The sequence below is a fragment of the Bufo gargarizans genome, chromosome 7 (assembly GCF_014858855.1).
Source record: "Bufo gargarizans isolate SCDJY-AF-19 chromosome 7, ASM1485885v1, whole genome shotgun sequence".
Lineage (NCBI taxonomy): Eukaryota > Metazoa > Chordata > Amphibia > Anura > Bufonidae > Bufo > Bufo gargarizans.
In genome coordinates, this window is record NC_058086.1 from 14,731,519 (window position 1) to 14,803,607 (window position 72,089).

At 45.2% G+C, this 72,089-nt stretch overlaps 1 protein-coding gene across 1 annotated transcript; it reads right to left on the reverse strand.

Moving 5' to 3' along the window:
• Positions 1 to 6,290: 6,290 nt before the first annotated feature.
• Positions 6,291 to 43,579, reverse strand: RANGAP1 (Ran GTPase activating protein 1). The gene is made up of 16 exons (XM_044301871.1): positions 43,424 to 43,579; positions 35,764 to 35,878; positions 34,894 to 35,021; positions 31,515 to 31,574; positions 31,252 to 31,431; positions 30,247 to 30,381; positions 30,013 to 30,171; positions 29,790 to 29,903; positions 17,854 to 17,953; positions 13,897 to 13,981; positions 12,342 to 12,522; positions 11,651 to 11,767; positions 11,441 to 11,543; positions 9,115 to 9,203; positions 7,651 to 7,772; positions 6,291 to 7,492 (listed from the first exon to the last, which is right to left on the reverse strand). Exons 2-16 carry the CDS (start codon positions 35,873 to 35,875, stop codon positions 7,423 to 7,425), a joined length of 1,755 nt encoding a protein of 584 aa, XP_044157806.1. The 5' UTR covers positions 35,876 to 35,878; positions 43,424 to 43,579; the 3' UTR covers positions 6,291 to 7,422.
• Between the last annotated feature and the right edge of the window lie 28,510 nt (positions 43,580 to 72,089).

The window sequence follows — 72,089 nt, forward strand, 5'->3', positions numbered from 1 at the left end:
CTTCTTTAATGATGAGCTGCCGGCTAAATGACCTGTGGTGACGTCAGATCACATGGGCCATCACCACGGTAAGTTATTTTTTTTTTTTTAACCCTCAATTGACCACCTACTAAGCATTCTGTATTCAGAATGCTATTATTTTCCCTTATAACCATGTTATAAAGGGAAAATAATACAGTGAATAGACTGTCACCTGGCCACCATGCATCCGCACTTGCTTGCGATTTTCACTCAGCCCCATTCACTTCTACGTGATAAACACACAATATAGAGCATGCTGCGATTTTCACGCAACGCATAATTAATGCGTGAAAATCACAGCTCATGTGCACAGCCCCATAGAAATGAATGGGTCCAGATTCAGTGCGGGTGCAATGCGATCACCTTCCGCATTGCACCCGCGTGTAAATCTCGCCTGTGAACTCATGAGGGAGACTTAAAGTAGTTGTCTTACATTAGCAAATGGCACTAATTGTTTAGAGAAAGTTAATACAAGGCACTTATGTGACAACCACCCGCCAATCCCGTCGTACTAAGCCACAGTTGCCATACAGGTCTCCACTAGAGACTTCTGGAGGCGAATCCACTGTGAGCACAGAAGACGTTTAAGATTGGTTGGTGGGCCCAGACAGGATGCAATCACGATTGTATGTACAATCGGTAAAAATAAAATTACTGATTTCACGCTGGAAATCAAATTAATTTGCTGCCACCACTCTTCGTATTGAATCGGGGCGAAGAGACCCCGGCTAGCTAATCCTAAAGGGACGAAACGGTTATTTGCAACCTAGCTAGTAAATTAACAATTTATAAAAATAACACAATTTGGTAGTATGTCTTCTGAGGACAGAGTTCTTAGCATAGATCAGGTCATCAAGTAACAAGGGCAAAACTAGAACGATGAAATCGTTAGTTTTTATTCTAAAACTACACACAAAAATATATATACATTAAAGCTGAAGGATAAATCTACCTGCCAGTTGAACAGATTGGTTTGGATAGAAATAGGTAAGAGGTGGAAGGGAATAGAATGTCTGTAAGTTCAGAATTACCGTGGTAGGGTCCAGTAATAGGCAAAGTCTTTGAAAGGAATAATCCAAGATGGTGGGGTGTGCCCGTGTCTTGCGGGCGGTCGTGATGGTAGTCGACGTCAGATGGTAGAACAAGGACCCAGGACCTGAGTGTGTCACTGTTTTTACCTACTCTGAAGCGGGGAGTGGTTATGACACGTTCAGGTCCAGCCTTGTGTAATTGGAACAGGGGCAGTCCTTTGCCCCATAGGGAGAAAATCTGGCAGAATCTTTGCTTTGCCCATTTCTCCATATCCCGTAAGTCCAATCAAGAAATATAGTTGATATTGATAATCAGTACAATTTTACGCATCATCTGATAACAAATACGACTAAAAAATAACACAGGGTGCCTGAGAACCTTTATATCTCAGAGCGGGAATCTCTGATTTGCCCGCGGGTTTCCTAGAAGGTGGGTTAAAAAAAAAAAAAAAAACATCTCTGAAAAGATGGTTCCTTTCACATTTCCATAACCCATGAAATATTAGGAAAATATGGGAAAAATATGAAGCTTATGGATTGAAGGGGACTTTCAGGTCATCTTCCTTCCTGTACCAACCAGCTGTGTGATAAGGATGGGTTTTTGTGTAAGCACGACCACCGCTGCTGTATATGATGTGATGGAAAAATGAATCCAGTCAGCAAAGGAGGCAATATGGACAATCACAATACATTAGTAAGTGCCTTGTATTAACTTTGTCTAGCTGATACATGCCAGTTGCTGGTGAGACAACCCCTTTAACCACCTCAGCTCCCCTAGCTTAAACCCCCTTAATGACCAGCCCACTTTTTACAATTCTGCACTACACTACTTTCACGGTTTATTGCTCGGTCTTACCACTCAAATGAATTTTACCTCCTTTTCTTCTCACTAATAGAGCTTTCATTTGGTGGTATTTCATTGCTGGTGACATTCTTACTTTTTTGTTATTAATCCAAATTGACCGAAATTTTTGCAAAAAGTCATTTTTCACTTTCGGCTGTAAAATTTTTCAATTAAAACTACATTTCTATATAAAATGTTCTCTAAATTCATTGTTCTACATGTCTTTGATAAAAAAAAAATGCAATAAGTGTATATTTCTTGGTTTGGGTAAAAGTTATAGCGTTTACAAACTATGGTGCAAAAATGTGAATTTCCGCATTTTGAAGCAGCTCTGACTTTCTGAGCACCTGTCATGTTTCCTGAGGTTCTACAATGCCCAGACAGTAGAAAAACCCCACAAATGACCCCATTTCGGAAAGTAGACACCCTAAGGCAGGGATGGCCAACCTGAGGCTCTCCAGCTGTTGCAAAACTACAACTCCCAGCATGCCCAGACTGCCTAGTTATCAGCCTACAGCAAAGCATGGTGGGAGTTGTAGTTTTACAACAGCTGGAGAGCCACTGGTTGGCCAGCCCTGCCCTAAGGTATTCGCTGATGGGCATAATGAGTTCATGGAAGTTTTTATTTTTTGTCACAAGTTAACTAAAATAAAATTTTACATGAACTAACCATACCCCTCACAGGATACTATGGGGTGTCTTCTTTCCAAAATGGGGTCACATGTGGGGTATTTATACTGGCATTTTAGGGTACTCATTGGAAATTGGGCCCCTTTGCGCATCTTGGCTGCAAAAAAGTGTCACACATGTGGTATCGCCATACTCAGAAGAAGTAGGGCAATGTGTTTTGGGGTGTATTTTTACATATATCCATGCTGGGTGAGAGAAATATCTCTAAAAGACAACTTTTCCCAATTTATTTATACAAAGTTGTCATTTGACAGAGATATTTCTCTCACCCAAAACACATTGCCCTACTTCTTCTGAGTACGGCGATACCACATGTGTGAAACTTTTTTGCAGTCAAGATGCGCAAAGGGGCCCAAATTCCAATGAGTACCTTTTAGGAGGGCATTTTTAGGCATTTGGATTCCAGACTTCTCACGCTTTAGGGCCCCTAAAATGCCAGGGCAGTATAAATACCCCACAAGTGACCCCATTTTGGAAAGAAGACACCCCAAGGTATTCCGTGAGGGGCATGGCGAGTTTCTATAATATTTTTTTTTTTTTTGGCACAAGTTAGGGAAAATGATTATTTAAGTTAACTTGTGCCCAAAAAAAATAATAATATTTTTACGCAGTTGGATTCCGTGTTGGGTATGGTGAGGTCATGTGAGATTTAATTTTTTGTCACAAGTTAGTGGAATATGAGACTTTGTAAGAAAAAAAAAAAAAAAGTCTCAATTTCCGCTAACTTCGGCCAAAAATAAAATAAAAATAAATTCTTCTATGAACTCGCCATGCCCCTCAAAAGTTATCTTTTTATAGTGCCGCAGCAATTTTACGGTGTTTTTGCAGTGATCAGAAAAAAAAATATTTCTGCCACTGCGGTGGGGCGGTCTGAACGCAAGTGTGCGCACAAGATCAGGCCTGATCGGGCGAACACTGCGTTTTTTGTAGAGCCTATAGAACATGTCCTATTCTTGTCCGCAATTGCGGACAAGAAAAGGCATTCTCTACTGGCAATGTGCGGATCCGCACATTGCTGGTGTCCGTGTTTTGCAGATCCGCGGTGTCAGTGTTTTGCGGATCCGCAAAACACATACGGACGTCTGAATGGAGCCTTACAGGGGGGTGATCAGGGAGTCTATATGGGGTGATCAAGGGTTATTAAGTGACAGGGCGGTGTAGTGTAGTGGTGTTTGGTGCTACTTACAGAGCTACCAGTGTCCTCTGGTGGTCGATCCAAGCAAAAGGGACCACCAGAGGACAAACAGCGTCTGATATACCTTTCAAGGGTTTAAAAAATAAAAATAAAATTGCATCTACAGCCTGCCAGCGAATGATCGCTGCTGGAAGGCTGTAGATGCACTCGTTTACCTGCCGTTTCCTGTGAACGCGCGTTCACAGGAAATCTCACGTCTCGACGCGCCGAAGAGGAACAAACCGGCCGTCTCCGGACCGCAATCCTGCGTTAGGCGGTCCGGAGGCGGTTAAAGGACCCATGACATAGCTGTACATCATAGGTCCGATCCCTAAATATGGCGCCTGCTCGCACGTGCAGCGGGCACCTTAGACGCAGGGTTTCTGCCATTTTAAATAGCAGAGATCCGCGGCACATGTATGCGATCAGCAATAAGGGTGATCACATACATCTTACCCTTCAGATGCCATGGTCAAAAGTGACCACGGCATCTACGCAGACCGGAACTGGAAGTCGCGCGCTTCCGTTCCGGTAACAGCTTTCTCTGGCTGAGATCAGGGAATCTGTTACCTTTGCGCTAATTGACCGAAGCCTCAAGCATATATATATCAATACAGGCCACTAGGTGGCAGCCTTGTATTTATATAGTGCAAGTGAAGTCTTCAATGATGGCTATTTAGCCATCACTGAATACTATGGGCAATCGAATGATTGCCAGTTATTGTCACCCAAGATGACTTAAAAAAAAAATAGTAAAAGTAAAAAAGTGTTTTTTTTATATTTGTAAAAAGTACAAATTCCCTTTCCTTAAAATAAAAATACTTCACCAATAATAATAAAAAAAAAATATCCAATAATTTTTTTATAAAAAGTGATCAAAAAGTCACAAACACTTCAAATTGGTATCACTAAAAAGAACAGATCGTCCCGCAAAAAATGAGCCCTCCCACATCCGCGTACACATAGCTACAAAAACGTTATAGGGGTCAGAATATGAAAAAAAAAAAAAACTAAAAAATTTCCTCAAAAGGTTTAAAAAATTTTTTTTATCAGTATTAAAACGCAAGAAAAATTATACAAGTGTTGTATCGATGGAACCGTACTTACCTGGAGAATGAAGATAACAGGTCAATTTTACCGCATAGTGTACAGTGTAAAAAATAAATAAATAAAAACCTTTTATCAGAGTTGTGTTTTTTCCCCCAATTCTACCCCATTTGGAATTTTTGGTGCTCCCTCCTACATGGTATGCAACCGTAAATAGTGCCATTAGAAAGTACAACTTGTCCCGCAAAAAAAAAGCCCTCATAAGGCTATGGAAAAATAAAAAAAGTTAGGACTATGGGAAGGCAGGGAGTGAAAAATGAAAATGCAAAAATGGAAAATCCCAGGGTCCTTAAGGGTTAATGGAAAGAATATTTTATATCAATTGTTTTCATTCATCTCTTTCTGGAAGGTCTAGTATACAAAAATTGGGGCAGATGTACTAACAGTCTAATTTTTTGACATTTCAAACTTAGACTAGACAGTCTAAAACTGTGACAGGTTTGTCGCAGTGGCTAATGGTGCATGGTAAGTCTGGTGTACCTTTAGAAAGTCGACTACTGGCAATTCCGCCGATCAGCTGTTTGAGGAAGCTGCAGTGCTCACCGGAGTTCGTGAGCACCACGGACTCCTCACTACTTACCAAGCTTAGTGTCGATCATTGGACAGCAGCTGTGCTTGGTCTTGCAGCTCAGCCCCATTCACTTGAATCGGTATAAGATGCGCCTGGGCCATGTGACCGATGAACGGGATATCACATGGCTTAGGAAGAGACATGAGCGCTTGCAGAGTGCCGTGGCCTTCACAAAAATATGATAGAGGGGGTCCGACTTCAGATCAGATATTGATGACATATCCTGATTTAAGGACATCAATATGAAAATCCTGGAGAACCCTAGCCCAGGGCAGGTTGCCAGAATTCTGCTGCACTTTCATTAGCAAATCTGCTTGACTATTTATTTGCCTTTGATTTTCCATATGCTCTGCTTTTTCTTGTAAGACCTGGTTGTAGAGTACAGTTAATATCAGCAGTGTACACCATATCCTTCACTTCAGTAAGTCTACGCTCTACCTCTTGTTGTATGGTCTTTTTTTAATTTTTTTTAAATCAAAGTCATTTTTGTATTACAGCTGAAAATCCCAGTCCGACCAGAGTCTAAATGACCCAAGTAATAACATAAGAGGGGAAGGTGACTCAATGGGTCCTGTTTAACCTGTAGCCTCTGTCAGAGGTTGAGGTATCATGTCAATTGCTGAAAAGGAAAGGCATGTGCTAGGAAGCAGAAGATCCTTTTTAATCTTGGAGCGCTCATCATTCAGCAGCTAGACCTCTGATGCATTTCAAGTTGAAGGATCTCTGGCAGGTGACACAAGCCTTCACCCAAATAAGAGTTGAGTGTGCTGGTTGATCTTTCTTTTGCTTTTTCACGAAAAAGAACACCTTCAGTGCTTGTTGGCCAGGATAATCACAGAACTGGGCAGGAGCTAACCAAAAGAATGCCTTTATTTGCATTTTCCCTTTAATTTTAGAGCTTTTCGCCAATGTAATTTTATTTGAATGTTTTTAGTTTTGCAGAACATGCAGTCTACATTACATTTTGTGTTAGTATGAAACTTCATGATGTGGCTTAAATTAAAAAAATAAAAATTAAAAAATAACAGCAATCCACCTCTCACTCAGTAACAAACTCCCAAAAAATATATTATGATGCCATTGTAAAACCTCATATTTTCAAAAGCAGGTAAAAGTTATTTTTTTTTTACCTCTACAAGAATAAGGAGACATTGTGACATGACTAAAAAACACAAAGTATATACAAATAGATTTCCACACATCCGTCTAGATCAAGGGCATTGCCTTTGTCTAAATTTAAAAAAGGTATTCATTTTATATACACTTCAATTATAAACTTGCTATCCAATACCTTTTCAATTTTTCCCATTGCTCAGATACACCTGTGCTGAAGTAGCTTATCTACATTCTTAAGATATACCAGGTATTGAACAGACTCATTATTTGCATCTTTAAAGGGCAACACTACAGACTACAGTAAGTGATGTATGGTGGAAATGAAAAATCATATTAATTTGCATTTTTATGTTCTGCCGCCTGCAAACTGGGAAGTACAATGCATAATAATCTGACTCCGTGCCATTTACACTAAATATTGCTTATTCTAGTTTGGTGTTGAGAGGCTGACAGATTGCCTTTAAGACCTTTAGTTATGGATCAAATTCCAAATGAAGACCATTTATAACCAAACAGCATTAAATATTTTGATAAGAGCTTCATAGCAATCATCGTAAAGGAGCAAAGACACCATACAATATATTTTTGTTGTATGCTGCAATAAAGACATTTAATAAGTGTCCAGTTTTAGACTTTGTTTCCTGAGATTCAGACCAAGTTAACTGGGTCATTAGGTATCAAGAGGTAGGGCAAAGACCCAATCACGTGTAAACAGAGAGACTGGAAAGGAGCTCTGGATAAGGGCAAGGCATTTGACCCTCTGCATGGTCTGAAGTCTCTTGGCAAAGTTTGTGTGATTATTTCCCTCTTTTTTTTATGGTCCTACATTTGGGACCTGAGCCATCATAGTCCAATCCTGCTGAAAGGGTCACAAGTTATGAAGAGTCTGCATGAGAATGTGCCGGGCTTGAGGCTGTGTTTCGAGTGCACAATTTGGCCTACAAAAAGAAAAAGCTATATTTAAAAAGATTTTAGTTAAATACAAAATTAACAACTTCAGACATTAATTCAGGAGATGATGACTCTTAAAAAGAAAAACTATGTAAACAAGGCATCTACATATTAGATAATTCAGTATTTAATCTTTCATACTTACTTGGAAATAAAAGCCAACAGTATAGGAATGACAGACTTCTGAAAATAATCCTGCTGCACGATATGATTTAAAGACAGTAATGGCCCATACAGATGGGGGATCGCTTTTATCTTCTCTTCACTCTAAAAAAACCACACCACAAATGAAAAACACCCATTACACAAAACTGCTCCCGGCAATGGATGGTAAACGTCCATCAGAGCTCTTTTGCACCGGCCTATTATATAAACAGATACAAAGCACATATGGGATGAACGATTGCGGTCTACTGATTATTGGGCAGCATGTCTCACTGTGTAACCGTCTGTGCTGCTTATAATCGTGCCCATTTCATTCTGATGAAAGAGGCCAATCAATCTGTCTAATCGGCAGCACAGTAGTTAGCACTGTTCCCTTGCAAGATAATTATTTATATAAAATTGTCCGGATTGTGCTACAAGGAAACTGAATTATGTACCCCAGAGACTGATAATACAGTGGTCCATCAAGTTACAATATTATTCTTTTTCCCTGAACATGATTATGGGGGCGGCCACAAATAGAAAAAGGCTCCGGCACCAGAAGGACGTAATGAAGATATCCCGGTCTTTATTTTGTCACCATAAATTAGGTACATCCAGCAACAGTGACACTGTGACCCACTTATCCCCACGATCTACGCGTTTCGAACAGTGTTGTTCTTAGTCATGATCTGGGGGCGGCCATCTTGCCTGAGCTGTTCTTAACAGCCATTACACAGCATTAAGAAAATTGTTTTATGACATCCATATGGTCCATAGACATAGTGGTCAGGAGGGGTATGCTCTGTGACCTGTGCAGAGGTCATTGTACAAGGAAAGGATAGATAAGCTCTCACAATCACCTATTGTGAATGGACGATCCTGTCTTATCTATACACAGAGGTGATATCATTATAGGCAGGATTAGAATAAACTGTACAGACTTGGGGTCAATTCACACAGATCCGCAAAACACAGACATCGGCGATGTGCGTTCCGCATTTTGCGGACCGCACATCGCCGCCACTTAATAGAAAATGCCTAATCTTGTCCGCAATAGGACACGTTCTATTTTTTTCTCGGGAACGGAATTGCGGACACAGAAGTGTGGGTCCTATAGAAATTAATGGGTCCGCAATTCCGTTCCGCAAAATGCGGAACGAAATTGCGGACGTGTGAATGGACCCTAAGAAGTGGTGCCTATTATTAATGCTTAATGGCCATTGTGAAAACTGCAGGATTTTATGTCTTTTGTTTAAATATAGATATGGACATAGAAATATAAAAACATTAACAGAATTCTTTAGAAATATGTTCTACATAAAAACGCGATTTAAACAATAGGTCATTTTCTGATAGCACATTCCCTTTAAAAATAAACGAACAGGTACTCTTGAAAGTTAATCCCAGTTACAGCCCATTTGTCATTTGTCAACACAAAGTTGTAACAAAACAATGGTCATACCTTAAGAAGTCCCATCCTAACAAGCAAACTGGTAATGAACAAATTTGGCTCGAAAGCAGAGGTGTTAAAAGCTTTCTTCATCAACTCATCTAAAAAAAAGAAAAAAAAAAGAAAAAAGAAAATAAAAAGTTGTAAAGAAATAACAGACTATTTAAAAATGGAACCTATCACTAGAAAATGCAGGCTGCATGTTAGACAGTGTTCCCTTTAAGACTTGGCAGCTGCTGAGTGGGGTTGTCTGAGCTGGGCACAGCACCAAAGGTGGGAGATAGGAAAACCTAAAATAATTGTCACATTAAAGAGCATACAGTATAACCCCCTACGCCATCCCGTACAATACAGTATATTCCCTGCACCATGCTGCATTATAGGCCTCCGTATAATAAGCCCCCCCATAACAGTGCCATCCACACATCCCCCATAACAGTGCCATCCACAGCAAATAGACCTCTAGCACAATTCCCTTAAAACATGGCATATCGTTATAACAATTTTTAGGGCCCTAATTGCAATCGCACAAAATTCCCATATCGTGCAGCCCTACTGTATAATCTACATTATAATCCATACACCATGCTGAACAATATACAGTATAATCCCTGCACCATGCCGTACAATATACATTTCATACACCTTGCTGTAAAGTATACATTATAATCCATACAATATATAGCATAACCCCACAGTGTAGGTGTTATTGCCCTTGGTGATCTCACACACCACTAACACTTTGGAGGGGGTCTGGGGGGGCTAGGTCTAAGAAGATTCCGTCCCCTCTTTTCCCATCTATTGCAGCGCTGCACATGTTCTCCTCTTCCAGTAGCAGCAGTGAGGCATGAGGAAGGAGGTGGGGGCCAGCATGGAGCGCCATGAAGGAACGTCCTGACACTAGCTAACGTCAGGACATTAAAGGCTCTGTGGGCAGTATTCCCTGTAAGCAAAGTTCCCACCAGCCTGGTACTGAACCAATGACCAAACTGTCCAGCTTCTGCTCCATCAGTCTTGGTCCCATGATCATGGTATGAGCCCCCCGTAGCAGCACCAGCCTCTCCCTGCTCTGCTATCCCTCTGCCCCTTCTCCAAATCCTGATTATGAAATCTTTCTCATTATAATAAAACACAACATGTGAATGATCCCAAATCATATGTGAGGAACTAGCAAAAAAATAAAATAAAAAAAATAATAAAGTCTACCCCAAACAGTGTGGTGCTAATTACCATCCAGATCCCAGCCTGACACACAGGGTAAAACCCCAATCAATGAGCTGCTGAGTCATAGCTGGGAGAGAGAGTCCAGACATCACTCTAGCCTCTAAGATAGCGCAGCCAACACATTACATCGACCTGCTGCTGCATGCTCAGTCCTCCTCTTCCGGTCAGAAAAAGTAGGAGTAGGCAGCAGAAGCGCAGCAATATGGGGTAAGGCGGCGCCCTGCTGAGTAGCACACAGAACAAGGATGTAATGCAAGTCATCATGAGTGGGCATTTAGCCAGCAGGGTGAGCGGTGCGCTAAGCAGACATTATACAACTTTTGAGCGGGGGCACAATAATTGCTGCGGGGGCACAATAATTGCTGCGCGGCCACGCACTCGCACACCTTAAAAAGGGAAGACTAGAAGGTTATAGAGCAGGAGGAGCTGAGCAGTGATACATAGTTTTGTGTAGAATGATTCAGTAAAACTTGTCTTCGTGACTTATATCTGTAAAGAATAAATCAAGGCAACTGGACGTACTGTAGATTTCTTAAACGTTTCACTCGTTCTTCCAACGAGACATTGTTTCGTGACTTATGCATTCCCTGTGTATTCAGATAGCTGTCAGTCACTGATAGTTGTGCACAGGGTGGTCTTTAGTTCTGAAGTCCAACATTTTTATCTTTTTTCAAAAACTATATATCAATCTTTGAAGAGGAAGAAGAAACCAAAGTGCTGCTCATATCGGTGAACAAGACTTCAGGCAAAGATCAGTTTTTATTATTTTTATTGGGTATACAAATAAATTTCAGGGCCGGATTGGTACGAATCTGGCGAAAGGGCCTGTATGGCCCTGAAACTTATTATTCGTATACCCAATAAAAATAAAGAAAAAAACCTTATACTTACAGATCTCCACCTGAAGTATTGTTCACTGATACAAGCAGCACTTCGGTATCTTCTTCTCCTCTGATCTTCTACAGTTGGCTCATTCCTGGTGACTGATCCTCCAGCGCAGCAGGCCATAAAATCAATCTGTTCAGCTTCTCCTGCCCTGGAACATGCTACATACTACATTTTGTGATGCCTAAAATCCCTTTAAGTGTCCAGCCATATGAACACAGTTCCTTACCAATTGTTTCTTCCACCGCTGTCTTTACCTCTTGGTCATCTCTATACACGGAGGCTATTTGGATGAAAGCCTGTACTACCTTATCAGTGTCTGCAACATCAGTCTAAAATGAATACACAAATTAAAAACAAAAAGGAAAAACTTACAGTAGGTCCTCACCAAGCATAAGTACTTTGTATTGTAGATTTTGTAATATGTAGTACACAATACCTGAGCTATAATTGCTGAACGCCTAGGACCCATCTTTAAGAGTTTCTCAGGAGAGGGAAAGTTGAGGAAAGCGGATGCATCAACAGGAGGACGAGGAGTGGTGGCAGGTGAGGATTCCTTTTAGAAAGAAAAAAGAAACAGGTTAACTTTAACCCATTTTGTTTCCAGACATGGCCCATTGCTTACAGCAGGGAGGCAAACCACAAGGCATGGTCATCTTCCATTATAGTGAACGGCAAATCTAGAAACAGCTCGGCCTGCTCACTCAGCTGCACCTGCATCCACCAATGACTAGAATGGAAGTGGGACAATGGGCAGTTGAATCCCATCCCAAACACACAGGTTGACCACCACTGCCTTACCCAGTGTGCATATATTAGGGGGAAGGGTGGAAACAATACAGTAATTTATTATTGCTATCTGAATTGCTCCCAACAAGGGAAGCAATCCCTGAAGAGACAGTAGAGCAGCCAAAAGTGTTTCAAGTTCCATACTCCAAGTTCCCTACACCAAACTAAATATGGTTTTACAGCAGTATCATCCCCTACCAAGAGAAGCAATTCTAACAATATTTTATGCAATTACCAATTTGTATTAAAATGGCCTCCAGTCCTGTATTTGTTATGGTATCATGCTTGCTAACCCGCAATCTACTCTAACCAGCCCATTTTAATTAACGTGTTAATACTACCTGAGGAGGAAACTTCTTTGGCTTTTCTTCTTCATTTTCCTCCTCTTCATCTCCTTCCTCCTCTTCGTCCTCATCATCTTCATCCTCATCCTCATCATCTTCTTCGCCATCTTCCTCCTCCTCCTCTTCGTCGTCGTCATCCTCATCATCATCCTCGTTATCTTCATCTCCTTCATCATCACTGAAAAAAAATTTAAGAGGTATTCCTGTTTTAATGATTACAATTTAGCTCAGACCTTTATTATATCAGCTAAGATAACGGTCTCTAAAGAAAAGAAAACTAGTATAACCTATTTAGCCCTGTAAAGTGTATCCATGAGAGCAGGATAGGACTTCCAATGGTGTCAGTCATGTGACCATCACAGGTCATGTGATTTGGCTTTCAGTTAACTGCCCATACATCGAAGAAATGAATAGTAGTATATTGAGGAGCAAAACATACAGTATATTGTATCACTACCTGCAGCATCTCATGTCTGTCAGTGTTTGTATAGAAGCAGATCTCTGTGCTGTTGTGTTTTTTTATATTAAACTTTATTAAAATCACCACCTAGAGACAGACAGTCATATGAATATATATAATGAAGTAGTTACTGTAATAACAAAACAAAAAAATATTATCCCACCACTAATCCTAGTTGCAAATCATATGGATGTGCATAGACTGATGCCATGTTTCAGTTAGGCCGTGGATGCATTACATAGGACTGACACATGGGCTGGCCTACTGCATATAGGAGTCAACTGCCTGATATAAAATGAAATAAAAGAAATGGAATCAGAATTTTGAATACATGTATATTAGATTTGTATGATTTCCCATCATATAAACAAAAAAAAAAACTAAACAAAAAATAAAAATAACCCTTTAAAGCTACTTTCACACTAGCGGCACGGAGCTCCGGCAGGCTGTTCCGTCAGGCGAACAGCCTGTCGGATCCATCCTGCCGCTAGTGACCGGGTGCCCCCGGACCACCGCTCCGTCCCCATTGACTATAATGGGGACGGGGGCATGGCGAGAGGCTGCCGGAATAAAACTACGAAATGTCTGACATTTATACCAGCAGCCTCTCGTTGTGCGCCGCCGTGCCTCCGCACCGCCCCCATTATAGTCAATAGGAACGGAGCGGCAGTCCGGGGGCACACGGTCACTAGCGACAGGACGGATCCGACAAGCTGTTCACCCGACAGAACAACCTGCCAGAGGTCAGCTAGTGTGAAAGTAGCCTAAGCAGAGTGAAAGAGACAAGTTCATTTTGCACATAAGTTAAACATGAAGACCAAAACCTTTGAACGGTGACCACATTTAGTGAAGACAGTTGGGAAACGTGATTGTAACAGTCTACCAATAAGCAAAATGTTTGAAGCTCAAACCTGGGCTAACAGTTGCTAAGACCTGTTAGTCAGACCACCTGTCTGAGGAGTTTCTCTAACAATATGCAGAGCACTAAAAGTCCAAAGTCAAATGACACTGGAAGATTTTTTATTATTGTTGGAGGTTGAGGTTGGATGACAGTACGATTACAGAAACGTACAAAAAAATAATACTGCATACCTCAGGGACCCCAGCACTGAGCTCATGTTATAGCTATCCAAAATTTCCTGAACATGTTCACAACCTTCTTCACCCAGGTTATTTCCTACAAAGCAAGCATACCAAGTTGAAATCATTCCTTTGAACATAATAAAGTTTCAATTCTGCTTTTTAATATAAATATTTAGTTTAGTGACACTTTTCACATACAGTTCTTAGCGTAACATTTACATTTTATAAGTTGGATAGAATGGCCATATATAAAAAGATTGCAGCGATCCAAGATTATACGGTTGACGCTTTATTTGAAACTCTGGCAGCCTTGGTTGTCCTCCTCTCAGAGGCTATCGTATGTGACTTTATAAAGGCTTTGGGTGTTCTTTATCATTTATATATGTTGTAGGCGATATGAGGCCATCCCCCTGCTGCCCTATCTGTTCAACAGATCCAAAGTCCTATGCCACACTTCCCATGTGATATGCTCTTTTTTTCTTGTTTTGTTTATTGTTCTGTTTTTGACTGAGTATTCAAGTGTCTGTACCATTAGTCGACTTAGGCCGAATGCACACGGCCGTGAGCGGTCCGTGGAACCGCGGCCTGGATTCCTGCTGAGAGCAGGAGCGCACGGCGTCATTGGTTGCTATGACGCCGTGCGCTCCCTGCTGCCGCCACAGTACAGTAATACACTGGTGTGATCTTACCAGTGTATTACTGTACTGTGGCGGCAGCAGGGAGCGCACGGCGTCATAGCAACCAATGACGCCGTGCGCTCCTGCTCTCAGCAGGAATCCAGGCCGCGGTTCCACGGACCGCTCACGGCCGTGTGCATTCGGCCTTATTCTGTGGCACAGTGTTTGTTTTTTTTCCTCTCTGACTTATCCAATTTCCGACTTAAATAAAATTATCTGAAATTTGAAACTAAATTCTATAAGTTGCCTTTAGAAAAGCAGCAAAAAAGTAAAAAAAGTAAACCTGAATGCCACTGGTATAGGATGTAGGTAGCGATTAGGCCAGCGCTACAGCCTGGGAAAAGAAGACGCCCAGGAGAACAAGGGCAGTCTCCGCCCAGTATAACCAAGTCCCTGAAGATACCGGAGGACATAGCGGGAGAACGGAGCGGCGCCCAGGGATAATACTAAGTGCAGTAAGATCCCTGGGCGCCGCTGTACATATCATGATGCTTAGTTCAGAATTTTTTGCTAGATGAAAAGGTCCTACATTTACTTTTATTGGTGGCGCAGTGCGCCCGCCCTTCTCTCCTCATTGGTGGCAGCGGCACAGGGGGGGGGGGGGGAAGAGACTGCTTCCTTCTCCCCTGTGCTGCTGAGAGCAGCGCGCTCCTTGTTTTCTGATACTAGACTGCGCAATATCGAAGCCTAGTATCGTAGAAGGGCAAATCCTGGTATCGAGGTTGGTACCAGGCAAAGGTATCGATTGGGTATCATAAAATTTGAAACCCGAAACAACCCTAGTTCCTAGATTTTGCCATTTGTTATGCATACGAAATCAGCATGTGATGAAAAAAAGCTAAGTATTTAACCACTACAGGACCGCCGTACGCAGGATTGAGTCTTTGCGGCGGCCCTGTTATTCCGAATGGACGCGCCGGGGCGTCATCTTGCGAGACGTGAGATATTCTGGGAACGCGCGCACACATTCACAGGAACCGGAGGTAAACTAGCTGATCGTTCACTGGCAGGCTGTAGATGCGATTTTTTTAACCCCTAAAAAAGGTATATTAGTCGATGTTATGATAACAGCGTCTAATATACCTGCTACCTGGTCCTCTGGTGGTCCCTTTTGCTTGGATCGACCACCAGAGGACACAGGCAGCTCAGTAATAAGTAGCACCAAACAGCACTACACTACACCCCCCCCTGTCACTTATTAACCCCTAATCACCCCATATTAGACTCCCTGTTCACCCGCCTGTCATTGATCACCCCCCTGTAAGGCTCCATTCAGACATCCGTATGCATTTTGCGGATTGGATCAGCAAAACACATACGGACGTCTGAATGGAGCCTTACAGGGGGGTGATCACCCCATATAGACTCCCTGATCACCCCCCTGTAAGGCTGGCTCCATTCAGAGGTCCGTATGTGTGTTTTGCTGGTCCACGGATCGGATCCGCAAAACACATACGGACGTCTGAATGGAGCCTTACAGGGGGGTGATCAATGACAGGGGTGTGATCACCCCATATAGACTCCCTGATCACCCCCCTGTAAGGCTCCATTCAGTAATTTTTTTGGGCACAAGTTAGTGGAATTTTTTTTATTTATTTTTTCCTTCTTACAAAGTCTCATATTCCACTAACTTGCGACAAAAAAAATTAAATCTCACATGAACTCACCATACCCCTCACGGAATCCAAATGCGTAAAAATTTTTAGACATTTTGGATTCCAGACTTCTTCTCATGCTTTAGGGCCCCTAAAATGCCAGGGCAGTATAAATACCGCATATGTGCCCCCATTTTGGAAAGAAGACACCACAAGATGTAAAATTTTATTTTTGTCACAAGTTAGCGGAAAGGGAGACTTTGTGAGAAAACAAAATACATTTCCGCTAACTTGTGCCAAAAACAAAACAAAATCTTCTATGAACTCGCCATGCCCCTCACTGAATACCTTGGGGTGTCTTCTTTCCAAAATGGGGTCACATGTGGGATATTTATACTGCCCTGGCATTTTAGGGGCCCTAAAGCGTGAGAAGTCTGGAATCCAAAATGTCTAAAAATGCCCTCCTGAAAGGAATTTGGGCCCCTTTGCGCACCTAGGCTGCAAAAAAGTGTCACGCATGTGGTATCGCCGTACTCAGGAGAAGTTGGGCAATGTGTTTTGGGGTGTCTTTTTACATATACCCATGCTGGGTGGAAATGGGTGAGAAAAATATCTCTATAATGACAACTTTTCCCTTATTTTTTTATTTTTTTATTTTATACAAAAGGGAAAAGTTGTCATTATAGAGAGATATTTTTCTCACCCATTTCCACCCAGCATGGGTATATGTAAAAAGACACCCCAAAACACATTGCCCAACTTCTCCTGAGTACGGCGATACCACATGCGTGACACTTTTTTGCAGCCTAGGTGGGCAAAGGGGCCCACATTCCAAAGAGCACCTTTAGGATTTCACAGGGCATTTTGTACACATTTTGATTTTAAACTACATCTCACGCATTAGGGCCCCTAAAATGCCAGGGCAGTATAACTACCCCACAAGTGACCCCATTTTAGAAAGAAGACACCCCAAGGTATTTCATGATGGGCATAGTGAGTTCATGGAAGTTTTTATTTTTTGTCACAAGTTAGTGGAATATGAGACTTTGTAAGGAAAAATAAATAAATAATTTTCCGCTAACTTGTGACAAAAAAATAAAAAGTTCTATGAACTCACTATGCCCATCAGCAAATACCTTAGGGTGTCTACTTTCCGAAATGGGGTCATTTGTGGGGTTTTTCTACTGTCTGGGCATTGTAGAACCTCAGGAAACATGACAGGTGCTCAGAAAGTCAGAGCTGCTTCAAAAAGCGGAAATTCACAATTTTGTACCATAGTTTGTCAACACTATAACTTTTACCCAAACCATTTTTTTTTTTATCAAAGACATATAGAACAATACATTTAGTGAAAAATTTATATAGAAATGTAGTTTTTTTGAAAAAAAATTACAACCAAAAGTGAAAAATGTAAAAAAAAAAAAAAAAATAAATTTCGATTAATAACAAAAAAAAAGTAAAAATGTCAGCAGCAACGAAATACCACCAAATGAAAGCTCTATTAGTGAGAAGAAAAGGAGGTAAAATTTATTTGGGTGGTAAGTTGTATGACCAAGCAATAAACCGTGAAAGTAGTGTAGTGCAGAATTGTAAAAAGTGGTCTGGTCATTAAGGGGGTTTAAGCTAGGGGAGCTGAGGTGGTTAAAGAATTTACAAAAAAAATAAATAAATAAAAATTAAAATTTTAAACTTACCATTTATATCCAATTTCTCAAGCTCAGATTTATCTTCAATGGATTCAGCCAAACTAACAGCTGCTTCACGTTCAATTTCACAGAAGGAAAGGTTAAGTTCCTGTCATGAAGGGCAAAATTAAATGTAATTTAATACAGAAATTTTTTTGTTAACCAGAACAAATAATTTTTCGGATATAGCTCAGTTGCAATAAAATAAAAAAAGTTCTTACTGAAAAGTTGAGCTTTATTTATTTGTATTTATTTTTTTATATCTCCTTTTATACATTTTTTCCCACAGAAAGTTACAAGACAAACACAAAATCAAGCTGGTTATACACAAGTTAAAACAAATGATCAATCGTTTGCCTAGATCTGAACTTCTATTAACCCTTTAGTGACCACCCATACGTGTTTTTACCGGTCACTAAGGGGCCTTTTTACGTCAGCACTTCAGCCCAAGTTAGCGATAAAATCAAATGATGTAGCTGAGGGCTCGGGGCAGTGATCAGAGACCGTGACAAGATCACATGATCGCCGTGATACACTAGCACAGCGGTCACAGAAAATGCCGGCAGCGGAGCTGCCCGCACTAAACTTTTTCCCTCCTCTCATGTAAGAGAGGAGGGAGAAAGTCTCCAGTGCAGCGATCGGGTCCCCCAGCGCTTCTGGCCCTAAGCTGGGTCCCAATCCTCACCCCCCACACTCAGTAAGATCTCTCATGAGAGGAGAGAGAAGTTCAAATTATGCACCGATAAGGTCCAGATGTGTTAAATAAAGTTATTAGGGCGCCCGCCTCCCACATCTGATTAAAAAAAAATACTAAATGGCGCAGACATGGTTACTGTGCAGAAGATATGCCTTCAGCACAGTAACCATCAGGGACCAATAATAATGTGCTCTGTAGGGAAAAAAAATTAAATTTTTGTGAACTCATCTGTAAAATCTTTTTCTCGCTTGATTCATTGGGGGACACAGGACCGTGGGTATAGCTTGCTGCTGCCACTAGGAGGCGACACTAGGCTGAAAACGGTTAGCTCCTCCCCTGCAGGCTATACCCCCTCCAGCCTGGAGAGAGCACTTCTGTTTGTGCTCCAGCAGTAGGAGAGACCAAATTAAAGTAAAAATCAACAGAAAACTGTACACTGTCATGAGACCGAACCAAACAAGGTCCCAACAGACAAAACAGGAACCCCACTTGCCTCACAACAATATGTGGGTGGGTGCTGTGTCCCCCAATGAATCAAGCGAGAAAAAGATTTTACAGGCGAGTTCACAAAAATCTAATTTTCTCGCTCATATCATTGGGGGACACAGGACCGTTGGACGTCCTAAAGCAGTCCCCGGGGAGGGAAACAAAATTCTCCCAAACCAACTCTTTATGGAAGTCACTGAACTGCGGCCTGCAGAACCCTGCGGCCAAGAGAAGCATCCACGAGGCCAATGAATGCACCCAGTAAAATGTGTGTAGAGAGGACCAAGTCGCTGCTTTACACAACTGGGACGCAGAAGCGTGGTGGAGGTGTGCCAAAGAAGCCCCGACCGCTCTGGTAGAGTGAGCCATGATCCCGGGTGGAGGAACCTTGTCCCTGGAACGATAGGCCTCGGCAATGGCCGAGCGAATCCACCGAGCAATAGTCACCTTTGAAGCCGCCAAACCTTTACGAGGGACTTCCGAGATAACGAACAGAGCGTCAGTGCGTCTAAAGGGGGCCACCACTGACAGATGGATCTTCAAGGCCCATACTACATCCAGACGATGGAGGGAGACCTCCTGCGGATGAGAAGGCTGAGGGCAAAACAATGTCCTCGTTCACGTGAAAGGCAAAAACAACCTTTGGTAAAAAAGATTGCACTGGACAAAGAACCACCTTATCTTGGTGAAACACAAAAAAAGGTTCCTTGTAGGAGAGAGCTGCCAGTTCCGAAACCCATCGAATAGCGGTAATGGCCACTAAAAAGGCCACTTTCCAGGAAAGTAGACGGATGGAAACTTCACTCAGAGGTTCGAACGGCGCTGTCTGGAGTGCACCGAGAACCAGGTTCAGGTCCCAAGAATGTAATGGGGACCGATATGTGGGAACGGTGTGAGCTACTCCTTGCAAGAAAGTCTTGACCGGACCTAGGACGGCTAGAGTACGTTGGAAAAAAATAAAAAATAGACAGGGCAGAGACCTTCCCTTTGAAGGAACTGAGAGCCATGCCCAGGTCCAATCCTGACTGAAGGAACACTAGAACCGTCAGAAGGGAAAAACGCCTGGGAGGAAGAGCTCGTCCTCATAGAAACGCAAGAAGGATTTCCAGGTCCGGTAGTAAATCCTAGAAGTGGAAGGTTTCCTGGCCCTAATCATGGTTCGAATGACCGCATCAAAAAAACCTCTGCGATTCAACAGAAAGGTTTCAACAGCCACGCCGTTAAACATAGCGTATCTAAACTCTGATGGAAGATTGGGCCCTGGGCGAGTAGATCGGTTCTGATTGGCAGAGGCCACGGAGCATCTCCTAGCAGAAGAATGAGTTCTGAGTACCAAGCTCGTCGAGGCCAGTCTGGGGCGATCAGGATAGTCTTGATGCCTTCCTTCCTGATGCTGCGTAGGATCCGAGGTAGAAGTGGTAACACGTAATGAAACGCAAAGCTGTCCCAAGGTGCCACAAGAGTATCCACGCCGTGTGCTGTTGGATCCCCCTCGCGAGAGAGGACGCACGGAAGCTTGTGATTGAACCTGGACGCCATTAAGTCCACTTCCAGACTTCCCCACCTGAGACAGATGGCCTCGAACACCGCCGGATGGAGGGACCACTCCCCCGGGTCCACTGTTGTCCGGCTGAGAAAGTCTGCCGTCCAGTTGTCCACTCCCGGGATGAAGACTGCCGAAATCATCGGAACATGGGACTCCGCCCACTGCAAAAGAAGGCTGCGAGTCCCTCCTTGGTGGTTGATGTAGGTCACAGCTGTGGCATTGTCCGACTGCACCCTGATCGGACGACCCTGCAGAAGTGGTGTCCAATGGACAAGGGAGAGATAAATGGCCCGGAGTTCCAGTATGTTGATGGGAAGTTTGGACTCCGATGGAGACCAAACACCCTGGACCGTCCGTGTGGCGAGAACTCCGCCCCAACCCCAAAGGCTGGCGTCTGTTGTAATGATCGTCCATATCACTAGAAGGAAGGATTTCCCCGCCAACAGGTGCGCAGACTCTGTCCACCAACCAAGGGCTGTACGTGTTCGAAGAGACAGCCGCATATGGCGATCCAGAGAATCCGGGGATTTGTCCCAAGATGAAAAGATGGCTCGTTGAAAACACCTCGTGTGAAATTGAGTGAAGGGAATGGCCTCGAAGGAGGCCACCGTCATGCCCAGCACCCGCATGCAATTGCGGATAGACGTATTGCGGCGTTGGAGTAATATGCGTATAGATCTCTGAATATCCACGCTCTTGTCCAATGGCCGGCGTACCACGGCTGCACCTGAATCTAGTATCATGCCCAAAAACCTGATTTGTGTGGTGGGAGATAAGCAGGATTTCCGCCAATTGACTATCCACTCGAAGCGGGACAGGGTGCTCAAAGTGATCTAAAGACTCTCCTCGCATTGGGAGACCGCAGATGCTTTGATCAAGATATCGTCTAGATATGGGAGGAGAGTGATGCCCCTGGAGCGCAGGAGACCCAGCAGGGGGGCAAACACTTTTGTGAACACTCTCGGAGCTGTTGCTAGGCCGAATGGCAGGGCGACGAACTGGTAGTGACATGAATGAATGGCAAAAAGAAGAAAACGTTGATGAGCGGGTGCAATGGGAACGTGTAAGTAGGCGTCTTGGATGTCTATCGACGCCATGAGTTCCCCCTGTACCAAAGAGGCAATCACGGAGCGGAGTGACTCCTTCTTGAACCGTTGAATGCGGAGGAAGCGATTCACTATCTTGAGGTCCAGCACTGGGCGAACATCGCCTTCCTTTTTGGGTACTACAAAAAGGTTTGAATAGAAACCTGAAAATCTTTTGTGTAAGGGGACCGGAATTATCACACCCCGTATGAGAAGGGACTGGACTGCTTGGAAGAAAGCAGCCGCCCGACCTGGATCCTTGGGCGGCTGGGAGAGGAAAAAACGGTTGGGTGCGATAGATTTGAATTCTATCTTGTATCCTGATGTCACCTCTCGTGCTCAATCGTCCGATATAAGAGTTTGCCACATTTCCTGAAAAAGAAGGAGACGACCCCCCACCTGTAAGGGTGGGGCCGCACCTTCATGCTGAGGGCTGTTTCCCGGGAGCGGAGCGAGGCTGTTGCGCTCGTGGACGCCATACTGGCTGGGGTTTGAAGGATGGCCCTTTTCGCTGGTCCTGATTGGGTGGCCTAGATGCAGGTGGGGCCGCTGGACGAGTGCCCGTAAACCTACGAAAGGACTGATAACGGGAAGATGTGACCCTAGGGCGAAAGGAAGGTTTCGCCTTGGGTTGTGGTAAATGGGTGCTTTTTCCCCGTTGCTTCCGAAATAATATCATCTAGCCGGGTACCAAAGAGTCGATACCCGGAAAATGGAAGTCTTGAAAGAGAACGTTTGGAGGATGAATCCGCCAACCAAACTTTAAGCCACAGTTCTTGGCGGATAGATACCGCGAGAGCCGAGGAACGGGCAACCATCATCCCTACGTCCAGAGCCGCTTCGCAGAGGTACTTTCCAGCATGCAAAATTTGTACCGCCAAGGACTGGAGTTCCGCCGGAGGAAGATTGGTTGCAAGTAGGGATGAGCGAACTCGAACTGTATAGTTCGGGTTCGTACCGAACTTTGGGGTGTCCGTGACACGGACCCGAACATTTTCGTAAAAGTCCGGGTTCGGTGTTCGTCGCTTTCTTGGCGCTTTCTTGGCGCTTTTTGAAAGGCTGCAAAGCAGCCAATCAACAAGCGTCATACTACTTGCCCCAAGAGGCCGTCACAGCCATGCCTACTATTGGCATGGCTGTGATTGGCCAGAGCACCATGTGACCCAGCCTCTATTTAAGCTGGAGTCACATAGCGCCGCCCGTCACTCTGCTCTGATCAGCATAGGGAGAGGTTGCGGCTGCGACAGTAGGGCGAGATTAGGCAGATTAACTCCTCCAAAGGACTTGATTAATCGATCGATCTGCAGCTGTGCATCATTGAGCTGCTGAAATTCAATTGCTCACTGTTTTTAGGCTGCCCAGACCGTTTGTCAGTCACTTTTTTCTGGGGTGATCGGCGGCCATTTTGTGTCTTGTGGTGCGCCAGCACAAGCTGCGACCAAGTGCATTTAACCCTCAATGGTGTGGTTGTTTTTTGGCTAAAGCCTACATCAGGGTGAAGCTGTCACACCAAGTGCATTTAACCAGCAATAGTCTGTTTATTTTTTGGCCATATACTACATCAGGGGCAAGCTGCGCCCGTCACCAAGTGCATTTAACCCTCAGTAGTGTGGTTGGTCAAGCTGTCACACCAAGTGCATTTAACCAGCAATAGTCTGTTCATTTTTTGGCCATATACTACATCAGGGGCAAGCTGCGCCTGTCACCAAGTGCATTTAACCCTCAGTAGTGTGGTGGGTCAAGCTGTCACACCAAGTGCATTTAACCAGCAATAGTGTGGTTATTTTTTGGCCATATCCCAGTCTAATTCTGTCAGTAAATCCATACCGGTCACCCAGCGCCTAAATACTAGGCCTCAAATTTATATCCCGCTAAATCTGTCGTTACCGCTGTACTGTTCTGGCTGGGCAAGTTATTTAGTGTCCGTCAAAGCACATTTTTTGTTCAGGGTTGAAATACAATTCCCAATTTAGCAATTTCATAATTTAGTGGTTTCTGCTGTATCAGAGCCATTTGAAATCTATCCCTCAAAGGGTATATAATATTCAAGGTGCACATAGGGTCATTCAGAATAACTTCACACACACGCTACTGTGCATTTCCAAGTCTAATTCTGTCAGTAAATCTATACCGGTCACCCAGCACCTAAATACTAGGCCTCAAATTTATATTCAGCTGAATTTGAATACAATACATTGGGCCAAATAATATTTTTGTTGTTGTGGTGAACGATAACAATGAGGAAAACATCTAGTAAGGGACGCGGACGTGGACATGGTCGTGTTAGTGGACCCTCTGGTGCTGGGAGAGGACGTGGCCGTTCTGCCACATCCACACGTCCTAGTATACCAACTACCTCAGGTCCCAGTAGCCGCCAGAATTTACAGCGATATATGGTGGGGCCCAATGCCGTTCTAAGGATGGTAAGGCCTGAGCAGGTACAGGCATCAGTCAATTGGGTGGCCGACAGTGGATCCAGCACGTTCACATTATCTCCCACCCAGTCTTCTGCAGAAAGCGCACAGATGGCGCCTGAAAACCAACCCCATCAGTCTGTCACATCAACCCCATGCATACCAGGGAAACTGTCTGAGCCTCAAGTTATGCAGCAGTCTCTTATGCTGTTTGAAGACTCCGCTGGCAGGGTTTCCCAAGGGCATCCCCCTAGCCCTTCCCCAGCGGTGGAAGACATAGAATGCACTGACGCACAACCACTTATGTTTCCTGATGATGAGGACATGGGAATACCACCTCAGCATGTCTTTGATGATGACGAAACACAGGTGCCAACTGCTGCGTCTTTCTGCAGTGTGCAGACTGAACAGGAGGTCAGGGATCAAGACTGGGTGGAAGACGATGCAGGGGACGATGAGGTCCTAGACCCCACATGGAATGAAGGTCGTGCCACTGACTTTCACAGTTCGGAGGAAGAGGCAGTGGTGAGACCAAGCCAACAGCGTAGCAAAAGAGGGAGCAGTGGGCAAAAGCAGAACACCCGCCGCCAAGAGACTCTGCCTGCTACTGACCGCCGCCATCTGGGACCGAGCACCCCAAAGGCAGCTTCAAGGAGTTCCCTGGCATGGCACTTCTTCAAACAATGTGCTGACGACAAGACCCGAGTGGTTTGCACGCTGTGCCATCAGAGCCTGAAGCGAGGCATTAACGTTCTGAACCTGAGCACAACCTGCATGACCAGGCACCTGCATGCAAAGCATGAACTGCAGTGGAGTAAACACCTCAAAACCAAGGAAGTCACTCAGGCTCCCCCTGCTACCTCTTCTGCTGCTGCCGCCTCGGCCTCTTCTGCTGCTGCCGCCTCGGCCTCTTCCTCCGCCTCTGGAGGAACGTTGGCACCTGCCGCCCAGCAAACAGGGGATGTACCACCAACACCACCACCACCAAGCATCTCAACCATGTCACACGGCAGCGTTCAGCTCTCTATCTCACAAACATTTGAGAGAAAGCGTAAATTCCCACCTAGCCACCCTCGATCCCTGGCCCTGAATGCCAGCATTTCTAAACTACTGGCCTATGAAATGCTGTCATTTAGGCTGGTGGACACAGACAGCTTCAAACAGCTCATGTCGCTTGCTGTCCCACAGTATGTTGTTCCCAGCCGGCACTACTTCTCCAAGAGAGCCGTGCCTTCCCTGCACAACCAAGTATCCGATAAAATCAAGTGTGCACTGCGCAACGCCATCTGTGGCAAGGTCCACCTAACCACAAATACGTGGACCAGTAAGCACGGCCAGGGACGCTATATCTCCCTAACTGCACACTGGGTAAATGTAGTGGCAGCTGGGCCCCAGGCGGAGAGCTGTTTGGCGCACGTCCTTCCGCCGCCAAGGATCGCAGGGCAACATTCTTTGCCTCCTGTTGCCACCTCCTCCTACTCGACTTCCTCCTCCTCTTCTTCCACCTGCTCATCTAGTCAGCCACACACCTTCACCACCAACTTCAGCACAGCCCGGGGTAAACGTCAGCAGGCCATTCTGAAACTCATATGTTTGGGGGACAGGCCCCACACCGCACAGGAGTTGTGGCAGGGTATAGAACAACAGACCGACGAGTGGTTGCTGCCGGTGAGCCTCAAGCCCGCCCTGGTGGTGTGTGATAATGGGCGAAATCTCGTTGCAGCTCTGGGACTAGCCAGTTTGACGCACATCCCTTGCTTGGCGCATGTGCTGAATTTGGTGGTGCAGAAGTTCATTCACAACTACCCCGACATGTCAGAGCTGCTGCATAAAGTGCGGGCCGTCTGTTCGCGCTTCCGGCGTTCACATCCTGCCGCTGCTCGCCTGTCTGCGCTACAGCGTAACTTCGGCCTTCCCGCTCACCGCCTCATATGCGACGTGCCAACCAGGTGGAACTCCACCTTGCACATGCTGGACAGACTGTGCGAGCAGCAGCAGGCCATAGTGGAGTTTCAGCTGCAGCACGCACGGGTCAGTCGCACTACAGAACAGCACCACTTCACCACCAATGACTGGGCCTCCATGCGAGACCTGTGTGCCCTGTTGCGCTGTTTCGAGTACTCCACCAACATGGCCAGTGGCGATGACGCCGTTATCAGCGTTACAATACCACTTCTATGTCTCCTTGAGAAAACACTTAGGGCGATGATGGAAGAGGAGGTGGCCCAGGAGGAGGAGGGGTCATTTTTAGCACTTTCAGGCCAGTCTCTTCGAAGTGACTCAGAGGGAGGTTTTTGGCAACAGCAGAGGCCAGGTACAAATGTGGCCAGCCAGGGCCCACTACTGGAGGACGAGGATGAGGAGGAGGTGGATGAGGATGAAGCATGGTCACAGCGGGGTGGCACCCAACGCAGCTCGAGTCCATCACTGGTGCGTGGCTGGGGGGAAAGGCAGGACGATGACGCCTCCCACAGAGGACAGCTTGTCCTTACCCCTGGGCAGCCTGGCACACATGAGCGACTACATGCTGCAGTGCCTGCGCAACGACAGCAGAGTTGCCCACATTTTAACCTGTGCGGACTACTGGGTTGCCACCCTGCTGGATCCACGCTACAAAGACAATGTGCCCACCTTACTTCCTGCACTGGAGCGTGATAGGAAGATGCGCGAGTACAAGCGCACGTTGGTAGACGCGCTACTGAGAGAATTCCCAAATGTCACAGGGGAACAAGTGGAAGCCCAAGGCCAAGGCAGAGGAGGAGCAAGAGGTCGCCAAGGCAGCTGTGTCACGGCCAGCTCCTCTGAGGGCAGGGTTAGCATGGCAGAGATGTGGAAAAGTTTTGTCAACATGCCACAGCTAACTGCACCACCACCTGATACGCAACGTGTTAGTAGGAGGCAACATTTCACTAACATGGTGGAACAGTACGTGTGCACACCCCTCCACGTACTGACTGATGGTTCGGCCCCATTCAACTTCTGGGTCTCTAAATTGTCCACGTGGCCAGAGCTAGCCTTTTATGCCTTGGAGGTGCTGGCCTGCCCGGCGGCCAGCGTTTTGTCTGAACGTGTATTCAGCACGGCAGGGGGTGTCATTACAGACAAACGCAGCCGCCTGTCTACAGCCAATGTGGACAAGCTGACGTTCATAAAAATGAACCAGGCATGGATCCCACAGGACCTGTCCGTCCCTTGTCCAGATTAGACATTAACTACCTCCCCTTAACCATATATTATTGTACTCCAGGGCACTTCCTCATTCAATCCTATTTTTATTTTCATTTTACCATTATATTGCGAGGAACCCAAATTTGAATGAACCTCTCCTCTGTCTGGGTGCCGAGGCCTAAATATATGCCAATGGACTGTTCCAATGTTGGGTGACGTGAAGCCTGATTCTCTGCTATGACATGCAGACTGATTCTCTGCTGACATGAAGCCAGATTCTCTGTTACGGGACCTCTCTCCTCTGCCTGGGTGCTGGGCCTAAATTTATGAAAATGGACTGTTCCAGTGGTGGGTGACGTGAAGCCAGATTCTCTGCTATGGGACCTTACTCAAATTGATTTTGGTTAATTTTTATTTTAATTCATTTCCCTATCCACATTTGTTTGCAGGGGATTTACCTACATGTTGCTGCCTTTTGCAGCCCTCTAGCCCTTTCCTGGGCTGTTTTACAGCCTTTTTAGTACCGAAAAGTTCGGGTCCCCATTGACTTCAATGGGGTTCAGGACGAAGTTCGGATCCCGAACATTTCCGGGAAGTTCGGCCGAACTTCTCGAACCCGAACATCCAGGTGTTCGCTCAACTCTAGTTGCAAGGTCTTGGTTCAAACAGAGGTCCCACTCCAAAACTGCCTTGGCTACCCATGCCGATGCGAAGATCGGGCGTAAGGCTGAACCTCTGGCTGCAAAGACCTACTTCGATAGCAAGTCAATGCGCCGATCTACTGGGTCCTGGAGAGAGGAGCCATCCGCCACCGGAATAGTAGTGTTCTTTGCGAGGCGAGCGAATGGTGGGTCTACCTTCAGAGGTGAGGCCCATTTTTCCACACAATCAGTTGGAAAGGGGTAGAGCAAGTCTAACCGCTTTGGGACAATGAAGCGCAAACCTGGCTGGTCCCAAGCCTTTGCGACAACAACGGAAAAGTCGTTGTGTACAGGGAAGGAATTAGGGGTCTGCTTTGTACGCAAAAACGACACTCCCTGGTGGAGGGGAGTTCCTCCTGAACTTGGAAAGTGTCCCGGATAGCTGAAATCAGACTATCTACCATAGACGCAATCTGGGAAGACTGCTCCAGGTCCATCTCCATATCTGAATCCGCAATCTCACCATCTGATAGTGCGTCACCTAAAATGGAGGACGTCTGAGATCGGGAACCGGGAGGGGGAGGGGATGCAGAGGCGTCAGAAGAAGAATGATGACCTGATCTGGGACGCTTGCTAGTAAGCCTGCTCCTAGTTTGTGCGCCTTGCGAAGGTGAGGGCTGCACTGTGGGTGCTCTCTCTACCAAACGACCCAGCAATGAAAGGGTGGAATGGGAGACTTTGGAGAGGTCTTCTAGCGGTGTAAAGCGGTGGGACAATCGACACCGGCTAGCCACCCAGGGAAACAGACGCCATGCGAATCTGTGCCCCATGAACCTAATAAAATAAAAAATAAAAAAAGTAGGTCTGCCTCCTACGACCCTAAGCTAAAAACTGAAATGCTCTCTCCAGGCTGGAGGGGGTATAGCCTGCAGGGGAGGAGCTAACAGTTTTCAGCCTAGTGTCGCCTCCTAGTGGCAGCAGTAAGCTATACTCACGGTCCCGTGTCCCCCAATGATATGAGAGAGAAATAGGTCTTTAAATGAATACTTGTGTAAAAAAAAAAAATATATGAAAATGGATAAATACGTTAAGGGGCCTAGATTTTTTAAAATGGGTTCACTTTTGGGGGGGGGTTCTATTATTCTGACACTTATAAAGCCTCTGCAAACTTTGCTTGTTGCAGGAAAAAATATGTACTTCAAAAATGTTTAGTCTCCTAAATAAAAAAAATAAAAAGTAAAAAATGTTTTTGTAAATGCAGCCAAAATAAAGATGTGGAAATATATTTCTGATAAAAATATTAAATAGTATTTATGTATGCATGTGAAATATTGCAGTTGAAAATAAAAAAAGTGCCAATTTTTAAAAATTTTCACTTTAATAAAGATGCACATATTTTATCGGTAGAATTTTACCATCTAAGTAAAGTACAATATGTGACGAGAAAACAATGTCAGAACTACTTTGATGTGCAAAACCGTTACAAAGTTATTCTAAGCTAAAATGACACGTCAGATTTCCAAAATTTGGCTTAGTCATTAAGGCCTAAACAGGCTTTGTCACTAAGGGGTTAATAGGATATATATCTGTCATTGGTTATGAACGACTTCGAAATATGCCTTTATGGCTATCCAAAATCTCGAAAAGATGACCAGCTTCATCGTCAAACAGGAAGAGGACCAGATATCCCACTGACACTATTTTAACCCCTTAACAACCAATGTAACTGTACATCGGTCACTGATAAGAGTATGGAGTGCAGTCAGAAGCCGGTCCTGCTCCGTACACAGAGTGGCGGCTGTTCAATACAGCTCACACAATCCTGGAGAAGCTAGGATAACTCTGGTCCCAATTTTTATTTTATTTTTTTATTTAATCACTCACTGCCACACAAACACAAGAACATACCTTTATTTTATGTAAGCCCTCTCTTAGGGCAGCAGCAATGGCCATTGCTCCTTTAGATCGCACCAAACAATCTCCAAAATTTATATGCTCCACTTGCCTTAAAGACTTTAGTGCCTAAAAGCAGAAGAGTTAATTGGAAACTTACTGAAGAAACTCAAATCAATTACATTGATTATCAAAACATATAAAAAAGTGACTCTAGAGGATTGCAATAAAATATTACCTCTGCCATAGCAATGCCTCCTTTATCTGTAAATGTATTATCATTGAGATTAATGACTTTCAATAAAGGATTTGCTTTAAAGGCTTCAGCCAACGCAGTGATGCCAGCATGATTGATCCCATTCTGGGGCATGTGTACTTCTTCCAAGGTGCCGATTAACTAGAGACACAATAATGGATTTAAAATGGAGAGGTAGGCTGACATCATATTATCAATAAATCAAACAGCACCTACCCGAAATGCCTCTGCCAAAGCTGTGGCACCGTCATTTTCCAAGCGATTCCTTCCTGCCACAAACACCTTGAGGGCCAGGGGTTTGCCAAGGGAACTGGATGTTTTGTGGCATGCAGTAAGTGCTGCAGCCAGAATCTGGAGGAATATTGGTGAGTAAGTACAAATCTTTCATGTATACTTTTCCTCTAATAAAAGCATCCATTATTCATACCACTCCGGAAATGTCTGTTTTCATTATCCAAAAGAGAAGCAGGACCAAAACACAGAACTAGTATCTATTATACTTCATCTTGGAGAATGATCCACTCCTGGTTTTGGATAACAATCACGGAGGAAAAACAATGACGTGTGAATAAGACTACATTCAGACGACCATAAATGTTTTGTGGTCTGCAAATTGCCAGATAGGGCCAGCCCCATATAGAAGTGCCTATTCTTGTCTGCGATTGCGGAAAACAATAGGACATGCTCTATTTTTTTGTGAGGCTGTGGAACAGAACTCTGGATCCGGACAGCACACCTTGTGCAGCCCCATTGAAATAAATGAGTACTCATCCGTTCCGCAAAATTGCGGAATGGATGTGGACCCATAAATACAGCGCCCAGATGTCACTGGCCTGTGGAAAACAGCAAGAAGGCTGTGGTGCTACTGCAAGTTCCACTGCCGTGTCAAATAGAGTCCCGGGTGTTGGACCCCCGCCGATCAGATGCTGATGATCTATCTATAGATAATCAGAAATAAATAAAATAAAGTAAAAAAGGTACAGAACTCCTTTAAGTAAAACTAGGACCATATCACTGTCTGGCCGGTAGGGTGGCTGGCCAGAAATAGTCAAATAAGAGTATAGTCGAAAAGGGAAGATGGGGGATTGTGCTGCATGGGTCAGGCCCTAATTGACTGGTAGGATTTCCAGCATTGTACAATTTTGTAATGAGATAATAGCTTCCAAAACTACTATGAAGCAGCAGTGTTCACCAAATACTGTAAAGGTGGCATCAAAGTACCTTTCCTCCACCAATTCCCATTCCACAGTTGTTTAGTTTCAGTTCTTGAAGTGTGTAGCACACAGGACTTTTCAGCAGTGCTTCAAACCCTTGAACCCCATCTGGTCCAAAAGCATTGTCACTCAAATCAAGCTCTGTCAGCTGCGCCCCAGCACTCATCAATGCATCACCTAAAGACATCTGTAAGGAAATGACCATTATAAACATATACTCACATTTACTCCACTATAAGAATGTCAAAAGCCACAGATTAGCATGCTTACCAGCGCTGGAGGGATTTCCGATCTCAATCTTCCAGTAAACATGTCATTCCAATGACATCTCTGGAAAGAGAAGACACAGCTACTGCATTAATAACATGAGTGTGCAAAAAGAGCAAACAGAGGTGAAATGTTAGGTTACTGTAGTATGCATCTCAAAGATAAAATCTAAATCATAAAAAGAGCAGTCCCATCAGGACAACAGTAGTAGAAATTATTTTTAATGTAAAAAAAATAAAATAAAATGAAAGTCAGACATCATATGGTATAATACGAGGATCATCCCTCGGCGAAAGGAACCAGAGTGCATGTAATGGCAGAAGGAAATCTTCAGAAGTTTATTGCAGAAATACTAAGTTTTGGGGATATACTTCCCCTTCCTCAGGTAAAAGCCTCCACATGTAGAGATAGAAAAGCCTATTACAGGAGGCAGTCAAAACCGTACTAGACAATAGTTATAATGTACACAGAAAAGTGTGCGCTCTTCCCCTGTTAAGTTCCGGACGATACCGGAGTGTTAGCCGGCTGCAAGTGGTCATGCGACGCCGTGAGCTCCATGGCAACACTATGCCAAAAAGACGGCAGCGCAATCCGCCCGCCGCTCATGAGAACTGGATGCTGGGGAACAGCAGAGGGGAAAATTAAATAATAAACTACTGGAAACTCACTATTAGGGCTCATTCAGACGGACGTTTGCCGTCTGCAAAAATGTGGATCTCTTTTTTTTGCAAATTAGATGCTGTCCCATTCACTTCTATGAGACCTTTTATTTCATTGCATGGCTCAGCAAAACAAATGAAACATGTCCTATACTTGTCAGCGAAAATCAGGACATGGCCCCATTGAAGTCTATAGGTCAGAAAAAAACCGGAATGCAATCCGTTTTTTTTGCGGACAGCATACGGCCGTCTGAATGAGCCCTTATGAAAAGAGAATGTAGTTATAAGAAAAATAATGATAATATTATTATGGTTCCTACTGTCGACCACAATGAGGCTAATAATATACAAAGGCAGATTTCACTGGGATAATTTTAACTTGCCATGTCATATTTGAAGACCCCCTGATGCACCCCTAGAGTAGAAACTCCCAAAAAAGTGACTCCATTTTGGAAATAAAATAAGGTGGCAGATTTGTTGGTACTATTTTAGTGTACAGATGATTTTTGGTTGCTCTATTAGACTTTTTTTGAGGCAACGTAACAAAAAAAATAATATTTTTTTTTTGCTGTTTTGCCACTGTTTTTATTTTTTGTTATTTACAACGTTCATCTGACAGGTTAGATCATGAGCTATTTTTATAGAGCAGGTTGTTACAGACGCGACAATACAAAATATGACTTTGGGCGACTGTCTTATGTAGGGGCTCATTTTTTCAGGATGAGATGATGGTTTGATTGGTTCTATTTGAGAGTGCATATGACTTTTTGATCGCTTTGCATTACACTTTTTGTGATGAAAGGTGAAAAAATAAATTTAAAAAAATGGCTTGACACTATTTTTACGGTATTAATCTGAGGGGTTAGGTCATGCGATATTTTTATAGAGAAGGTTTTTACAGACGCGGCGATACCTTTTTTTTATTTACACTAATATTTTTGAAAAACAAAAAAATAAATAAAAAAAATAATGTTTTAGTGTCTCAATAGTCTGAGTCTGATATATTTATAGAGCCGGCCGTTACGGACGCGGCAATATCTAATGTGTGTTTTTACTTTTTTTTCTTCTAATTTTTAATTATAAAATTAAGGGAAAGGGGCAGTTTTTTCTTTTTTTAAACTTTATTTCTGTCCCACTCTGGGACTTTTTGAGGGTCTGATCCTCTCTGCAATGCATTAAAATACATCTGTATTGTAATGCATTGCCTGTTAGTGTATAACACTGAATCATACACTAACAGGTTGCCCAGGAGACCCAAATGTTGGATCATTGATCAAATTCCTCTGCCTAGACGTGGAGGAAATAGAAACTTGCTACTAAAAAAGAAGGAGTTATTTTGGATATATACACTTAATACTTTGAGACCTAATGGTCTAAATGTAAATTATAATCTAGGGGTTTAGTCATAAGAAGTGTTTTGCCCCAGAGTGCCCTGCGATATTCGTCACTCTGTCTCATATCCTGTTGTAGGTGATGTTAATTAGACATAAGTGTTCACATAAGATCTAACCTACAATTTCAATTCTTTTTTCTAATTTTTTTCCATCTCTTTTTGTAGATGATTGGACATAATATAAGAAGAGGAGCAATATGATGATGATGCTGGCCTGCCATGTTAAGAAGCACAGTGGTCCCACGTCTGCTTATTATCATTCTATACTTTGATTGTATTGTGCTCCGGCTCAGGTTATGTCTCGACAGGCTCTGTATGAATAAATAGAATAATAGAATATATCCTATGGTTGCCAGGAGAACCCTGCTTGTGGCACTATCAGGAGGCGTAACTGGGGTGGCACTTGTATGCACGGTCGATACGGCAGTGCCGATCGGGCTCATAATGCATGCCCAGCATGAGGGTACTACTCCCTTGACAGGGATGTGCGGTTTCCTCTTCTTGCCTCCTGCGAGCCATGTATTACATAAATTAAGCAACTGTGGGTAACTTTGCCAGCATCTAATATGGCGCGTCTGTATATGAGTCTCAGTGAGCATCCGCATTGGAGAGCGGATAGATCAGTCCGATCCCGCTGCGTCCGAGTGGTGTTGTGACGCGAGACGCCCAACTTGGACGTAGCGTGACGCGATTCTGCTGAGACGCACCCTGACGCCTGCGCACTGTTTAGAGCTAGACGCCAACTCTGGCCATTGCCGACATGTGGGAGTACGCTGATTCCATATGGTATGTCACCATCGTTATCCTTAGCTCCTCCTGTTTTTAAATTAATGTAATAAAATTTATGCAAAGCAGCTGATTCACATTGGCACCACTTATATTTGTACTTTGATTATGTTGTATTATGGTGAATTTCTGTAATTTATATACACAATCATGTATCACAATATTCCTATTATAAGAGTTTCTTGTGTTATTTTCACCTCACAATCACTGTATATTGATTTTTATACTTATTTTTACTTAATTGCTTATATTTATTGGTTACTCCACCCCCTAATTTTGCATATCTATTTATACCATGTTTTTCACTTGTGTTTGATGCTTGAGAAAGGCTCTGTGTTTTGATCCAAAACGTCGCCTCACTGTGCCACTGTGGCCCAATAAATTACTTATTTTTCTACTGTATGTGCTGTCCGTTTCCATCTACGTTTTGTGGGTAAGCAGTGACACGCTTGGACATAGCACCCGCTGTTTACATTGAGAATTGGTGCTGCCACACTTTTTTACACGCATATTAAATTAATAACATTACTGTATACAATCTCACCTTGAGGTCAGATTTTTTTTCCAAGGCCTTGGCTATAGCTTTAGCAGCTTCAACACCCACAGTGTTGCCTTCAAGACGTAATGCTTGAAGTCCTTCAAAATTTTCTATTTCTTGCACGACTTTCTCTGCTGCAAGTGGCAAGAAAAAATGGTTAAAAAATATAGCAAAATAAAAGCCAAAAGGGGAAAACACTTATGATTTAGATGGCAGCAGACACTGGGATAAATCTGGTACATTTGCTCTGTCATTAGTATCCTCGTGCCGCTGCTGGTCCCCACATCGCCGCTTCTCCTCATGCGCTAATGAAAACATCCGGTGTCAGGGGGTGGCACAGGCTCGTCCCCGGCTGCTTCCCCCACCCCGGTTGGCACACGGAAAAGCAGCAGCGGTGGTGCAGTGACCAGGAGCGGGGTAATTATATTCCCTTTGAGTCTTCCTTGCACGCCTGTGCATACAGAGATAGTGGTCACTCACTAAGAATAAGAAGTATCACTGACTGAATAATGCAGATTGCATTACATTTTCAAATGTGACAGGTCCGTTTTAAAGTGAGACTGTCAACAGTTGACCGTGCAAAACTATTGACAGCACTAAATTGGGTCCAGAAACAGTAAGACAAACATAGATTTGGTGTAGCTTTAATTAATATGGGTAGTGTGTATATAAACGTGCACCTGCAAGTGCCCAGGAGAAGATACTTCACTATGAAGTGCATTCGGCATTAATCTCACGGCATAGCGATCGCTCCTCCACATGCCTCAGAGGACATCATGCAACAGCAGCAGTGTCCTCCGCTAGCTATCCTCCCTACAAACGTCTGTGGCATTGAGCTGTCTAATACACCCTTTACACTCCCAGAACCAAGCTTACCGTCTTGTGCAGTGTTCAGTTTCAGAGTTCTGCCTTTAAAGCTCAGCTCTCCTCCTCCCACCTTGGTCTTTGCCAGGGAATCAGCCAACTGTGAGATATCTTCAGATGCCATCTCCTAAGCAAAGAAATGAAAAACACAATGATGGAAGAATAAAGGGCTGGACAAAAAAATAAATAAAAGGATCAGGGCTCCAGATGGCGACCAAAAAAAAATGGTCGCCAATGTGATTTAGAATTGCAAAATGGCGCCTAGACCAATGCTCTGCCGCTTTCACACACAAAATAAACTGACATGGCACGCGCTGGTGTCAGTAGGTGCCATGTTCTCAGCAGCACAGGGGAGGAGGCGGCAGTCCCTCCCACCTGTACCGCTGCTGCCACCAATGGACTGATAGCAGGGAGGAAGAGGGGTGCGGCACCTTAGGGGTTAATTTCAGTGGATCGCAGCGCGCAGTCATAGAGGCCGGGTATGGGATATGGCCGCCACCCGCAGCCTGCGTTTGTATTCAGGCATAAACTATATTCATTGGTAGCACAGTGCACCGCACCCCCCAACCCCAGTATTATAAAGTAGAATCATTGGTGGCGCAGTGTTATTATAACTATTATAAACATTGGTGGCAGTGGCCACAGGGTCCCCCCTCCCCTCCTCATTGGTGGAAGTGGCAGCTTCTGATCGGAGCCCCAGCAGTGTAAGCCTGGGGCTCCGATCGGTTACCATGGCAGCCAGGACGCTACTAAAGCCCTGGCTGCCATAGTCGGCTCCCTGCTGCTGTGAAGTCATATTCACCCTGATAGAGCTCTATTAGGGTGAATAGGACAAGGGATGAATAGATCAGCACATCAGTCAGCGCCGACCAGCACCCCTAAGGCCCCCCCCCCCCCCCCCCCCCCCCACTTGGGGACCACTGCTCATTTTACAAACCTGATATGTGTCACTCTATGTGGTACTAACTCTGGAATGCTTTTACTTAACAGAAAATGTTACAAAATTCACCATTTTCTAAATTTGAATTTCTTTGCTTCTAAGATGAATAGTGATACCTTATAATATAGTTATTACTTTACATTCCCCATATCTCTACTTTATGTTGGCATCATTTTGTAAATGTCATTATTTTTTGGGGGGGACGTTAGAAGGCTTAGAATTTTAGAAGCAATTTTGGCGTTTTTAACCTCTTCGTGACCTTTACGCCCTGATGTCAGAGTCCTTAAAGACACAGGGTGTAGAGTTACGCCCTGTGTATTTCCGATCACTGGCGCGCAGCGATCGGAACGGGGTGCCTGCTGAAATCATTCACGTAGCCGTAGCTCCGCTCTCCCCGTCCACAGACTTCTGTGTGAGTGAGGAGCCCCGTGTCAGTCCCTCTGCCTCACACGCGATCCGCCGCCATCCGTGGCCTCTGAGCCACCATAAAGTGCCATCTGGCACATAAACATTTAGGGAGAGGGACAGGGAGAGTGAGTGGCCGGCACTCTTAGCCGTAAAAGAGCGTCCGGCCACTGTTAGCGCATCGTCCACCCCACCGCTGATCAGCTTGGTACCGTTTGTTGACCTGTTGTCATCCTGGTTCTCCTCATCACCTAGTGATGATGATGAGTCCCCAAGGCGGAGACGCTGCCAGGCGGAGCAGGAGCCCCCCCCCCCCCCCATGACAGGGACACTGTGGCCCACACTAGTATGAGCAGCCCTGCGGCTTGTACTAGTTTTCCAGCCCACCAGGCAAGTCCATCTGAGCCCCCTACCGGTAAACCTGTCTGGTGTACCCCACAGCATTTGAGCCTGTGATTCCTGACTTTGTTGGCCAACCAGGAATCCAGATTCCCAGTGGGTTTCACTGAATGTGACTTTATATTTTTTTTTTTTCAGTGACCACTTTGTGAATCTGATGGTGGAGCAAACAAACGTGTACACCCAACAGTTCATTGCTCAACACCTGGGCTCCTTTTTGGCTAGGTCCGGTGGCTGGACTCCGGGTCAGTGCAGCCGAGATGAGGATGTTTTGGGCCCTCGTGCTGCACATGGGCATAGTCAAAAAACCTAGTGTCAGGCTGTACTGGAGTGGGGACGTCCTCTACCAGACCCCACTCTACTGTATGGCCATGACACGCTCCCGTTTTGAGGCCATTCGGAAATGCCTGCATTATGCAGATAATGCAGCATGTCCCCCCCAAGGTGATCCTGCCTATGACCGCCTGTACAAAATCAGGCCAGTCATCGATCACTTTGGGGCCAAATTCATGGAGGCCTATGTACCTGGAAGGGAGGTCACGGTTGAGGAGTGTCTCGTTGCTTTCAAGGGGAGACTCAGTTTCCGCCAGTACATTCCCACTAAGCGGGCGAGGTATGGCGTGAAGCTGTACAAACTTTGTAAGAGTACCTCAGGGTACACTTACAAGTTTCGTGTGTACAAGAGGCGAGATTCCCGTATCGAACCCCCAGAATGTCCCCCCACTCTGGGTGTTAGCGGGAAACTTGTGTGGGACCTTATGCACCCACTGCTAGATAAGGGTTACCACCTTTACGTGGATAACTTTTATACTAGTATCCCCTTGTTCTGGTCCCTCCCGTCAGATCCACATCCGCTTGTGGGACCGTGCGGAAACAAACGCGGCCTCCCTACCCACCCCCTCCAGGTACCTATCCCCAGGGGTGAGACCCGTGCCCTTATTAGTGGAAACCTGTTGCTGGTCAGATATAAGGACAAGAGGAATGTCCTTGTACGGTCCACAATTCACGGTAACGGCATCACCCCTGTCCCTGTGCGAGTTACACCGGCAACGGTCCTCAAACCCGATTGTATTGTGGACTACGATCGGTATATGGGAGGAGTTGATCTCTCTAATCAAGTCCTCAAGCCATATAACGCCGTGCGCAAAACCCGGGCATGCTACAAAAAAGTTGCGGTCTACTTGGTGCAGGTTGCCTCGTACAACTCTTTTGTGCTGTCCCGGAGCGCTGGCAACACAGGGAAATTCCGCCAGTTCTATGAGGCAGTCCTCAAGACCCTGATCTTTTCTGACCGGGAAAGAGCAGGCCGGAGTACATCGGGAACTGGAGGGCACCCGGATCGTACCTGGCCAACACTTTCCAAGTGTGGTCCCCCATACTGGAAAGAAGGGATGGTGCAGAGAAGAGAAAGAAGTGCAGAGTGTGTAACAGGAGGGGGATACGGAAGGACACCACCACTCAGTGTGACACATGCCCCGATCAACCGGGCCTCTGCATTGACGGTTGCTTCAGGGGAGTACCACACTTTTATGAAGTACTAAATTTATAATCCCCTGCCCCCATTTTAATTTATTTGTCCACAGTATTCCAAATCTTAAAGCCCAAAATCCCAATGGCGCTCCTTCTCTTCTGAGCTGCGTAGTTCATCCGCAGAGCACTTTACGTCCACATATGGGGTATGTCCTTACTCGGGAGAAATGGGGCTACAAATTTTGGGGTGCTTTTTCTCCTATTACCACTTGTAAAAATGAAAAATTTTTGGGTAACACCAGCAATTTAGTGTAAAAATATAAAATAAATAAATCACATATTTCATTTTGACGTCCAACTTTAACAACATTGTACCAAACACCTGTGAGGAGTTAAGGGACACTGTACCCCTTGTTATGTACCTTGAGGGGTCTAGTTTCCTAAATGGTGTGCCATGTGGGGGTTTCTTGCTGTTCTAGCACCATGAAGGCTTCTTAAATGTGACATGCCCCCCAAAAAACATTTCAGCAAAATTCTCTGTCCCAATCCCTTCTCTTCTTCTACATCCACATATGAGGTATTTTCTGACTCGGGAGAAATTAGGCTACGAATTTTGTGATGCTTTTTCTCCTTTTAACACTTGTAAAAATTAAATAAAAAGGGGCTACAAGAACATGTTAGTGTAAAAGAAAAAAGGAGATTTTGAATTTTCTCCTCCACTTTGCAGCTATTCCTGAGAAACACTTAGGCTACTTTCACACTTGCGGCAGGACTGATCCGACAGGCTGTTCACCATGTCGGATCCGTCCTGCGGCTATTTCGCCGTGCCTCCGGACGGATCCGACATGGTGAACAGCCTGTCGGATCCATCCTGCCGCAAGTGTGAAAGCAGCCTTAAAGGGTTAAACTTTGTGAATGTCATTTTGAATACTTTGAGGGGTGCAGTTTCAATAATGGGGTCATTTATGGGGATTTCTAACAAAGACCCTCAAACTCACTTCAAAACTGAACTGGTCTCTGAAAAATAAAAAATAAATAAAAATATATGATGTTGAAATTTTCATGAAAAAATTTGAAAATTGCTGCTCAACTTTGAAGCCCTCTAACATCTTCAAAAAGTAAAAACATGTCAACTTTATGATGAATATGCGAATCAATATATAATTTATTTGGCATGTCCATTTTTCTTACAAGCAGAGAGTTTCAAAGTTAGAAAAATGCAAACTTTTCCAATGTTTTAAGAATTTTTCACAAAAAAATTAGGTAAGTATCGGAGAAAATTTACCACTAATATAGTAGAATATGTCACGAAAAAACAATCTCGGAATCAGTATGATCGGTAAAAGCATCCCAGAGTTATTAATGCATAAAGTTGGTCCTTAAAGGGACACTGACAGGCCTTCTGAGCATAATTAGCTCTTTATATGCCCCCCTAGGTCTTATAATAAGTTTCCAATTCATATAAGTATTATTCCTGTGCGCATTGTAATACGTTAAAAATAATCTTTATAATCACCTGTCCTTTCTGCCCAATGGGCGTTTTGTGCCGCATTTGTGCCCAGCCGCGTCCCAACTGCCGGATCCTTAGACACGCCCATCTCATTAGTATTCACTTGGCGCAATGTGATCCCGGCGAGCGAGGGTGCCGGGCGCATGCGCAGGATCTCCGAATGTCGGGGGACAGGAAAATCCTGCCCAGTGAAGTGAATACTAATGAGATGGGCGTGTCTAAGGATCCGGCAGTTGGGACGCGGCTGGGCACAAATGACGCCCATTGGGCAGAAAGGACAGGTGATTATAAAGATTATTTTTAACGTATTACAATGCGCACAGGGATAATACTTAAAGAATTGGAAACTTCTTATAAGACCTAGGGGGGCATATAAAGAGCTAATTATGCTCAGAAGGCCTGTCAGTGTCCCTTTAAGGTGAAAATGAGCCCGGTCCTTAAGGGGTTAAAGAACATTTCCAAACCCACTTTTTTAAGTACTAATTCAGGTCTGTAGTCACTTTGTGGGGCTTACATAGAAGAAACCACCCCTAAATGACCCCATTTTAGAAACTACACCCCTCAAATTATTCAAAACTGATTTTACAGACTTTGTTAACCCTTTAGGTGTTCCATAAGAAGGGATTTTTATAGATATGTAAAGCCTCATTCACACAGTCAGTGTTTGATCAGTGATTTCCATCAGTGATTGTGAGCCAAAACCAGGATTGGAGCCTTCACAGAGATACGGTATAAGGGAATGATCTGCACCTGCTCTGTGTTTAGAGCAGCACCTGGTTTTAGCTCAGAATCACTGATGGAAACACTTAGATGAGTCCTGTCTCCTACATGCTCCAAAGCTAGAGCGCCGTAATCTCGCGCATGCGCAGTTCGTTCCCTGAGGCTGATGCCAGCACAGGGAAGGAACACTATGCCGACACTACGCATGCACTAGCATCACGAGATTATGGCGCTCTAGCTTTGTGACGTAGGTGAGCAAGGAGGAGATTCGGAGGATGCGGGTGGTGGTGGGCTCCTTCACTGTGGGCGTGGCTGGGCTCAGAGTCAGAACGCTGGACTCATCTCTGAAGCACGGAGGAGACGGGACTCATGTAAGGTTCATTTACATATCTATTCAATTGTTTTTTTACACAATAAAAGCACACAGAGCTATGGGGACTGGATATTGCCGATGTGCTAACGGCCATCTAGCAGCCCATGTCCTCAGCTCTATACACAAAATCCAGATGACAGGTTCCCTTTAAAGTAAAATGAAGGGGTTACAGGGGAGGGTTAACAGCCAAACAAAACTCAATATCTATTAGCCAAATTCTGCAGTTTATAGAAACACCGGACATGTGGTAGTAAATTGCTGTATTGGCGCACGGAGCGGTGCAGAAGGGATGGAGCGCCGTGTGGTTTTTGGAGGGCAGATAATGCTGGAATTATTTTTAGGCACCATGTCCCATTAGAAGCCCCCCTGATGCACCCTTACAGTAGAAACTCCCAAAAAGTGACCCCATTTTGGAAACTATGGGATAAGGTGCCAGTTTATTTTGTTTCCATTTTGGGGTACATATTTGATACGCTTTTTGTGGGGCAAGTAACAAAAAAAAAATGTTTGGATAAGGAGTAGATTGTCTGTTGTTTTTATAGAGCAGGTTGATACCAAAAATGTGTATTTTCATTTTTTGTGTCTTCCTATTCTGAAAGCTTCATTTCTTTTACTTTTCTGCCTAATGTCGCACGACAATTTTTATAATGGCAGTCTATGGTGTCGCACTGCGACAGTCGCAGAAAAATCCATCTTGAATGGATTTTCTGCGACTGTTGCGTCGCAGTTGCAGCATGTCGCAGTGCGACACCATAGACTGCCATTATAAAAATTGTCGCGTGACATTGGTGCAACAAAATGTCGCGCGACAAATGTCGTTGTGTAGACCTAGCCTTATACTTTTCTTTTACACATTAGGGGTAGATCATGTGATATATAGCAGGTTGTCACAGATGCTTGATTACCTAATAAGTTTTTTTTTCATTTATTTCAGTTCCGCACAATAAAAGCATTTTTGAAAAAAAATAAAAATAAAAATGTAATCATATTTTAGCATCTCCATTTTCTAAAAGCCATATTTTTCGGGCTTTTTTTTGCGGGATGAGATGACATTTGATTGGTACTATTTTGGGGTACATATGGCTTTTTGGTCACTTGGTATTACAATTTTTGTGCCTTCAGGTGACAAAAAAAATAAAAATAGCATTTTTGGCATGGTTTTTACGTAATTTTTATTTTTACAGCGTTCACCTGAGGGGGTAAATAATGTGATATTTTTATATCCCATCATCCAGGTAAAGGAGCCGGCTTTGTACTGAATCAGCCGCGAACGACCCATCACTAGAGCATAGCAGTTGTAGAGAGAGCTGAGCCTCTCGGTGTAATGGCAACGCCCCCATTGCTCCTAGAGGCTAATTTGCATATATTAAAATAACATCAGCCAATGTCACCCGTACAGATCTGCCGACAGATGCCCTTTAACCAAATGAGCGCAAAAAAGGAAGGAGAGGAGCGTCTGGCGGACATCTCTGTCACTGCTCAGCCTGGAGGACACAGGGCCAGGTACACACAGGTCCACACCTCATGAACAGACATTTACCTCAGGAAACCTGTGGCCGACACTTCCTGTCTCAGGAAGGGCTCATAGGGAGGCAGCAGACTGCCCCAAACCAGCTAATTAAGAGTTAAAATATAACCCATATGTTAAGGACAGAAGCAGAGGAGCGCCCTGTACACACTCATGCAACGTGACGCGTTTATAACCCGGCAAACGCCTCTCCGCCATTCATGTGCACAGGAGAAGTGACAGCAGACGCACATCCCGCCAAAACCAGCATGTGTAAGGAATCGCCTTACACTTCATTTGTTTCACGCCGGTAACTGAAGTAACACGGCCTCCAATAGACCATCTTACCGTTTGCCGGTCTTCAGGCCGTCGCTTCACACACTGCTTATGGCGAACCGGGTTTTCTTTTTTTTTTTTTATCCTTCTCGCTCTATCTGTATCAGCAATTGGCTTACAACGGCTGCGCGCTCGTTGGCTCACGGGACTTGTAGTTCTAGCGCCAGCATTTGCCGCTACAAGGAGCCACCGTAGAAACTACCAGTCCCGTGATGCTTTTGGCGAAGGCCTCGAGGAGCGGGAGGTGTGGTCCAGTTGCACAATCGCGCTCCATGTTGTTCATTTTTTGAATCGCGTGTGATGCTCAACGGCTGATGAGTCACAGCGGCCGAAACCAGCGTCATGAAAATAGTGCTGCGCCATTGTCACGCGTTGTATTACAGTCGGGTATTAGTGAACTTGTCAGAATACTCTTCAAGGTTCTGAAGCGTCACCTTGAGCCTGAAGACTGTTAACCCCTTAGGGTTCCTTTTCGGGGAGATTGGGGGGGGGGGGGGAGAGGTTGAGAGTATTTTTTTTTGTGGGTTAGTGATTTTTTTTTTTCATTTGTCATTTTATTTTTATTTTCTTCCTTAAAGAGAAATCTATGGAAAATGCCTGAAACACCAGCCCCACAACATGCTGGCACCAAGGGTAAAAAAAAAGGCCGGGAAATATCTTAACCCCTTCTGTCCAGGCCATTTTTTGCAAATCTGACATGTGTAGTTTTATGTGGTAATAGCTTTGGAGCACTTTTACTTATCCAGGCCATTCTGAGATTGTTTTCTTGTGACACATCGTACTTCATGACAGTGGTAAATTCGAGTCACTATATTTCTCCTTTACTTATAAAAAAAAAAATCCAAAATAAAAACAAATGTCAAAAATTCATAATTTGAAAAATTTCAATTTCTCTACTTTTAAAACCGAAAGTGATACCTCATAAAATATTTATTACTTAAAGGGAACCTGTCACCGGGATTTTGTGTATAGAGCTGAGGACGTGGGTTGCTAGATGGACGCTAGAACATCCACCATATCCAGTCCTCATAGCTCTGTGTGCTTTTATTGTGTAAAAAAAAACTATTTGATACATATGCAAATTAACCTGAGATGAGTCCTGTACGTGAGATGAGTCAGGGACAGGAGTCATCTCAGGTTAATTTGCATATGTATCAATCATTTTTTTTTTTTACACAATAAAAGCACACAGAGCTATGGGGACTGGGTATTGCGGATGTGCTAGCGGCCATCTAGCAACCCATGTCCTCAGCTCTATACACAAAATCCCGGTGGCAGGTTCCCTTTAACATTCCCCTTGTGTCTACTTTATGTTGGCATCATTTTGTAAAGGTCATTATTTTTTTAGGATGTTTGAATTTTAGAAGCAATTCTTAAAATTTTTAAGAAAATTTCCAAAACCCACGTTTTAAGGACCAATTCAGGTCTGAAGTCACTTTGTGGGGCTTACATAGTGGAAACGCCGCATAAATGACCCCATTGTAGAAACTACACCCCTCAAGTTACTCAAAACTGATTTTACAAACTTTGTTAAAGGGGTATTCCCATCTCAAACAATGGGGGTGTATCACTAGGATATGCCCCCATTGTCTAATGAGAACGGAGCGGGGGAATGAATGGAGGGTGCACTGCGCATGCACATCCACCCTCCATTCATTTTTATTGGGCTGCCGAAAGTAGCCGAGCGCTGGCTATTTCCGCTGGCCCCATAGAAATGAATAGGAGCAGGGGCCGCGCGGTGCTCTCCCATTCACTTCTGGGGGAGCAGCGCTTGGTGGTGGATGGACCCCGGTTCGTTCATCGGTGCAGGTCCCAGCGGTGGGACCTGCACCTATCAGACAATGGGGGCATATCCTAGCGATATGCCCCCATTGTCTGAAATGGGAATACCCCTTTAACCCTTTAGGTCAGGCATCCTCAAACTGCTGCCCTCCAGCCGTTGTAAAACTACAACTCCCACAATGCCCTGCTGTAAGATGATACCTGTAGGCTGTTCGGGCATGCTGGGAGTTGTAGTTTTGCAACAGCTGGAGGGCCGCAGTTTGAGGATGCCTGCTTTAGGTGTTCCACAAGAATTAAAGGAAAATGGAGATTAAATTTCGCCTTTTTGGGCAGATTTTCCATTTTTTTCTTTTAACACATCAAGGGGTAACAGCCAAACAAAACTCAATATTTATTAAACTCACTTAAGGCCGCAGAGGAAAAGGAGCGCCGTATGGGTTTTGGAAGGCAGAATTTGCTGGACTGGTTTTTAGACCCCTTGTCTCATTTGAAGTCCCCCTGATGCATCCTTACACCAGAAACTCCTAAAAAGTGACCCTATTTTGGAAACTATGGGATAAGGTGACAGTTTTACCCTAAGTTCACACTTGAGCGTTTTACAGCGCGTTCCTACGCGCTGTAAAACGCGCAACACATGAAAACCAATGCTTCCCCATGGGGCTGGTTCACATTTTTGCGCGCTGTAAAACGCGCGACGCATAAACAAGTTCAGGAGCTTTTTTTGGGGCGTTTGACGCGCGTTTGGGCTATAGACTCTTTGGACAACACTGCTGTCAATCACCCAAACGCGCGTTTACTATTACAAAAAAACGCGCATAAAAACGCGCGACAAAAACGCGCATAAAAACGCGCGTTTGAGAAACGCTTAGGTGTGAAACCAGGGTCATTGATACTGTTTTGGGGTACCTATGATTTTTTTTTTTTACATATCTGTTTTTATTCTAATTTTCAAGAACAGAGAAAAATAATTTAAGCCAAGTGCATTGTGATCATCTGGTACAATACAGGTACATTGAAATATCACATTATATAACAATATGACAATTATTGGACTCTTGTTACAAAGTTTAGAGTATGGGTAGTGAACAGATTGAATAAAGTCACGGTCCCTCAGGTGACTGATGTCAGGAAATCAAGAAGGTTGGCTGAGCGTGGAGGAATCTAGCAGCCTCCTTGATTTCTCTTGATTCAGTGTTAATAGGGTTAATGACCACTTCCCTTTTCTCAGCTGTTGCTCAGTGGTCATCACTTCTACCCTTAAGGCCTCATGCACACGACAGTATTTTTTCACGGTCCGCAAAACGGGGTTCCGTTGTTCCGTGATCTGTGTCTGTTTTTTCTTCCGTGTGTCTTCCTTGATTTTTGGAGGATTACCAGACCAGAAAAGTGAAAAAAAAAATCTAAGTCAAGTTTGCCTTGAAAATGATAGGAAAAAACCAGACACGGACGCGGATGACAATCTTGTGTGCTTCCGTGTTTTTTCACGGACCCATTGACTTGAATGGGTCCGCGAACCGCTGTCCTTCAAAAAAATAGGACAGGTCCTATTTTTTTGACAGACAGAAAACACGGATCACGGACGCGAATGACAAACGGTGCATTTTCAGAGTTTTGAAAGTTAATGGGTCCGCAGAAAATCACGGAAAACTGAACCACGGACACGGATGCACACAACGGTCGTGTGCATGAGGCCTTATAGTCTGACCCCACCCTTCTGACTATGCGGTAGATAGCTTCATTTGGGTTTGGCTGACCTGGTGTGAGTTTGTATCTGGTGTTTCCTACTCTGCCGTCTCTACAGAAGTTAAGTGTCACGTTTGTTTGTTTGTGTTTGTTATCTTCCCTGTTGTTTGTATCTGGGCCTGACACAGAGACGTCCATTCGTCTATCTGGGGAGGAATGGGTTGTCTTTGGTCCTATACTTATTCCAGGGCATTATAGGGCAATCAGGGCCTAGGTATCCTGCTTATGAATATTCCTACCTTCAAGGTCTATTCATATTGATAGATAGGGCCCTGATTAGGGTTGTCTAGGAGGTGACCTGTTTCTTTCCTAGTTTCCAGGCCCAGTTACTGTTCCCCTTCCCTCCTGTGTTCAGTGTTGAGTTTCCCCCACACTGATCGTGACACAGGGGCCCCATGTATACGCATAAAGGAGTCTATGAGCCTGCCAGCTAGTCAGATCCTCCATACTACAAAGCTGGTGTACCTTCTGTAGCCATTGATGTTCAGTAGTGGGGTAAGACTGTAGCCACAGCTGGGGATTAGACATTTGGCCGCGGCTATCAAAGAGCGATTTGAGAGTTGACACTGTTGCGAAGGTTGAGCCATTAACACCACTCCCGCTGTAAGGGTTAAATCAGAGGAGCCTAGAGCTTGCAAGTGTGTCTGAACCAGTGTCCAAAAGGAGCTGACCACTGGGTAATGCCACCATATATGGCTCAGTGTGCCCACATGTAATTTACATCTCCAACAAAGCTAAGTATCGGATAAAACCCTGCCTGTATAAGAGGTCAGGTGGCTTGTACCACCTGGACAAAAGTTTGTAGTGATTTTCCTGTATTTTGATACATGTTTGATACAAAAACCACGAGAGTGAGCTAAGATAAGTCTTGTCTGCATCTGAAACTGATATGCCTAGTTATTTTTCCCAGGAATGTAAAAAAGGGGGAGATTCAACTGAGGAAGAAAATAAAAGATGGGAGTATAAGGAGGAGAGCTTTTGTCTTGTATTCTTGTGGAGTAGAACCAATTGTTCAAACCAAGACAGCTGTCTGTATGCCGAGTTAGAGGATAAGAATAGGGAGCAGATTGTTCTGAAGTGTTGTAGGAAATTGACATTTTTAGATGGCATTTGCGATTGTAGCGTATCATTTTTCTGGTATTGTGCTAGAGGGCATACAGGAGGCAATATTGACTCCATAAAGCCTTGTCCAGAATGAGTGCATGGAGGCGTTGGTTCGTTTGACCACATGGGGTAATAAATGAACTGGTAACAAAGGAGAAATTCCACTGAATAGTATGTTGGAGTTACGTAGGGAGTGCTACACGGATATCGTACCACACAATAATGTATCGGAAAGAGCCTGGATGTGCTATTCGGCAACCAGGGGCGTAACTACCATAGCGGCAGACCATGCGACTGCTATGGGGCCCAGGGCAAGAGGGGGCCTAGTCTTAATTGGGTTCATCTCCTCTTCTACTGGGGGTGAAAACTTGATCAGGACTCTACCCCCTAAAGAAACAACTTTTAGCAAATTAGCAGTGGGAAAATGGCCCATGGGTATTTGAAGGGGGTTTAGGCGGAAACCCTTCTGTCCTGTGTGGGGGCCTGGTTTGATCCTTGCTATGGGGCCCTTACTTCTCTATGTACGCCACTGTCGGCAACCACAGAATTCTCAGATGGTCAGGTCTTAATACCAGGAGGTCAGGTCCCTGGCCAACAGGGGCGTAACTACCATAGTGGCAGACCATGCGAATGCTATGGGGCCCAGGGCAAGAGGGGACCCAGTCTTAGTTAGGATTATCTCTTCTGCTGAAGGTGAAAACTTGGTCAGGACTCTACCCTCTAAAGGAACAACTTTTAGCAAGTGAAGCAGTGGAAAAATGTCCCAAGGGTCACTAAAAAAGGGTTTAGGCGGAAACGCTTCTGTCCTGTGTGGGGGGGCCTGGTTTGATCCTTGCTATGAGGCCCTTACTACTTTATGTACGCCACTGCTGGCCGACAACCAAGGCAGAGGGTGTAACTAGATCTAGCTACCTTTGCAGATTGATAGCTGTATAATACTGTTTCACGTCGGAAAGCCCAAGACCTCCTCTACTTTTTTTCTGTGTTAGTATCTGGTAGGATAAACGGGGCCATAAGAAAAGGAAAACATTTTTCCTAATGGTAGTAAAAATTGACATTGGTAGCATCTGTAAATAATAGAGGATCAGGGGGAGAATATAGGTTTGCAGTAAATTTTTGCGACCCATACACGACAGGTATGGAAAATTGTACTCTTTGAGTAGGCGGGATATTTTAAGTAGGAGAGGGTGAAAGTTTTGTACCCCTAAGTAAGTTATTGAGTCCTCTGCCCAATTAAAACGAGAGAAAGTACGTAACAGGGTCGCCTGGGATGTGGTAAGGGAGATATTTAGAATAGTTTATTTTGAAATTCGAGGTGGAACCATATTGTTGGAAAAGTTCTGACTATCTGGGTAAAGCTATAAGGGGGTTGGAGATCAGCAACAATAAATCATCTGCAAAAGCTGATATAAGGTAGATTTCAGAGTTTATAGTAAAGCCCTTGACAACTGCGTCTTGTCTGAGTATTTGTAGGAGGACTTCCATAGAGTATGAACAAGGTGGGAGATAAAGGGCATCCCTGACGAGTGCCATTGGTGATGGCAAAGCAGGGGGATAATGTACCATTGACCCTGACCTGGACAGTCGGGGTATACAATGTAAAAATGGCCTTGATTAAATGAGGGCGGGAGATTGAACTGAACTAAAGTATGGCGCATGAAATCCCAGGCGCCCCTGTCAAAAAGGCCTTTTCGGCATCAAAATTGCGAGAATGCGCTAGAGAAATGGAATTGATGAGACGTGTAACATTTAACCTATCCACCCTGCCTTTTTCGAATCCCATCTAATCAGGTCTGACTATATTAGGGAGCAATTTGGTAAGTCGTCTAGCTAAGAGTTTTGCCCATATTTTGACATTGATATATAATAAGGAGATAGGCCGATATCTAGAGCAGAGATTAGGGTCTTTACCTTTTTTGGGTAATATGGTGATGTGCGCCTCAAGTGCTTGTCGTGGAAAGGAGCCTCCTGTGAGAAGATGATTACAGAGGAGGTAGCAGCAGATTCTGGAATTTTTTATAGTATAGCAAGGTGAACCCATCAGGGCCTGGACTTTTTCCTGAGGGGAAAGAGAGCATTGTGTCCTTCACTTCCTGTGTCGTAACTGGCTGTTCTAATGCTAATCTGTCTGTTTCAGAGAGAGTGGGAAGGTTCAGGTCTGTAAAAAAGGATAATATGCTAGATTGCCTGACGGAGGCACATGGGGGTGGATCGGAACTTGCCAAATTATAAAGGGAGGAATAATATTTTCTAAATATTGCTGCAATTTCTGAAGTGCGGGTCACTTTACCACCTGCCTGAGTGTTGATGCTGGATATAAAGGACTTTTCCCTTTGTTTTTTGATCAATGCGGACGTTATTTGCCCCTCTTATCACCATGGGCATACAGTTTATGTTGGTAATATAATACATTCTTGGCAAGTTTTTTATTTAAAAATGTTTTCAGTTGGTCCCGCAGCTTAGATAGCTCAGCATGTATTGTGGGTGTGGGAGTTCGTTTATGCAGTTTCTCTTGACTTCTGATCTGGGATAGTAATTCTAGGATCTTTCTCTGTTTCGTAACCCTCGTGCCCAGTGCTATCAAGAGACCTCTCATATAAGACTTGTGTGTTTCCCAAACCGTAGATTCGGCTACATCTGGCGTTGCATTAGACTCAAAAAAGAACTGGAGCTGGCGGGTAAGATAGGCAGCGTCTTCCTTGTTGTCCAATAGAGTTTCATTAAGACGCCAGGTCCATTCTCTTCTCGGTAGATCTGCGACAGACTGTCACGGACGGTGTACAGGAAACACGGCAAAGCAACATGTATAAACGACTCGCTGGATCCAAAAACTAAGGAACCAAGGGAGACCCCTGCAGAAGACCTGGCACTTTCCCTGGCTGCTCAGCCTATGCAAAGATCCGAATGGTGGAGGTTTGCATATCCACGAACCTTGACTATAAAGCCCTGAGCACCCTACAATAGTGAGGGGACACGACCACCGGCTCCCTACACAAGATACGGAGGGAGTCAGGGTCACCTGGGATCCAGCAAACAGATAATAACAGATAAAGGTACAATACTTAGCTTTGAAGCAAACAGGAGGACAGAGTCAGCGTGCACACACACTCCAGGAAGAAATATAAGCCGCCCAGAAAAGCCTTCTGGGGAAGAATTTAAAGGGAAGCAATTAGTCCAACACATGACAGCTGAGAGAGGCCGACGAGAGGAGGAGCTGAACACCACAACACAGAAACTCAAGGAGGAGGTTCTGAAAGGCCTCTGTCAGAGCTTCTCAGCTGTCTGGTTGTGACAGTACCCCTCCCTCTACGAGTGGACTCCGGACACTCAGAACCCACCTTCTCAGGATGGGACCTATGGAAAGCCCTGATGAGACGAGAGGCCTTAATGTCCGTCATTGGGACCCACATCCTCTCCTCAGGACCATACCCCTCCCACTGAACAAGGTACTGAAGAGAACCGCGGACAAGACGAGAATCCACAATCCTAGAGACCTGAAATTCAAGATTCCCATCAACCATAATCGGAGGAGGAGGCAAAGGCGAGGGTACAATGGGTTGAACATAAGGTTTCAATAAGGATTTATGAAAAACATTATGGATCTTCCAAGTCTGAGGAAGATCAAGACGGTATTCAACAGGATTGATGACAGACAGGATTTTTGTAAGGCCCAATAAACCTAGGACCCAACTTCCAGGAGGGAACCTTCAATTTGATATTCTTGGTAGACAACCACACCAGATCACCAACATTCAGGTCCGGACCAAGCACACGTCTCTTATCAGCCACACGCTTATATCTCTCACTCATGCTCTTTAGATTATCTTGAATCTTTTGCCAAATAGATGACAAAGACGAGGAGAATCTGTCCTCATCAGGTAAACCAGAAGACCCCTCTCCCGAGAAAGTCCCAAACTGTGGATGAAACCCATATGCACCAAAAAATGGTGACTTATCAGAGGACTCCTGACGACGGTTATTTAAAGCAAACTCAGCAAGGGACAAAAAAGAACACCAATCCTCTTGATTCTCCGCCACAAAACAACGAAGATATGTCTCCAGATTCTGATTGACGCGCTCTGTCTGGCCATTCGACTGCGGGTGGAAAGCAGAAGAGAATGACAACCGAACCCCCAAGCGAGAACAGAAAGCCTTCCAGAATCTGGAAACAAACTGCGTGCCCCTATCAGAGACTATGTCTGAAGGAATACCGTGCAATTTGACAATGTGATCAACAAATGCCTGCGCCAGCGTCTTAGCATTGGGCAAACCAGGAAAAGGGATGAAATGCACCATTTTGCTAAAACGGTCCACCACCACCAGAATCACAGTCTTCCCCGAGGAACGAGGCAGGTCCGTTATGAAGTCCATGGACAGATGTGTCCAAGGACGGGAAGGAATGGGTAAGGGAATGAGAGGACCTGATGGCCGTGAATGAGGGACTTTGGCACGAGCGCAAGTCTCGCAGGCTGCCACAAAACCCTCAACCGACTTACGAAGCGCAGGCCACCAGAATCTCCGAGCGATGAGATCCAGTGTGGCTCTTACCCCCGGGTGCCCAGCAAGGACCGTATCGTGGTGTTCTTTAAAAATCTTGTGTCTTAAAGCGAGAGGCACAAACAACCTCCCAGGAGGACAAAGATCAGGAGCCTCTGACTGGGCTGCCTGCACCTCTGCCTCCAATTCAGGAAAAAGAGCAGAGACCACCACACCTTCAGCCAAAATGGGACCCGGGTCTTCAAAATTCCCGCCTCCCGAAAAACAACGTGACAGGGCATCTGCCTTCACATTCTTAACTCCAGGGCGGAACGTGACAACAAAATTAAACCTAGAAAAGAACAACGACCATCTGGCCTGTCTCGGGTTCAGACGCTTGGCTGACTCCAAGTAGGCCAGATTTTTATGGTCAGTAAATACGGTAATAGGGTGTCTGGCTCCCTCTAGCCAATGGCGCCATTCCTCAAAAGCCAACTTGATGGCCAACAATTCCCTATCTCCCACATCGTAATTTCTCTCTGCGGAGGAGAGTTTTCTTGAGAAAAAGGCACACGGTCGCCATTTGGCAGGAGAGGAACCCTGAGACAAGACCGCCCCCACACCCACCTCAGAAGCATCAACCTCAACTATGAAGGGTAAAGAAACATCAGGTTGCACCAAGATGGGAGCGGAAGCAAAACTCTCCTTGATATCAGAAAAAGCCTTACGCGCCTCTACTGACCAAGAAGAAAAATCTACCCCCTTTCTGGTCATATCAGTGAGTGGTTTAACAATAGAAGAATAATTCAAAATGAACTTCCTGTAATAATTGGCAAAGCCCAAAAAACGCATCAGTGCCTTTTGATTCTCAGGAAGCTCCCACTCAAGCACAGCGCGGACCTTCTCGGGGTCCATGCGAAAACCAGAAGCGGAGAGAAGAAACCCCAGAAATTGAATTTCTGGAACCGCAAACACACATTTTTCCAGTTTCGCATATAATTTATTCTCCCGCAGGATGAGCAAGACCTGACGTAAATGTTCCTTATGAGTTTTGAAATCGGGAGAAAAAATCAAAATGTCATCCAAATACACCAATACAAATTTTCCCATCAAATGATAAAAAATGCTGTTCACGAAATGCTGAAAAACGGCTGGGGCATTCATCAAACCAAAAGGCATAACCAAATTTTCAAAATGGCCCTCAGGGGTATTGAAGGCCGTCTTCCATTCGTCCCCTTCTCTGACCCTGACCAGGTTGTATGCCCCTCTTAAATCTAATTTGGAAAAGACTTTAGCCCCAACAACCTGGTTAAATAGGTCCGGGATCAGAGGAAGCGGATAAGGGTCACGAATTGTGATATTGTTCAGCTCCCTGAAATCCAGACAAGGTCTTAAAGAACCATCTTTTTTCTTAACAAAGAAAAAACCAGCGGCAACAAGTGACTTGGAGGGTCGTATGTGTCCTTTTCTCAGACTCTCAGAGATATAAGCACGCATAGCGATCCTCTCAGGTTGGGAAAGATTATATAAACGAGATTTAGGCAGCTTGGCGTCTGGGATGAGATTAATAGGGCAATCGTACTCCCTGTGCGGGGGCAAATCCTGAACTCCACTCTCAGAGAAGACATCCGAAAATTCAGAGAGAAAAGATGGTACAGTCTTAGTAGCAACCTCAGAAACAGATGTCATGAGGCAATTCTCTCTGCAAAAGTCACTCCAACCATTTATTTGCCTCGCTTGCCAATCAATGGTGGGGTTATGCTTAGTGAGCCAGGGCAGCCCCAACACCAGAGGGGTGGGTAAACCGCTAAGGACGAAACATGACACATCCTCAACATGAGCATCACTCACAATTAAACGGATATTGTGAACTATGCCCTTTAATGATTTTTGAGAAAGTGGAGCGGAATCGATAGCAAAAACAGGAATATCCTTTCCCAAAGTGCGCACCTGGAAACCATGAGTTATCGCAAATTGATTATCAATGAGATTAACCGCTGCTCCACTATCCACAAAAATCTCACAAAAAAATTCCTTGCTCTCTAGCGCCACCCTAGCCGGCAGGACAAAACGGGAACTACAAGCAAATGGAAAACCTTCAATTTCCGCCTCAACCCTGCCAATAGTAACAGACGGAACATTTTTAAAAGATTTTTTCCTGTTTGTTTCTTTATTACTCCCAGAAAACTGCCTGAATCTCCTAGAGGGACAAATATTTGCCAAATGATTTATACCTCCACAACAAAAACAAACCCTCCCATGCGAGCTGAATCTTCTATTGTCAGAAGCAATCAACCCCAGCTGCATGGGCTCCTGCTCAGAAGGGGCTGACGGCGACTGAGACTCCTGCGCACAGAGCGGGACCGCTGCACTGTCCTGGGACTGCGTATGACAGGAAGGAGACATCTCTCCTCTCTCTCTAAGACGCCTGTCAATACGAACGGCCTGAGACATAGCAGAGTCCAAAGAAATAGGCCTCTCATGAAAGGCAAATGCATCTTTCAATCCCTCTGAAAGACCATGGCAAAATTGACTTCGGAGCGCAGCATCATTCCAACCAGTATCAACTGCCCATCTCCGAAATTCTGAGCAGTATATTTCTGCGGATTGTTTACCCTGGCATAATAGATGTCGTTTAGACTCAGCCAGAGCAATACGATCCGGATCATCATATATCTGACCCAGGGCTAAAAAGAATTCATCCACTGAACGGAGAGGCCGTGCCCCCTCCGGCAGCGAAAAGGCCCAGGACTGAGCGTTACCTCTGAGCAGCGATATAATGATCCCCACCCTCCGTTCCTCATCACCAGAGGAGTGGGGAAGAAGGCGAAAATGGAGTTTGCAAGCCTCTCTAAAACGCACAAAATTCTCACTACCCCCGGAGAACGTATCAGGGAGCGAGATCTTAGGCTCAGAACAAACTCCATGAACGCAAGCTGAACCGGTCACTTGAAGCTGAGAAAAAGTCTTACGGAGATCAGCTACCTCCAATTAAAGACCCTGGAAGCGTTCAGCCAAAAGTGAAACCGGATCCATGCTTGAGACGGTTATGGCGGCTTATAATGTCACGGACGGTGTACAGGAAACACGGCAAAGCAACATGTATAAACGACTCGCTGGATCCAAAAACTAAGGAACCAAGGGAGACCCCTGCAGAAGACCTGGCACTTTCCCTGGCTGCTCAGCCTATGCAAAGATCCGAATGGTGGAGGTTTGCATATCCACGAACCTTGACTATAAAGCCCTGAGCACCCTACAATAGTGAGGGGACACGACCACCGGCTCCCTACACAAGATACGGAGGGAGTCAGGGTCACCTGGGATCCAGCAAACAGATAATAACAGATAAAGGTACAATACTTAGCTTTGAAGCAAACAGGAGGACAGAGTCAGTGTGCACACACACTCCAGGAAGAAATATAAGCCGCCCAGAAAAGCCTTCTGGGGAAGAATTTAAAGGGAAGCAATTAGTCCAACACATGACAGCTGAGAGAGGCCGACGAGAGGAGGAGCTGAACACCACAACACAGAAACTCAAGGAGGAGGTTTTGAAAGGCCTCTGTCAGAGCTTCTCAGCTGTCTGGTTGTGACACAGACAAGCACATAAATACTGGTGAGTGGTCAAAAATGTGGAAAGACCTATTTCAGCATTTTTAAGGGCTGGGAGAATGCGATTGTGTATATAAAGATAATCTAAACGTTGGTGGGATTTGTGTGGTGTTAAGAAAAAAGTGTAGTCCAGGTCTGTTGGGTGTAAAGACCGCCAAGCATCCGAGAGACCCAGCAACTGTAAACGATTGCAGAGTCTATGGAGGCCTGTTCTGGATTGCACTAAATGTTTTGTGGAAGCATCCAACAAAGGGTTTAACACCAAGTTGAAGTCTCCCCCCTAATATGATAGGGCCCTCTGCAAATGCCTGTAGATCCTCAAATTTTTTTAACATCTCGGTAATTTGTGAGGTGTTGGGGGTGTATAGATTTGCAAATGTATAGACAGATGTGCCAATCCAACCTTTCTAAAAGAGAGCCCGACCCTCAGTCTTGATATACAAGTAAAGGGGATCTCTCTGTGGAAGGCAATGGAGACACCCTTTGAAGCAGAAGAGTCATTAGTATGATGGAACCAGGAAGAGAAGTAATAGGCGGGTAATTTTGGTATTTTGTGCGTTTTAAAATACATTTCCTGCAACATCAAAACCGATACCTTATCTTTCATCAATAATGACAATAGATGGCTGCGTTTAGTAGGAGAGTTTAAACCTTTCACATTATATGTGCATACTATGAAGTGTGCCATTTATATATGTGATAAAAGGGCTGATTCACATGAAATGAGGAATGTGGTGGCATGGCATGGCATTGGCAAGACCAAACAAAATAATAAAACAAGAATAAAAACAAGGGCAGATGCAAAAACAACATTGCCAAGTAGCACAAAAATAAGTACAACTGTGAACATAAGTGCAAACAGGCACTACATGGTACATTCTGTGAAATAAATTAAGTACCCAAAGTATCCAGAAGAGTGGAAAAAAGAATAAGTGGAATGAAAAAAGAGGAAAAAAGGATAGATAGCAAGGAAATTAAAGTGAGAATGGGAGATGGGGAACATCCTGAGCCGAGGCGCAGTGTATCCACTCCTCATGTAGAGAAGATTTAACCCACAGACCACCTAGAGCTAAAGCCCAAAGGGTGTGCTAGAACAACCTGTACAGTTGCGTAGAGGTCATGATGCATAGTAGAACCTGGGTCAGTTCTAGGAGAATAGTTAGACGAAAAAAGAAAGGAGAATAATGTAGTGTAACAATTAATAAACCTGAAGGCAGGTGGGGGGAGGGAGACAGAAGTCAGGACCAGGGAGATGGTAGCGTCTCGAAAAAAGGGAGGCAAGCCACCCTGGCAAATCCCTAGTTATTGACATATCAGTATCTGAAGAAATTATGCCCTGGGTCGGTACCTGGGTTTCAATCCCCCACCCACCCCTATAGTCAGAGGTCTCAGGTGTGCTGCCGTGGATGGCCAATGTATGGTCAGCAGATAGTAGTTTCCGGAATCCATTATGATGTCGCAATGTATGGTCAGCAGTGAGTAGTATACGGGAATGCATAATGATGTCACAATGTATGGTCAGCAGATAATAGTATCTAGGATTCCATTATGACGTCACAATGTATGGTCAGCAGATGATAGTATCCAGGATTCTATAATGTCACAATGTATGGTCAGCAGATAATAGTATCTAGGATTCCATTATGACGTCACAATGTATGGTCAGCAGATGGTAGTATACGGGAATGCATTATGATGTCACAATGTATGGTCAGCAGATGGTAGTATCCCGAATCCCATTATGACGTCACAATGTATGGTCAGCAGACGGTAGTATCCAGGAATGCATTATGATGTCACGATGTATGGTCAGCAGATAATAGTATCCAGGATTCCATTATGATGTCACAATTTATGGTCTGCAGATGGTGGTATCCAGGATTCCAATATGATGTCACAATGTATGGTCAGCAGATGATAGTATCCAGGATTCCAATATGATGTCACAATGTATGGTCAGCAGATGGTAGTATCCCGGATTCCATTATGATGTCACAATGTATGGTCAGCAGATGGTAGTATACGTGAATGCATTATGATGTCACAATGTATAGTCAGCAGACAATAGTATTCCAGATTCCAATATGACGTCACAATGTATGGTCAGCAGATGGTAGTATACAGGATTCCATTATGATGTCACAATGTATGGTCAGCTGATGGTAGTATCCCGGATTCCATTATGTCACAATGTATGGTCAGCTGATGGCAGTATCCCGGATTCCATAATGATGTCGCAATGTATGGTGTAGGGATTTGCTCTGGTAGACAGCGAAAGCGGACGCAATACAGAGGCAAAACCACAGTTGAAAAGCAAAAGTCAGTGTTTATTCACATAAAAAGGCAGAAAAGAAACACAATACTTGGCAGGGCCCTGGTGTGAATTCACACCGCAGGAGTCCTCGTGTTAATTCACACAGCAGAAGTCCACCAATTCAAAAGACGTCATCTGGCAGCCCACAGCAGGCTTTAGGGCACCTGGCTTTCAGCTAGCAGCTCTCAGCCTTGCAGTATGGCAGAACTCCTTAGCTCCCAAAACACACAGCTCCACTATCACTTGGAGGTTCATTCCACACCCAGCTGAGAAGCTGGCTGGGTTTTTAAACCCCAGCCCAAAACCTGGCCTGGACGTGGGGAACAGCCACCTACCCTGCTCTTTGGCTGCTCCCAATAAGAACAAGCCCGGATTGGCTTTACAGCCATACTAAGTAAAACAGTCTCAGCGGGCACTAGCTGCGACTGACATACAAAATTCCCGGTTCTTATCTCACCGAGGCCAGGAACCTCGGTGAAAATACCTTCCGTCAATGACTGACTCTTGCGCCTTAATACAATGGTCAGCAGATGGTAGTATACGGGAATGCATTATTATGTCACAATGTATTGTCAGCAGATGATAATATCCAGGATTCCATTATGATGTCACAATGTATGGTCATCAGGTGGTAGTATCCCGGATTCCATTATGATGTCATGATGTATGGTCAGCAGATAATGGTATCCTGGATTCCATTATGATGTCACAATGTATGGTCAGCAGATAATATTATCCTGGATTCCATTGTGATGTCACAATGTATGGTCATCAGATGATAGTATCCCAGATTCCATTATGATGTCACAATGTATGGTCAGCAGATAATAGTATACGGGAATGCATTATGATGTCACAATGCAGGGCTCCAGATGGCGACCAAAACGGTCGCCAATGCGCCCTAAAATTTGCAGATGGCGACAAGACTTTTTAGTGTTGTAGCCATTTGCGACTGTACCACCGCGATCCTGCGCAGCCTAAGTTCTCTTCACACAGTGAGTCCCTGCCTCTCCACTGTGACGCTGCCGCCACTACCACCAATGGGGAGATAGCGTGGGAGGAGCTGTCGCCACTGCGCCACTAATGAATGTAAAACATAAGTATAGGCAGCGGTATCACAGACCCGGCACCAATAACAGGGCATGCGATACGCGGCAATTAACCCCTCAGGTGCCACAGATTGCATGCCCTGTTATTGAGGCCGGGTGCCGGGTCTGTTATAGAGCTGTCGACACTTGTATAAAGGAGTTAAAGAGGACCTTTCATGGGTCCAAAGAATATGAACTAAGTAGTAGGCTGCATATAGCGGCGCCAAGGGATCTGAGTGCACTTACTATTATTCCTGGGCGCCGCTCCGTTCACCCGCTGTGGCCCCCGGTAATTTCAACATTCAGAGCAAGGAGGAGGAGACGCCAGTGTCTCTCCGTCTCCATGACAGCAGCGCTGTCCAATCAGAGCTCAGAGCGAGGGAGTTTTTTTTTCTCTCCCTGGCTCTAAACTGTGATTGGACAGCGTTGCTGTCAGGGGGAAGGAGAGACACTGGCGTCTCCTCCTCCTTGCTTTGAATGTTGAAATTACCGGGAGCCACAGCGGGTGAACGGAGCGGCGCCCAGGAATAATAGTAAATGCACTTAAATCCCTGGGCGCCACTCTATGCAGCCTACTACTAAGTTCATATTCTTTAGACCCACGAAAGGTCCTCTTTAATTACATTCATTGGTGATGCAGTATGCCCCCCCCAAAGCCTCATTCCCCCCCCCCCCCCCCCCATTATCACTGGCCACAAGCCCCCCCCCCCCCCCCCCCCCCCATTGTTATATGGTGGCCACAGGGTCCCATCCCCTCCATTGGTAGCAGTGGCAGATTACGCTGCTGGGGCTCAGATCATTACCATGGCAGCCAGGACGCTACTGAAGCCCTGGCTGCCATGTTCATGCTCCCTGCTGCTGTGCACAGGGCAGCAGGGAGATGTGTGAGATCCTATTCACCCTGATAGATCTCTATCAGGGTGAATAGCACAAGGGATGAAATGATCCAGGTTCTAGTCCCTAAGGGAAGAAATGCATTATGATGTCACAATGTATGGTCAGCAGAATAATAGTATCCAGGATTCTATTATGTCACAATGTATGATCAGCAGATGGTAGTATACGGGAATGCAATATGATGTCACAATGTATTGTTAGTAGATAATAGTATCCAGGATTGCTTTATGATGTCACAATGTATTGTCTGCAGATAATAATATTTAGGATTCCATTATGATGTCACAATGTATCGTCAGCAGATGGTAGTATCCCAGATTCCATTATGATGTCACAATGTTTGGTCAGCAGATGATAGTATCCGGGAATGCATTATGATGTCACAATGTATTGTCAGCAGATAATAGTATCTAGGATTTCATTATGATGTCACAATGTATTGTCAGCAGATGATTGTATCCCAGATTCCATTATGACGTCACAATGTATGGTCAGCAGATAATAGTATCCAGGTTTCTATCATGATGTCACAATGTATGGTCAGCAGATGGTAGCAGGGGCGTACCTAGAGCATTTGGCACCCGGGGCGAACCCTTTGTTTGGCACCCCCCCCCCCCCCCAAGAAAGTTAAGAAAACATGCACAAACTTTTTTCAATGTTTTCAATAATATTTATTACAAATTTTCGGATCCGCAAAACACATGCGGACGTCTGAATGGAGCCTTACAGGGGGGTGATCAATGACAGAGGGGTGATCACTCATATAGACTCCCTGATCACCTCCGTCATTGATCACCCCCATGTAAGGCTCTATTCAGACGTCCGCATGTGTTTTGCGGATCCGATCCATGTATCAGTGGATCCGTAAAAATCATACGGACGTCTGAATGGAGCCTTACAGGGGGGTGATCAATGACAGGGTGGTGATCAATGACAGGGAAGTGATCAGGAAGTCTATATGCGTCATCACCCCCTTGTCATTGATCACCCCCTGTAAGGCTCCATTCAGACATCCGCATGTGTTTTGCGGATCCGATCCATGTATCAGTGGATCCGTAAAAATCATACGGACGTCTGAATGAAGCCTTACAGGGGGGTGATCAATGACGGAGGTGATCAGGGAGTCTATATGGGTGATCACCCCTCTGTCATTGATCACCCCCCTGTAAGGCTCCATTCAGACATCTGCATGTGTTTTGCGGATCCGATCCATGTATCAGTGGATCCGTAAAAATCATACGGACCTCTGAATGGAGCCTTACAGGGGGGTGATCAGGGAGTCTATATGGGGTGATCAGGGGTGATCAGTGGTTCATAAGGGGTTAATAAGTGACAGGGGGGGGGGTGTAGTGTAGTGTAGTGGTGTTTTGTGGTACTTTACACAGCTACCTGTGTCCTCTGGTGGTCGATCCAAACAAAAGGGACACCAGAGGACCAGGTAGCAGGTATATTAGACGCTGTTATCAAAACAGCGTCTAATATACCTGTTAGGGGTTAAAAAAATCACATCTCCAGCCTGCCAGCGAGCGATCGCCGCTGGCAGGCTGGAGATCCACTCGCTAACGCTTGCCTTCCGTTCCTGTGAGCGCGCGCGCCTGTGTGCGCGCGTTCACAGGAAATCTCGCGTCTCGCGAGATGACGCGTATATGCGTCGCTGTGCGCAGCGCTGCCACCTCCGGACCGCACATCTGCGTTAGGCGGTCCGGAGGTGGTTAATAAAATAAAAACCTGCACCCCCTTAAAAAAAATCACTTTCCATCTGCACCAAAAAGAAAAAAAATCCAAATCCCCATCAATAAAATGAACAAATCCTGCACCCCCCCCTTAATTACACCCTCTCTTCTCCCCTTAATTACACCCCCTCCCTTAATAACACCCCCCCTTAATTACACAATTATTTACTTTACTCGTTGTCTCACATTTATTTTGATGATGCCCGCCGTCCGACCACTGGTATAATGGATGGATCCTTCTTCTGATCCGTGAAGGCGGCGCGCGGCGTCAGCGTCATGTCGCGCACCGCCCACCGCCCACCGCCGCAATAATCCTTCCACCGGACCGAAGCTGGCGCCTGGCGGAGTCGCGTCGCAGCAGTGGATGAAGCCAGGGACGGGTGACTCCGTCAGGCACCCCCCTTGTGAGTGGCACCCGGGGCGGCCCGCCCCCCCCCTTGGTACGCCACTGGATGGTAGTATCCTTTTCACGGGGCGCCAAAGGCGCACTCTGTCTCCCATCAGCCGCGGACCTGCTGCTTAGCTTTGGGAGCGAGGATCTGTGTTTGGCCTCGTTCCCAGGGCGGCTTTGCTAGCTGGGAGGCTCCCTGCACTTAGGTCTGCCTTGAGCGCTGAGCTGATCACTCAGTGCTAGACTTGTCTGTCTGTCGATCATGTGACGCTGGCCATGTCACATGACCCTCAGACTAGGGGTGGGCGATATGGCCTAAAATCTATATTGCAATATAATTTTAAGCATGTGCGATATGCGATATATTGTTTTCTATATTGGGGGGGTGTTTAAACTTATTTTTTTTTTTTACTTTTTATTTATTAACTATTGGCCTCCTTAACCTCTTAAGGACATAGGGCGTACAGGTACGCCCTTGTGCCCTGGTACTTAAGGACACAGGGCGTACATGTACGCCCTGTGTATTTCTGATCACTGCCGTGCGGCTGGCAGTGATCGGAACCTGGTGCCTGCTCAAATCATTGAGCAGGCACCTAGGCTAAATGCGCGGGGGGGTCCCGTGACCCCCCCATGTCGGCGATCGCGGCAAACCGCAGGTCAATTCAGACCTGCGGTTTGCTGCGATTTCTGCAGTTTCTGATCCCCGCGGTCCCTGACCGCGGGGATCAGAAACTTTAGGATTCCAAAAATGTTCCTGCATCCCTCCCCCCTGCACCCCTGAGTTATTTGAGCACGGTGGGAGGTGCAGGGGGAGGGTTGCGGGCGGTGCGGGAGGCGGGCGGTGCGGCAGGCGGGATCGCGATCCCCCGCCCGCCTCCCCTTGAATAATCGTTGGTTTCTAGTGGGTATACCAGGGTGCCAGCACATTGCTGGCACCCTGGTATAAACGGCTGACATCTGTGCTGCGATGTCAGCCGTTTAACCCTTTCCATACCGCGGTCCGTACGGACCGCTGTATGGAAAAGGTTAACAGCGCAGGGAGCTCCCTCCCTCTCCCATCGGGGGGCTGCTGTGCCTTTGCAGCCCCCCGAATGGAGAGGGAGAGAGCTCCCAGGCAGCCCCCCAAGCCCCGTCCTTACCCTTCCCCGTCTGCGCAGTTCTGACCATAACTGAGCAGACGGGGAAGGTTCCCATGGCAACAGGACGCCTTCTCAGGCGTCCTGCTGTCCATGGTGCTGAACAGATCTGTGCTGAAAGGCATAGATCTGTTCAGACAAAGTGTAAAATACAGTACAGTACTATATATTGTACTGTACTGTATTATACAGACATCAGACCCACTGGATCTTCAAGAACCAAGTGGGTCTGGGTCAAAAAGAAAGTGAAAATAAAGTAAAAATCAAAAAACACATTTATCACTGATTAAAAATAAAAAAAATGAAATTCCCTACACATGTTTGGTATCGCCGCGTCCGTAACGACCTGATCTATAAAACGGTCATGTTACTTTACCCAAACGGTGAACGCCATAAAAATAAAAAATTAAAAACTATGATGAAATTGAAATTTTGCCCACCTTACTTCCCAAAAAAGTTAATAAAAGTGATCAAAAAAGTTGTATGTACTCCAAAATTGTAACAATCAAACCGTCATCTCATCCCGCAAAAATCATACCCTACCCAAGATAATCGCCCCAAAACTGAAAAAACTATGGCTCTTAGACTATGGAAACACTAAAACATGATTTTTTTTTTGTTTCAAAAATGAAATCATTGTGTAAAACTTACATAAATAAAAAAAAGTATACATTTTAGGTATCGTTGCGTCCGTATCGACCGGCTCTATAAAAATATCACATGACCTAACCCCTCAGGTGACCACCGTAAAAAAAAAAAAAATAAACGGTGTAAAAAAAGCAATTTTTTGTCATCTTACTTCACAAAAAGTGTAACAGCAAGCGATCAAAAAGTCATATGCACCCCAAAATAGTGCCAATAAAACCGTAATCTCATCCCGCAACAAATGAGACCCTACTTGAGATAATCGCCCAAAAACTGAAAAAACTATGGCTCTTAGACTATGGAGACACTAAAACTTTTTTTTGTTTTAAAAATTAATTCATTGTGTAAAACTTACATAAATAAAAAATTTTTTATACATATTAGGTATCGCCGCATCCGTGACAACCTGCTCTATAAAATTACCACATGATCTAACCGGTCAGATGAATGTTGTAAATAACAAAAAAAAAAACGGTGCCAAAAAAGCTATTTCTTGTTACCTTGCCGCACAAAAAGTGTAATATAGAGCAACCAAAAATCATACGTACCCTAAACTAGTACCAACAATACTGCCACCTTATCCCATAGTTTCTAAAATGGGGTCACTTTTTTGGAGTTTCTACTCTAGGGGTGCATCAGGGGGGCTTCAAATGGGACATGGTGTCAATAAAACCAGTCCAGCAAAATCTGCCTTCCAAAAACCGTATGGCATTCCTTTCCTTCTGCGCCCTGCCGTGTGCCCGTACAGCAGTTTACGACCACATATGGGGTGTTTCTGTAAACTACAGAATCAGGGCCATAAATAATGAGTTTTGTTTTGCTGTAAACCCTTGCTTTGTAACTGGAAAAAAAATATTAAAATGGAAAATCTGCCAAAAAAGTGAAATTTTGAAATTGTATCTCTATTTTCCATTAAATCTTGTGCAACACCTAAAGGGTTAACAAACTTTGTAAAATCTGTTTTGAATACCTTGAGGGGTGTAGTTTCTTAGATGGGGTCACTTTTATGGAGTTTCTACTCTAGGGTTGCATCAGGGGGGCTTCAAATGGGACATGGTGTCATAAAAACTGTCCAGCAAAACCTGCCTTCCAAAAACCATATGGCGCACCTTTCACTCTACGCCCCGCTGTGTGGCCGTACAGTAGTTTACGGCCACAGTTAGGGTGTTTCTGTAAACGGCAGAGTCAGGGCAATAAAGATACAGTCTTGTTTGGCTGTTAACCCTTGCTTTGTTAGTGGAAAAAATGGGTTAAAATGGAAAATTAGCCCAAAAAATGAAATTCTCAAATTTCATCCCCATTTGCCAATAACTCTTGTGCAACACCTAAAGGGTTAACGAAGTTAGTAAAATCAGTTTTGAATACCTTGAGGGGTGTAGTTTATAGAATGGGGTCATTTTTGGGTGGTTTCTATTATGTAAGCCTCGCAAAGTGACTTCAGAGCTGTAGTGGTCCCTAAAAATTTGGTTTTTGTAAATTTCTGAAAAATTTCAAGATTTGCTTCTAAACTTCTAAGCCTTGTAACATCCCCAAAAAATAAAATATCATTCCCAAAATAATTCAAACATGAAGTAGACATATGGGGAATGTAAAGGCATCACAATTTTTAGGGGTATTACTATGTATTACAGAAGTAGAGAAACTGAAACTTTGAAATTTACAAATTTTTCCAAATTTTTCCAAATTTTTGTTAAATTAGGTATTTTTTGGTGCAAAAAAAATATTTTTTTTTACTTCATTTTACCAGTGTCATGAAGTACAATATGTGACAAAAAAACAATCTCAGAACGGCCTGGATAAGTCAAAGCGTTTTAAAGTTATCAGCACTTAGTGACTCTGGTCAGATTTGCAAAAAATGGCCTGGTCCTAAGGTGTAAAAAGGCTGTGTCCTCAGTGCGCCTGCGCTGATTAAAGACAGGTACGGCTCAGGCGCGATATTTTGAATTCAAACAGGGCCAGCAGAGAACGATTCCGTTCCCTGGCCCTGTCAATATGTAAATTACCTTGCTACCAGCAACTAGGGCGGCTACTTCTCTGGTAGCAGCCGCATCCTCCGCTCCTAATGACGCCCCCTCCGCTGTGTGATTGACAGGGCCAGGGAACGGAATCGTTCGCATTATACTCACGTGCGCCGTGGCCGCCAGTCGCTCCTTCTTCTCATAGGTCTGTGCGGCGCATTGCTAATGCTGTAAGCATTAGCAATCCGCCGCACAGACAGAAGAAGGAACGACCGGCGGCCACAGCGCACGTGAGTATAATGCGCTGCTCTCTGCTCACTAACATACCATGGCAGCCAGGACTTCAGTAGCGTGACTCCTGGCTGCCATGGTAACCGATCTGAGCCCCAGCATTACACTGCTGGGGCTCCGATCGGAACTGCAAACTGCCACCAATAATGGGGGGGAGGAGGGGGACCCTGTGGGATATGGCCGGCACATTCATTGGTGGCGCAGTGGCCACAGTCCCTCCCCTCCTCCTCCTACTCTGTACTCATTGGTGTTCAGCGGCAGCCGCGCACAGTGGGGAGGGAGGGACTCCCTCCTCCTCCCTCCGCTGTGCCGGCCGGCTCAGGAGAACATGGTGCGCGCGATCATATCGCGGTATGGCAATATAGGCGATATGGCGAAAATCCATATCGTGGCCCAAATTCATATCGCATATCGCCTATACCGCCCACCCCTACCTCAGACCCCACTATAAATAGAGGCAGCCTGCTGGCCACAGGTTGCCTGTTAATTCTAAGTTCCTGGCTATTTGTTGGACTACTGAATACTCACCTGATCCTGTTCCCCGAAGATCCTTTGCCTGCTCCTCCTCTACTGCGCATCCCTCCTGGTATTGTGACCTCGGCTCCTACCTGACTACTCTTTGCGGACTCCTCTGGTACTTCTCTACTCTCCTGGTATTTGACCCCGGCTTCTCCTGACCATTATTTGCTTAACTCTTTGTACTACGTAGCTCTCTTGGTTCTGACCCGTTCCGTTCACATTCCGTTATTTGTCTTGTCTGTCTTCCCAGCACGTATCCTAAGTTAGGGACTGCCGTTTAGTTGTCCCCTGTCATTAGGACTTGCGAGGCAAGTAGGCAGGGCCAGGGGTAAGGGTGGAGCCCAGTGGTCACTATCCTCCCCCCTGTGTGTAGTGTACGTGATCGTCACAATCCTGGATTTCATTATGATGTCACAATGTATGGTCAGCAGATAATAGTATCCCGGATTCCATTATGACGTCACAATGTATGGTCAGTAGATGGTAGTATACCGGATTCCAATATTATGTCACAATGTATTGTCTGCAGATAATAGTATTTTGGATTCCATTATGATGTCACAATGTATGGTCAATAGATAATAGTATCCAGGATTCTAATATGATGTTACAATATATGGTCAGCAGATAATAGTATCCAGGATTCCAATATGATATCACAATGTATTTTCTGCAGATAATAGTATCCCGGATTCCATTATGATGTCACAATGTATGGTCAGCAGATAATAGTATCCCGGATTCCATTATGATGTCACAATGTATGGTCAGCAGATGATAGTATCCGGGAATCCATTATGATGTCACAATATATGGTCAGCAGATGGTAGTATATAGGAATGCATTAAGATGTCACAATGTATTGTCAGCAGATAATAGTATGCCAGATTCAATTATGACGTCACAATGTATGGTCAGTAAATAATAGTATCCAGTATTGCTCTATGACATCACAATGTATGGTCAGCAGATAATTGTATCCCGGAATCCATTATGATGTCCCAATGTATGGTCAGCAGATGGTAGTATACGGGAATGCATTATGATGTCACAATATATGGTCAGCAGATGGTAGAATACGGGAATGCATTATGATGTCACAATGTATGGTCAGCAGATAATTGTATCCAGGATTTAAGATAAGATAAGATGCCTTTATTGTCACTGTACAATACAATGTAATACAATGTACAATACAATGAAATGTTGTTTGGAGCAATCCTAGATGCCATGGACAGAGGAACAAGAACTGACATTTAAACTAAAGCATTACACTAGGAAAAAAAAAATTGCACTAGAAGGCATTACTATTCACAGTTCACAGCATATATATAGCAAGAGCAAAGTAGGAAGTGCTTGTGAGTATATATACACACTGATTCAGACATCACTGCAGACAAGAGGTCATCATGGGTTCATGAATGCAGCAGTCACTTTCAGTCTGTGGTAGTTTCTATCCTAGGAAGGGGCAATAATCTCTGAGCATTTAGGAGACTGATTGCTTTGGGGTAAAAGCTGTTCTTCAGCCTAGTGGTGCGGGCATGTAGGGCTCTAAGACACCTACCAGAGGGTAGGGGAATGAAAAGGCTGTGGCCGGGGTGAGTTGGATCCCCGCAGATAATTTTTGCCTTGTTGCTGCAGCAAGCAGTGAAGATGTCATCCAGTGATGATAACTGAGTACCAGTGATTCTGCCAGCCATTCTGATGATGCGCTTGAGGGTCTTCTTGTCCTCAGAAGAGCAGCCGGAGTACCACCCTGTAATGCAGTATGTGATAACAGATTCTATGGTGCACCTGTAAAAATTGACTAGCAGCTGTTTTGGGAGTTGTGCTTTCTTCAGACTCCTCAGAAAATAAAGCCTCTAAAGGCCTTTTTTGGTAATTTCTGTTGTGTTTTTTATCCATGACAGGTCCTGACTAATATGAACTCCCAAGAATCTGAAACTTTGAACTATCTCCACGTTCCCACCATTAATGCTAATGGCATGGTGTCCATTTTGTTTCTTCTTCCTAACATCCAGAATTAGCTCCTTTGTTTTCTTGGTATTGAGTATGAGATTGTTGTTCTTACTCCATCTCTCTAGGTTCTCAACCTCTTTCCTATAGGCTGTTTCATCATTGTTGGAGATTGGGCCTATCACGGTCGTGTCATCTGCAAATTTTATAATGGTATTGGTATTGTGAATAGGTTTACAGTCATTTGTGAAGAGGGAGTAAAGGAGAGGGCTCAGTACACAGCCTTGCGGTACCCCAGTGTTTAGTGTTAAGGATGAAGAAAAGTGCTTGCCCATGCGTACGATTTGTGGTCTTTTTGTAAGAAAATCCAGTATCCAGTTGCACAGGTGTGAGCTGAGACCCAAGTTGTTCAGTTTCGTTGCCAACTTGTTGGGAGGGATAGTGTTAAAGCCCGAGCTGTAATCAATGAATAGCATCCGTAACATAGCGGTCTCTCTGCTCCAGTGTGACAGTGCAGTGTGAAGGGTAAGTGAGACAGCATCCTCAGTTGACCTATGTGCTCTGTGCGCAAACTGGTATTGGTCCATGGAGGTGCAGATCTTGCTCTTCATGTGCCTAAGGACAAGTTGTTCAAAGCACTTCATACAGTGGCGTACCGCCCATAGAGGCAGACCACGCCACTGCTATGGGGCCCGCGGCACTGGGGGGGCCCGTAGCGCAGATAAGGCCCTGCCCACACTATTTGGCCCCGCCCACTCATGACCTGCAGCCGGCTATGCGGCTGCTTTTCTCCCCAGGGCCCGGCCCCAGCCCCAACATCAACTCATCTCCGCGTCGCCCCCCCCCCCCGCCTCCATGTTTAGCTGAATCGCCTCCCAGAGGCGCGGCTAAGTCCTCAACACCCGCCCCCCTCCTCAGCGCCGCGCTCTGCAAACACCCGATCCTCCTCTCGTCGGCGTCCCAAATCCCGCGCAGGCGCAGTGCCGGCGATTGCCTGCGCTCTGATAATACGGCTGAGGGCAACAGCTTCAACATCGTCACTGGGCATGCGCCGAGCCCAGTGACGATGTTGAAGCTGTTGCCCTCAGCCGTATTATCAGAGCGCAGGCGCAGGCAATCGCCGGCACTGCGCCTGCGCGGGATTTGGGACACCGACGAGAGGAGGATCGGGTGTTTGCAGAGCGCGGCGCTGAGGAGGGGGGCGGGTGTTGAGGACTTAGCCGCGCCTCTGGGAGGCGATTCAGCTAAACATGGAGGCGTTAGTAGTTTTCATATTTAGGCGGGCACGGCACTTCAGAGGGGCACCGTTCCTGGGCACCGTGGAGAAAGAAAAACGCCCCTCTGGGCTCCAGTCCTTACAGCTCATTTGCATATCCTAAGAATCGATTTTTAGAAGAAAGGACAAGACTGACATGGAAAAGAAGAACACAGATGGAAAAAAGGTACTTTATTAAACATGGATCCATGAGTACCTTTTTTCCATCTGTCTTTTGATTGTGAGTCTTGTCATTTCTTCAAAAAATCGATTCTTATGATATGTAAATGACGCTGTAAGGAGCCCAGAGGGGCGTTATTCTTTCTGCACTGTGCCCAGGAACGCCCCTCTGAAGTGCCGTGCCCGGCTAAATTTGAAAACTAATAACGCCTCCAAGTTCATCTAAATCGCCTCCCAAATCCGATCCTCCTCTCGCCGGCTGTCATGGTCTTACCTTCTTACTGTTCTCCTTCGTTTGACATGTGCTGGCGGCCATCTTGGTTTCTGGGTTTCTTGTAGCCTCCCACCCTGCGGCTTCTCCTTCCCACTGGGAGGAGCTGGATGCCTAGCTCATATATATAGGAGGTCTGTGGCTTCAGTTCCTTGCTTGGTCCTCCTGTGTTCACATGCTTCTAAGACTACTGCTGCTTCTGGTTCCTGATCCTGGCCTCGTCTGACTACCCCGTTGGTTCCCGATCCTGGCTTCGTCTGACTACTCTGCTGGTTCCTGATCCAGGCTTCGTCTGACTACCCTTCTGGTTCCTGACCTCTGTCTACGCAAGACCCTGCTTCGGTTTAGCCATCCGTTTGGACTTTTGCTTACAGCTTGATTTTCAATAAAGCCTTCTTATTTCCACTTATCTCTTGTTGTACGTCTGGTTCATGGTTCCATGACATTAGGACCAAGCCATGAATTCTGACGGTACAGGGCCATCCTCGCTACCTACGCTGGTTGCCAGACTTGATCAGCAGGATCACCTGTTGGGTCGGTTCGCTGTGGCGTTGCAAACCCTGCTTGAACGCACGGCTCATTTCGCTTCCGTTGCCGATGGGTCGGTTGTCGCTCCTGGGCCCGCTCCTACTGCCGCTCCGGTTGTTGCGCCAGAGTCTACCCCGACACCTGTTGCTGCGCCTGCGGTGTCTCGGGGTATGACCGGTTCTGCCCCCCTTCCACAGCGCTTTGGGGGAGAGCCAACTCAGTGCCGAGGTTTCCTTAACCAGGTGGGCATTTTTTTCGAGTTGCTGCCACATGCCTTTCCTACTGAGAGATCAAAGGTGGGCTTCTTGATCTCGCTGCTCTCGGACAAGGCCTTGGCCTGGGCCAGCCCTTTATGGGAGAACAACAATCCGGTGGTTGCCGAGTTTTCCGGTTTTGTTGCTTCTCTTCGGAAGGTATTCGATGTGCCGGCTCGTGCTGCCTCTGCTGCGAAGCTCCTTATGTCCATCAGACAGGGTTCACGATCCGTAGCTGAATACGCCATTGAGTTTCGTACCCTGGCAGCAGAGGTGGGCTGGAATAATGAGGCTCTGGTCGCTGCTTTCTCTCATGGTCTCTCGGATGCCTTGAAGGATGAGGTTGCAGCTAAGGACCTACCAGTGGAGCTCGAGTCTCTTATTTCTTTCCTGATTTTGATTGACACCAGACTCAGGGAGAGACCTTCCTTTAAGGAGAGCCTGCGGAGGTCTTCTAACAGATTGGCGCCTACGTTTGCTGTCCCACCCGTGCCTCCCTCTCCTCCCACGCCTCCTGGGGATGACTTGTCTGGGGGTGAACCCATGCA

What these genes read in the sequence shown, in the direction of transcription:
- RANGAP1 (XM_044301871.1), bottom strand. Translation starts at nt 35,875, where the DNA reads ATGGCATCTGAAGATATCTCACAGTTGGCTGATTCCCTGGCAAAGACC. An exon ending in GAGGCATTGCTATGGCAGAG is followed by an intron (nt 29,904 to 30,012) that starts GTAATATTTTAT and finishes TTCTGCTTTTAG; the next exon opens with GCACTAAAGTCTTTAAGGCA. An exon ending in TGAGAAATTGGATATAAATG is followed by an intron (nt 13,982 to 17,853) that starts GTAAGTTTAAAA and finishes CTTGCTTTGTAG; the next exon opens with GAAATAACCTGGGTGAAGAA.